The sequence below is a fragment of the Callithrix jacchus genome, chromosome 7, assembly GCF_049354715.1.
Source record: "Callithrix jacchus isolate 240 chromosome 7, calJac240_pri, whole genome shotgun sequence".
In the NCBI taxonomy this organism is placed as follows: Eukaryota; Metazoa; Chordata; class Mammalia; order Primates; family Cebidae; genus Callithrix; species Callithrix jacchus.
In genome coordinates this window covers 63,078,604-63,147,199 of record NC_133508.1, presented here as the reverse complement: position 1 = coordinate 63,147,199, position 68,596 = coordinate 63,078,604, and the positions used below count along the sequence as shown (strand labels likewise).

The 68,596-nt window shown below is 45.2% G+C and overlaps 2 protein-coding genes and 1 pseudogene across 12 annotated transcripts; 1 reads left to right on the top strand and 2 right to left on the bottom strand.

Annotated features, from left to right (window-relative positions):
- Positions 1-9,877: 9,877 nt before the first annotated feature.
- On the top strand, positions 9,878-10,612 carry LOC100385238 (large ribosomal subunit protein eL19 pseudogene; annotated as a pseudogene). Its single transcript, XR_013519882.1, has one exon. The product of XR_013519882.1 is annotated as a large ribosomal subunit protein eL19 pseudogene (transcript).
- A 13,976-nt stretch (positions 10,613-24,588) lies between these two features.
- HMGN2 (high mobility group nucleosomal binding domain 2) lies at positions 24,589-28,139 on the bottom strand. Its single transcript, XM_078330825.1, has 6 exons — positions 27,966-28,139; positions 27,048-27,092; positions 26,844-26,873; positions 26,443-26,493; positions 25,906-26,001; positions 24,589-25,465 (listed from the first exon to the last, which is right to left on the bottom strand). The coding sequence occupies exons 1-6, from the start codon at positions 27,978-27,980 to the stop codon at positions 25,430-25,432; spliced, it is 273 nt and encodes a 90-aa protein (XP_078186951.1). The 5' UTR covers positions 27,981-28,139; the 3' UTR covers positions 24,589-25,429.
- A 1,140-nt stretch (positions 28,140-29,279) lies between these two features.
- DHDDS (dehydrodolichyl diphosphate synthase subunit) lies at positions 29,280-68,191 on the bottom strand. Of its 10 annotated transcripts, none has more exons than XM_009000700.5 (9): positions 67,997-68,191; positions 67,504-67,621; positions 62,734-62,850; positions 57,597-57,739; positions 53,712-53,828; positions 52,485-52,586; positions 43,792-43,906; positions 41,247-41,354; positions 29,280-31,680 (listed from the first exon to the last, which is right to left on the bottom strand). In XM_009000700.5, the coding sequence occupies exons 2-9, from the start codon at positions 67,564-67,566 to the stop codon at positions 31,441-31,443; spliced, it is 1,005 nt and encodes a 334-aa protein (XP_008998948.1). In that variant the 5' UTR covers positions 67,567-67,621; positions 67,997-68,191; the 3' UTR covers positions 29,280-31,440. The 10 variants fall into 10 exon arrangements, with proteins under 10 accessions (XP_008998948.1, XP_035164149.1, XP_008998950.1 ...); XM_035308258.3 differs by having other exon boundaries at positions 29,280-31,677; XM_009000702.5 differs by having other exon boundaries at positions 68,014-68,191.
- Positions 68,192-68,596: the final 405 nt, after the last annotated feature.

Genomic DNA, 68,596 nt, shown 5'->3' with positions numbered 1-68,596 from the left:
GGTGAAGAATTCAATAAATATTCATTGAGTTTACTTGTTCCAGGTCTGAGTTCAAATCATAGATGTCCCTGTTAATTTTCTATCTTGTTGATCCGTCGAATATTAACAATGTGGTGTCAAAGTCTCCCATTATTATTGTGCGGTAGTCCAAGTCTCTTTGTATGTCTTTGAAAACTTGTCTTATGTATCTGGGTGTTCCTATATTGGGTGCATATATATTTATGATAATTGACTCCTATTGTTACATTGATCCTTTTACCATTATGTAATGTCCTTCTTTGTTTCTTTTAGTCTTTGTTACTATTAAAGTCTATTTTGTCAGAGACGAAAGTTACAACTCCTGTTTTTTTTTTTCTCTCTCTCCATTTGATTGGCGAGTCTTCCTCCAACCTTTTGTTTTGAGTCTTTGTGTGTCCTTGCTTATGAGATGGATCTGGATACAGAGTGCCGATGTGTTTTGACTTTTTATTCAGTTTGCGTGTCTGTGTCTGATTGGGGCGTTTAATCCATTTAAATTTAGGATTAATATTGATATTTGTGAGTTTAATATTGTCATTTAATGCTAGCTGGCTATTTTGCCCATTAGTTGATATACATTCTTCATTATGGAGATACTCTTTACCTTTTGGTAAGTTTTTGGGATGACTGATACTGGTTGTTCCTTTCTGTGTGTAGTCCTTTTTTTTTTTTTTTTTGGGGGGGGGAGGAAGGCAGGAAGGAAGGGAATAAGGACGGTAGGGAGGAAGGAAGGGATGAAGGAAGGAAGGAAGGGAGGAAGCGGGGAGGGAGGGAGGGAGGGAGGGAAGGGAAGAAAGGAAATCAAGCAATGAAAGAGACATTGCCGACCTGGATCTAGAGGTTTACAAGTTGATTTCTTTTTTTTTTTTTGAGAGAAGGAAAGAAAAAAAAAAAAATAAGTAAAGGAGAGGAAGAAAGAGGAAGAGAAAGAGGGAGAGTAAATGGAAATATTGCTTTATTTTGAAAAAAATTGGGTATTAATAATGGCCAATCAATGTTTCATTTAAACTAATGGGTAGGTGTGATGTGGTATTAACAAGAATGTATATTTTGTGTATTTGAAGTGGAGAGCTCTATAAATATTTATTAAGTTTACTTGTTCTGGATCTGAGTTCGAGTCCTTGATATCCTTATTCATTTTCTGTCTCATTGAATCTTAGTCTCCTATCTGGGTGTTAGGATCGTTAGCTCTTGTTGTTGCATTGATCCTTTTACCACTATATCTTTGTTGCTTTAAAATCTATTTTATCCGATACAAGAATTGCAACTCCTGCTTTTTATTTATTTATTATTTATTTTTGCTCTCCATTTGGTTGGTAAATCTTTCTCCATCCCTTTGTTTTGAGTCTTTGTGTATCCTTGCATGTGAAACGGGTCTGGATGTAACATGCCATTGGGTTTTGGCTGTGTCTTTTGATTGGGAATTCAGTCAATTTTAATTTAGGGTTACTGCCATTTGATGTTGACTGGCTGTTTTATCCATTTGTTGGTGTAAATTCTTCTTTATGTTGGTGCCCTTTACTTTTTGGTGTATTTTTAGAAAGGCTAATACTGGTTGTTTCTTTCTATGTGTAATGCTTCTTTCAGAAGCTCTTGTAAAGCAGGCCTGGTGGTAATAAAATCTCTGAGTTCTTGCTTGTTCCTAAAAGATTTTATTTTTCCTTCAGTTGTGAAGCTTAGTTTGGCTGGATATGAAATTCTGGGCTGAAGGTTCTGTTCTTTGAGGATGTTGAATATTGGCCCCCACTCTCTTCTGGCCTGTAGAGTTTCTGCCGAGAGATCTGCTGTAAGTCTGATAGGCTTGCCTTTGTGGGTAATCTGACCTTTCTCTCTGGCTGCCCTTAGTATCCTCTCCTTCATTTCAACCCTGGTGAATCTAACGATCATGTGCCTTGGGGTTGCTCTTCTTGAGGAATATCTTTGTGGTGTTCTCTGTATTTCCTGGGGTTGAATGTTGACCTGCTTTGCTAGTTTAGGAAAATTTTCCTGAATAATATCCTGAAGGGTATTTTCCAGCTTGGATTCATTCTCTCCGTCGCATTCAGGTACACCTATCAAACGTAAATTTGGTCTTTTCACATAGTCCCACATTTCTTGGAGACTTTGCTCATTCCTTTTTATCCTTTTTTCTCTAATCTTTTCTTCACGTTTTATTTCATTAAGTTGGACTTTGACCTCTGATATCCCTTCTTCTGTTTGAACAATTCGAGTGTTTAAACCTGTGCATACTTCTCGGAGTTCTGTATTGTATTCTTCAGTTCCATTAATTCACTCATACTCCTCTCTAAGTTGTCTATTCTCAATAGGATTTCATCAAACCTTTTTTCAAAGTTCCTAGTTTCTTTACGTTGGGCTACAACTTGTTCTTTTAACTCACCGAAGTTTGTTATTATCCAGTCCTTGAAGAGTGATTCTGTCATCAGGAGGCGCTCATTCTCCATCAAGCCTTGTTCCATTGTCGATGTGGAACTGTGATCATCTTTAGAGGGAGAGGCGTTCTGACTTTGAGTATTCTCAGCTTTTTTATGCTGGTTTCTTCCCATCATTGTAAATTTATCCTCCTGTCGTCTTTGAAATTACCAACTTTCAGATTAGGTCTCTTGAGTGGACGTCCAGGTTGTTAGTTCCCAGGGCCAGAGCAGCAGCGTTAAAACTGATGGTTCTTTTCTGCCCAGGATTCTCCTGTCGGGCTTCCTTCTTGTTTCTGTAGTAGGCGACTCTGCCTTCCCGGGGCTCCAAACCTCGGTCAGAAGGGGAACCAGTCTCGTTTACTCTGCGCCGAGTGCTGCCGCGTCGAGGTGCCGGCAGAACTGCTGTGCCGGCCACGAGAGTCACGCCGGCGACTCGTGTGTTTCCACCACTGTGGGATCTTCTGCTCCGTGAGCGACCAGACTTTGTCTGAAAGTGTGGCGTCCTCTAGTTCTCCGCGCCTTCCCTGAGAGCTGCAATCCTGGGATGTTAGCGATCTGCCATCTTGGATCGTTCTTCCCCTGTGTGTAGTCCTTTCAGAAGCTTTTGTAAAGCAGGCCTGGCGGTGATGAAATCTCTGCGTGCTTGCTTGTTTGTGAAAAATGTTATTTTTCCTTCATTTATGAAGCTTGGTTTGGCTGGATATGAGATTCTGGGTTGAAAAATCTTTTCTTTGAGGGTATTGAATATTGACCCCCACTCTCTTCTCATTTGTAGGGTTTCTGCTGAGACATCTGCTGTGAGTCTGATAGGCTTCCCTTTATGGGTAACCTGACCTTTCTCTCTAGCTTCCCTTAGAATTTTCTCCTTTATTTCAACCCTGGTGAATCTAACAATTATGTGTCTTGGGGTTGCTCTACTTGAGGAATATCTTTGTGGTGTTCTCTGTATTACCTGGAGTTGAGTATTGTCCTGCCTTATTAGGTTAGGAAACTTTTTCTGAATAATATCCTGAAGAATATTTTCCAGCTTGGATTCATTCTCGTCACAACATTCAGGTACACCTATCAAACGTAAATTAGGTCTTTTCACATAGTCCCATATTTCTTGGAGACTTTGCTCATTCCTTTTTACTTTTTCTTCTCTAATCTTGTCTTCTCATTTCATTTCATTATGTTGGTCTTCGACCTCTGATATCCTTTCTTCTGCTTGATCAATTTGAGTGTTGAAACCTGTGTATACTTCGTGGAGTTCTGTATTGTATTCTTCAGTTCCATTAATTCACTTATATCTCTCTCTAAATTGTCTATTTTTCTTAGGATTTCATCAAACCTTTTTTCAAGGTTCTTAGTTTCCTTACATTGGGCTAGAACATGTTCTTTTTTTTTTTTTTTGAGACGGAGTTTTGCTCGTTACCCAGGCTGGAGTGCAATGGCACGATCTCGGCTCACTGCAACCTTCGCCTCCTGGGTTCAGGCAATTCTCCTGCCTCAGCCTCCTGAGTAGCCGGGATTACAGGCACGCACCACCATGCCCAGCTAATTTTTTGTATTTTTAGTAGAAATGGGGTTTCACCATGTTGACCAGGATGGTCTCGATCTCTTGACCTCGTGATCCACCCGCCTTGGCCTCCCAAAGTGCTGGGATTACAGGCTTGAGCCACCGCGCCTGGCCCGAACATGTTCTTTTAACTCACAGAAATTTCTTATTATTTACCTTCTGAAGCCTAATTCTGTTATTGGAACACACTTGTTCTCCATCAGGCCTTGTTCCTTTGTTGATGAGGAACTGTGATCCTCTGTAGAGGGAGAGGCATTCTGATTTTGAGTATTCTCAGCCTTTTTATGCTGGTTTCTTCCCGTCATTGTAAATTTATCCACCTGTCATCTTTGTAATTACCGACTTTCAAATTAGGTCTCTGAGTAGACATCCAACTTGTTAATTCACAGCACTGAAATCTGAGCAACCCACTGCACCGGCTAAAACAGTGGCGTCAAGATTCTTGGTGCTTTTCTGCCTGGGAGTCTCCGGTCTGTCTTTCCTCCTGAATCCCTTCTTCAATCAGCTGAATGGGCAACTCTGCCTTCACGGAGCTCCAAACGTCGACCAAAAGGGGACCCAGTCCCGTTTACTCTGCACTGAGTGGCCGCCAGCCACAAGAATCATGCTGGTGACCCATGGGGCTCCTCCGCTGGGAATCTCTTGGTCCATGAGCAACAAAAATTTGTCTGAAAGTGTGGCATCCTCTTGTTCTCTGCACGTTCACTGGGGGTTACAAGCCTGAGCTGCTAGTGATCGGCCATCTTGGATCATCTCGTTTTCCCCTCTGTATTTTTAGTAGAGATGGGGTTTCACTGTGTTGATCTCAGGCTGGTCTCAAACTCCTGACCTTGTGATACACCAAGCTTGGTCTCCCAAAGTGGTGGGATTATAGGCGTAAGCCGCCACGCCTGGTCAAAAAAATATTTTTAATGTGATCAGGTAATGTATGTATGCATGAATGATGTATGTATGTAAGTAGGTAGGTAGGTAGGTTAAGTAGGTAGTTTTTTTTTTGAGAGGGAGTTTTGCTCTTCTTGCCCAGGCTGGAGTGCAATGGTGCTGGCGCCATCTTGGCTCACTGCAACCTCCTTCACCTCTTGGGTTCAAGCAGTTCTCCTGCCTCAGCCTCCCAAGTAGCTGGGATTACAGGCATGTGCCACCATGCCCGACTAATTTTGTATTTTTACTAGAGACAGTGTTTCTCCATGTTGGTCAGGCTGGTCTGGAACTCCTGACTTCAGGTGATCTGCCTGCCTCAGCCTCCCAAAGTGCTGGGATTATAGGTGTGAGACACCGTGCCCAGCCGTAGGTAGGTATTATTTAGACTGGATCTTGCTGTGTTGCCTAAGTTGGAGTGCAATAGCACAATCATGGCTCAGTGCAGCCTCAACTTGCCAGGCTCAAGCAGTCTTGCTGCCTCAGCCTCCTAGGTGTGCGCCACCACACCCAGCTAATTTTTTTTTTTGTAGTGACTCAGTTTCATTATGTTGCCCAGGCTGGTCTTAAACTCCTACACTCAAGCGATCCTCCTGCCTCAGCCTCCCAAAATGCTGGGTTTATAAGCATGAGCCACTGTGCCTGGCCTGCTTTTATATTTAGAAGGAAAAGAAAACACTCCCCATTCCCTAAGGAATATATGGCAACTGTGGGAAATCTAGAAGATATGGGTAGGTGAGGGGAGTAAGAAGAAGTCGGCATCAACTCACTGCTGCCTGGCAGCCACTGCTTGCTCCTCCATTGCTGCTGAGCTCTGGGGAAATGCCTGGCCTCAGGGCTGGCCCTCCCTGGCACAGGCCCTGACAGGGCCCCACCATTTTGCTCCAACCTCAGAATAGCCAAAAAGACTGCTTCAGGGCCCAGGGGCTGGGGGGGGTCTTGGCTACCATGCCTGAAGAGCTCTTGCTTTGGAGTGGGGCCTGCTAGAGGCCTTGGGTATGTCTGGTTTGGATTTTGGGGCTGTAGTGGGAATAAGAAGGCCCTAAGGAAGCACTGGAGCTGCGGGAGTCATAATAGTGCCCATGGTATTGAAGGCACTGCCTTCTCACGGCACAGTGCTCAGGGCAGCTTATTGTGAGCAAGTCAGTTAACCTTTCTGGGTTTCAGTGAAATATTGTGAGGGTTAACTGAGGTAATGCATGTGCTACACTTAGCACAAGGTGATCTTGGTAAAAATAAAAATATTTCAAGAATTAGTCTTTGCTTAGCTATGTTCTGGAGACGGTGGTGGGAGGGGATGAAAGTTTTTCCATTAAACATGGGGTGCACAGAAATGGGGGTCCCTAGGGTCAGTGCTGTGCCTGGTAGGAGCAGGAAGGAAGAGTTACTGGAAACTCTGTTCCGGGGTAGTGGCCCTTTCAGAGGTTCAGAGGTAGAACATGCTGGGTGATGGGTGGCAGCAGCAGCAGCTTTAAGGGCAGGGGCACATGGGTTACATCCTTGAAGTCATGGAAACTAGTGTGGGAGGCAGGTGTGGACCCTACACTTCACTCTGCCATCATTATGGCCGAGGGTGTGCTGCCGGGGACTCAGTAGCATGTAAGTTTCTAGTGCAGCCTTCAAGCTCACACCACTCAAATTCAAGTCAGATTTAGTTGCCAATTACGTGACTCTGGGCAAGTTACTTAACTCACCTGGTGTCTCGATTCTCCCATCTGTAAAGTGGGGACAATGAGCTGGGCGAGGTGGCTCACACCTGTGTGAGCAGCACTTTGGGAGGCCAAGGCAGGCAGATCACGTGAGGTCAGGAGTTTGAGACCCGCCTGTCCAACATGGAGAAACCCTGTCTCTACTAAAAATACAAAAATTAGCCAGGCATGGTGGTGGGTGCCTGTAATCCCAGCTGCTCAGGAGGCTGAGGTAGGAGAATAGCTTGAACCTGGGAGGTGGAGGTTGCAGTGAGCCAAGATTGAGCCCCTGCACACCAGTCTGGGCAACAGAGCAAGACTCTGTCTCAAAAAAAAAAAAATGGGGACAATAAGGTTACTTCAGTTATTATCAGAATTAAATGAGATAAAGCATTTGAGAGAGAGCCAGGCTTATAGTGAGGGCTCAGAAGGGATGCGTTTGGGGTATTTTCTGCTTGCATTATGAGAGAGTGGCAAGTCTTCCGTGGGGGCTCTTTCTGGTTTTAAAAGTCATCATCTCCCAGGTGTCTGACCAGACATTTTTTTTTTTCTTTCTGAGACAGGATCTTGCTCTGTTGCCCAGGCTAGAGTGCAGTGACATGATCATAGCTCACCACAGCCTCAATCTCCCGAGTTCAAGGGGTACTCCTGCCTCAGCCTCCTAAGTAGCTGGGACTACAGGTGTGCATCACTATGACAGGGTAATTTATTTTTATTTTTGTAGAGATGTGGTTTTGCTATGTTGGCAGGTGGGTCTCAAACTTCTGAGCACTAGTGATCCTCCTGCCTTGGTCTCCCAAAGTGCTGGTATCACAAGAGTGAGCCTCTGTACCTGGACTGACTGAGACTTCTAAGAGGGCAATTTAAGACTAAGTTCCTCCTGTTCAGTTCTACTTCCAGCCCAGAAGAATAACAAAGCTTTTAACGAAATAAGAAAAAATAAAATAATTTCCCCAAAGTCACAGAGCTAATTCTCACTGCCTGCATTTTTATGGGAAATAAAGAGAATGTTTCTGCTGTGGTCAGTCAATAATGCCTCAAACTTCCAGTCCAGAGCCCAGTCCAGGCTCTGACAGTTGCCATTTGTGTTTTCTTTCATTCATTCATTCATTTCTGGGCCCATTTGCAGAACAGAATCATGGTTTGTGGACTGGCCTCTGGAGCCAACTGGGCCTGGACTCTTGGATATGGCAGTAAAGCATGTGTGACCTTGGAAGGCCTCTACAAGACCGTTTTGCACATATAAAGTGGAGTGATTAATTCACACATCCGAAGGCTGGTGTGAGGATGAAATGAAACAATCCATTGAATCAGTGAGAACTATTTTCAGCTGCATGTTCCAAGACCCCCAATGGATGCCGAAAACCGTGGAAAGTACTGAACCTGATTACTGTCACTCAGAAAATGTTTCTGTTCATATCTTCCACACACAAATTTAATGCCTTTTCCAACTAAGCACTTGTCACATATTGTGGCTGTAACTTTTGCAGTTTGAAGTGTGACAGAAAAACTAGCACAAATTTCTTTTTCCTTCTTCACAATTTCATGGAGAGAAGATTCATTCTTGGCTGGGTGCAGTGACTCAAACCTGTAATCCCAGCACTTTGGAAGGCCAAGGTAGGCGGATTGCTTGAGGTCAGTAGTTCAAGACCAGCCTGGCCAACGTGGTGAAACCAGTCTCTACTAAAAATACAAAAATTAGCTGGGCATGGTGGCACATACCTGTAATCCCTGCTACTTGGGAGGCTGAGGCTCAAGAATTGCTTGAACCCAGCAGGCAGAGGCTACAATGAGCCAAGATCGTGCCACTGTACTCCAGCCTGCGACACAGAGGGAGACTATGTCTCAAAAAAAAAAAAAAAGAAAAAAATCATTCTTACTGTAATCTTAGTATCAACTTCAGTGTATAATTTTTTTTTTTTTTTTTTTTGAGACAGAGTCTTGCTCAACTGTTGCCCTGGCTGGAGTGCAGTGGCATGATCTCAGCTCACTGCAACCTCCGCCTCCAGGGTTAAAGCAATTCTCCTGCCTTAGCCTCCTGAGTAGCTGGGACTACAGGCACATGTCCCCATCCCAGGCTAATTTTTGTATTTTTTTTTTTTAGTAGAGATGGGGATTCACCATGTTGCCAGGCTGGTCTTGAACTCCTGACCTCAGGTGATCTGCTCATCTCAGCCTCCCAAAGTGCTGAGATGATAGATGTGAGCCACTATGCCAGGCCTGATTTTATTTTCCCTTGAAGTAGAGAACTCTCATTTTTTCACTTAAAGAAAGCACTTTGCAGCTTCTCTTTGGCATAGCCACATTACAAGTATCATTTCTCCTGTGCTTTGAAGCCATTATCAAGTAAAATAAGGGCTAGCTGAACACAAGCACTGCAGTACCTCAACTGGTGATCTGATAACCAAAATGGCTCTGAAGTGACCAATGGGCAGGGAGCACAGACAGCATGGACATGATGGACAAAGGAATGATTCATGTCTTAGGCAAGAGGGAGAGAGATGGTACAAGATTTCATCATGCTACTCAGAATGGCACATAATTTAAAATTATTATTTCTGGAATTTTCCAGTTAAAATATTCAGACCTTGGGCAACTGAAACCACGGAAAGTCAAGCAGCAGATCGGGGGGACTATGGTACCTGACAAAAATAAAGGCATTCTGCTTCACTGAGTATCTGGAGGGTGGGAGCTCTGAAGTTGGCTGGACAGCTCAGTGCCATCCCAGGCTTCCCTCTGCTCTGCCGTCTTCAGTGTATTGGTGTTTGGCCTCAGGGTCACAGGGTGGTTGTTGTAGCTGCAAGCTTCAGGTCCTCATAAATATCTCAAGGAGGAAGCAAGCAGGGAGGAAGCAGTAAGTCCTTCTCTAGAAATCTTTTTCCCCTCAAGAAAATCTTTTTCAAACTTTGATGGGGACAACAATCACATAAACAGTTTTTTGTATATATATTTTTTGAGATTGGGTCTCGCTCTGTTGCCCAGGCTGGAGTGCGGTGCTGTGATCATGGCTTACTGCAGCTTCCACCTCCTGAGCTCAATCAGTCCACTCACCTAAGTCTCCCAAGTAGCTGGGATTACAGGTGCATGCCACCATGGCCAGCTAATTTTTAAAAATTTTGTAGAGACAAGGTCCCACAGCTGGGCGTGGTGGCTCATGCCTATAATCCCAGCACTTTGGGATGCTGAGGCAAGTGGATCACGAGGTCAGGAGTTCAAGACCAGCCTGGCCAAGAAGGTGAAACCCCGTCTCTATTAAAAATAGAAAAATTGAGCTCCTTCCTTTTGCTGCTGCTGCCGCAGCCATGAGTATGCTCAGGCTTCAGAAGAGGCTCGCCTCTAGTGTCCTCCGCTGTGGCAAGAAGAAGGTCTGGTTGGATCCGAATGAGACCAATGAAATCGCCAATGCTAACTCGCGTCAGCAGATCCGGAAGCTGATCAAAGATGGGCTGATCATCCGAAAGCCTGTGACGGTCCATTCCCGGGCTCGCTGCCGGAAAAACACCTTGGCCCGCCGGAAGGGCAGGCACATGGGCATAGGTAAGCGTAAGGGTACAGCCAATGCCCAAATGCCAGAGAAGGTCACGTGGATGAGGAGAATGAGGATTCTGCGCCGGCTGCTCAGAAGATACCGGGAATCTAAGAAAATTGATCGCCACATGTATCACAGCCTGTACCTGAAGGTGAAGGGGAATGTGTTCAAAAACAAGCGGATTCTCATGGAACACATCCACAAGCTGAAGGCAGACAAGGCCCGCAAGAAGCTCCTGGCTGACCAGGCTGAGGCCCGCAGGTCTAAGACCAAGGAAGCACGAAAGCGCCGTGAAGAGCGCCTCCAGGCCAAAAAGGAGGAGATCATCAAAACTTTGTCCAAGGAGGAAGAGACCAAGAAATAAAAGCTCCCCCTTTGTCTGTACATACTGGCCTCCGTGATTACATAGATCAGCCATTAAAATAAAACGAGCCTTTATCTGCTAAAAAAAAATAAAAAAAATAAAAATAAAAAAATAAAAATAGAAAAATTAGCTGGGTGTGGTGGTGGGAGCCTGTAATCCCAGCTACTCAGGAGAATTGCTTGAACCTGGGAGGCAGAGGTTATGGTGAGCCGAAATCATGCCACTGCACTCCAGCCTGGGTGACAGAGCAAGGCTCTGTCTCAAAAAAAAAAAAGAAAAAGAAAAAGTCCCACTATGTTGCCCAGGCTGGTCTTCAGTTCCTGAGCTCAAGTGATCCCCCTTTGGCCTCCCAAAGTTGCTGGGATTACAGGTGTGAGCCATCATGCCCAGCCACCTAAACTGTTTGTTTTTTGGTTTTGGTTTGGTTTCTGAGATAGTGTCTCACTCTGTCGCCCAGGCTGGAGTGCAGTGGCGCAATCTCAGCTCATTGCAACCTCTGCCTCCCAGGTTTAAGCAATTCTCCTGCCTCAGCTTCCCAAGTAGCTGGGATTACAGGCATGTGCCACCATGCCCGTCTTAATTTTGTATTTTTAGTAGAGACGGGGTTTCACCATATTGGCCTGGCTGGTCTTGAACTGGCTGGTCTTGAACTTCTAATCTTGTGATCCACTGGCATCGGCCTCCCAAAGTGCTGGGACTACAGGTGTGAGCCGCTGTGCCCAGCCCTAAAGTTTTTAAAGCCACAGTCCTAGGCACCATCTCCTGGGATTCTGACTCTGTGGGTCTGAAGCAGGGCCCAAGAATTCACAGGTATGCTGATGCACTGATCTCCAAGAGATAATGGTGGTATGGGTTAGGTTGTGTCTCATCCTGGTGTTACCCTTGGCCCTTGGGAAACAGGTGGCTAAGGAAAGGATTAAAATGCTGATACTAGACTTGGAAAGGTGGGAGGGTAATGAGGAATGAGAAATTACCTAATGGAGGCTGGATGCAGTGGTTCATGCCCGTAATCCCAGCACTTTGGGAGGCCAAGGCAGATGGATCGCCTGAGGTCGGGAGTTTGAGACCTGCCTGACCAACATAGAGAAACCCCATCTCTATTAAAAATATAAAATTAGCTGGGTGTGGTGGCACATGCTTGTAATCTCAGCTACTTGAGAGGCTGAGGTGGGAGGATCCCTTGAGCCTGGGAGGCAGAGATTGAGGTAAACTGAGATTGTGCCACTGCTATTCAGACTAGGTGACTGAGAGAGACCCTGTCTCAAAAAATAAGTAAACAAATAAAATATTTTAAGTGAATAACCAAAGTAGAGAAAATGTATAGTATGCTATCTTCAAATAAGAGGAAATATATATTTATCTGCTTATATTTTTTAAAATGGAAAGAAAATTACAAGTAAAAATGGTCACTAAATGGGAAGGGGAGGGAATAAAGAGGAGGGCACGGGAAGAGAAACTGGACTGCCTTGAATATATCTTGTTTTGTAGATTAGAGTTGGAACTACAACTATTTTATATAATTAAATTTAAAATAAAATAAATTCTTTTTTTTGGAGATGGAGTTTCACCCTGTCTCCCAGGCTGGAGTGCAGTGGTGCAATCTCAGCTCACTGCAACCTCTGCTTCCTGGGTTCAAGCGATTCTCCTAGCTCAGCCTCCTGAGCAACTGGGATTACAGGCATGTGTCACCATGCCCAGCTAATTCTTTCTGTATTTTTAGTAGAGATGGGATTTCATCATGTTGGCTAGGCTAATCTCGAACTCCTTACCACAGGTGATCTGCCTGCCTTGGCCTCCCAATGTGCTGGGATTACAGGTGTGAGCCACCGTGCCAGTCCCAGCATGCCTTTTGTTATTCTAATACTCTTGTGTATTATGGGATAATAGAACTGAGTAACTATGATACTCTAAATTTATAATTCAGGATATCACTGAAAACATTCTCAGAGTGTTGAAAAAAAGTATATAGATGTGAGATAAACTCTTAAGTATTGATTTGAATTGAAAGCATCTGTAGAGCTGAAGATTTATTTTATCTTAAAACATGTGCTTGGCTGGGCGTTGTCACTCGTGCCTATAATCTCAGCACTTTGAAAGGACAGCCTGACCAACATGGAGAAACCCCATCTCTACTTAAAATACAAAATTAGCCAGGAGTGGTGGCACATGCCAGTAATCCCAGCTACTAGGGAAGCTGAGGCAGGAGAATCACTTGAACCCAGGAGGCAGAGGTTGTAGTGAGCGGAGATCACGCCACTGCACTCCAGCCTAGGCAACAAGAGTGAAACTCTGTCTCAAAAAAACAAAACATAACATGTGCCTTATGCTCTGTCCCCCAAAAATATCTAGAAACAATAACCAACACAGTGGCAATGATCATTCTAGAAGTTAGATTCTGATCCTGTAGTGCCAATCACTACTAAAAGGAACCACGTTTGTTTTTTTTTTCCTAGAAATAGCCGATTCCAGGTTTGGAGCAAGAAATGTACAAGATAAGATTGGAACTTCTATCATATTAGATAGCAAGGAAGTTGTCAAATACTACTAAGGTTGTATTGAAAGGACTCAGGAGCCAACTTAGCAAGATCCCACTGACCAAAAATAAGGACAATTTGAGCATCAGTAAGTTTAATAATTGCAGTGAACAGAAACATGAAATACGTTTGGTGATCATGATACAAAAATACTAAACAACTTACTAGTCACCTAAGGAGGATACTACTAAACAAACTTATTATTTTGAAAAAGGCAAAGAGAATATCTGGATATTTATCTTCTTTTTGCAATATGAACTTTAACTCTGGGTTAAAACAACGGATGAGTGAACCTTTCTCTTCATAAGGTATCTTAGGTACCATATAAATAAAGAATAATTAGAACATCACCATTTTATAACCCTTGATGAACGAAGGCAGAGATTTTTAATGGCTGTAACATACAAAAAGAAAGCCAACCACACATCATGAAAACACATTTCCTGTGAGGTTTTCTTGCCACAAAATCTGAATCCAATCACACCTCTAGATCCATTCTTAATTAACAGGAAATACAAACAATAGAGAAAACTGTTAGAAATGACATAAAAAAAAAAAATAAATAAATAAATAAAAAAGAAATGACATATAGAGATATAATCATTAGCTGAGCATGGTGGTGCATGCCTGTAATCCCAGCTACTCGGGAGACTGATGCAGGAGAATCACTTGAACCTGGGAGGCGGAGGTTGTGGTGAGCTGAGATCGAGCCATTGCACTCCAGCCTGGGCAACAAGAGCGAAATTCCGTCTCAAAAAGAAAAAAAAAAAAAAGAGAGATAGAATCAGTAAAACCCAGAGTATGAGGAATAGAGATAGAGACAGAAGTTACAGGCTCAAAGAGATTTAAGAGATATGCCAACCAAATGCAATGTATGGATCTGAATTGGAATCTTTTTTTTTTTTTTTTTTTTGAGACAGAGTCTCTCTTTGTCACCCAGGCTGGATTGCAATGGCGAGTTCTGGCTCATTGCAACCTCCACCTTCTGGGTCCAAGCAATTCTCTGCCTCAGCCTCCCAGGTAGCTTGGACTTCAGCAGGCGCCACCAGGCCCAGCAAATTTTTCTATTTTTTGTAGAGATAGGATTTCACCATGTTAGCCAGGCTTGCCTCAAACTCCTGGCCTCAAGTGATCCTCTTGCCTCGGCCTCCCAAAGTGCTAGGATTATAGGCGTGAACCAAGGACCTGGATTAGATTCTAATTCAAACAAATGCATTTTTAAAAGATACTTGGACAGTTAGAAATTTTAAAATTTGGCCGGGCATGGTAGCTCACACCTATAATCCCAGCATTTTGGGAGGCCAAGGCAGGCAGATCAAAAGGTCAGGATTTCGAGACCAGCCTGGCCAGCATGGTGAAACCATGACTTAACACACTCACTGGAAATATGCAATGAAGGGGAGTGAGAGATGAATCTGGAATAACTTTCAGGTGTCTAGCTTGAGGGATGGAATGGGTGGTAGTGCTTTTGTTAGGGGCATGTGAACCAGAGCAACTCCATCTTAAATAGGAGCTAGGTAAAATGAGGCTGAGACCTGCTGGGCTTCATTCCCAGATGGTTAAGTCATTCTAAGTCACAGGATGAGATACAGCTGTGTCATAAAGACCTTGCTGCTAAAACAGGTTGCAGTAAAGAAGCCAGCTAAATCCCACCAAAACCAAGATGGCAATGAGAGTGACCTCTGGTCGTCTGCACCACCAGTGCCATGACAGTTTACAAATGCCATGTCAATGTCAAGAAGTTATCCTATAAGATCTAAAAAGGGGAGGAATAATCCACCCCTTGTTTAGCATATCATCAAAAAATAACCAAAAAAATGGGCAACCAGCAGCCCATGGGGCTGCTCTATGGAGTAACCATTTTTTCATTCTTTTATTCTTATTTTTGAGACAGAGTTGGAGCACCTGTAGTCCCAGCTACTCAGCAGCCTGAGGGAGGAGAATCTCTTGAACCCGGGAGGCAGTGAGCTGAGATTGTGACAATGCACTCCAGCTTGGCAAAAGACCAAGACTCCATCTTAAAAACATAAATAAATAAAAATTTAAAAACCAGAAGTTCTAGCCCAGAACTGGAGTGTAGTGGTGCCATCTCAGTTCACTGCAACCTCCGCCACCAGGTTCAAGCAATTTTCCTGTCTCAGCCTCCTGAGTAGCTGGGACTGCAGGCACACATCACCACGCCTAGCTAATTTTTATATTTTTAATAGAGATGGGGTTTTACCATATTGGTCAGTCTGGTCTCAAACTCCTGATCTCAAATGATCCACCCACCTCAGCCTCCCAAAGTGTTGGGGTTCCAGGTGTGAGACACTGCATGCAGCCTCCTTTACTTTTTTAATAAACTTGCTTTTGCTTTGCACTGGGGACTCATCTTGAATTCTTTCTTCCTCAAGATCCAAGAACCCTCTCTTGGGGTCTGGATTGGGACCTCTTTCCTGTAATACTTTTACCAGATTGTGGTAGAGGACGTGCGTTTGTGAAGAGCAAGGAGAGTTGGGTTTTGGTTATGTTGAGTTTGGGGTGCCTATGGTACACCTGGATTGGACTACACAGAAGGGTGTTGGAAATACTGACCTCAAGAGAGATGTGGGGGTGAGGGATCGGGCCACTTGATAACATCATGAGGAGAAACTGAATAGGAGGGGATTGCAAAGGGGCTGGGGGGGGTCTCTATTAAAAAAAGAATTAAAAAAACACAAACATTAGCCGGGGGTGGTGGCAGACACCTGTAAGTAATCCCAGCTATTCAGGAGGCTGAAGCAGGAGACTTGCATGAACCCAAGAGGCAGAGGTTGGGGTAAGCCGACAAGTTCTGGCTGGGTGTGGTCGCTCATGCCTATAATCCCAGCACTTTGGGAGGCTGAGGTGGGGAGATCACGAGGTCAGATCAAGACCATTCTGGCCAACATGGTGAAATCTCATCTCTACTAAAATACAAAAAATTAGCCAGTCATGGTGGCGCACACCTGTAGTCCCAGCTACTTGGGAGCCTGAGGTGGGGGAATCACTTGAACCCAGGAGGCAGAGGTTGCAGTGAGCTGAGACTGTGACACTGTACTGCACCCCAGCCTGGTGACACTGCAAGACCCCACTGCAAATAAATAAAAAAAATAAACTAGAAGTTGTAGCCCAGAAAGAGGTCCAGAAAAGTTTTTGTTTTTTTTGAGACAGAGTCTTGTTCTGTTGTCAGACGCCAGGCTGGAGTGCAGTGGCGTGATCTTGGCTCACAGCAACCTCCACCTCCTGGGTTCAGGCAATTCTCCTGCCTTAGCCTCCCGAATAGCAGGGACTACAGGCGCGTGCCACCATGCCTAGCTAATTTTTGTATTTTTTTTTTAGTAGAGGCAGGTTTCACCATGTTGGCCAGGCTGGTCTTGATCTCCTGACCTTGTGATCCACCCACCTCGGCCTCACAAAGTGCTGGAATTACAGGTGTGAGCCACCGTGCCAGGCATCAGAAAAGTTTTTATTATACTCTAAGTTCTGGGATACATGTGCAGAACGTGCAGGTTTGTTACATAGGTATACATGTGCCATGGTGGTTCGCTGCACCTGTCAACCTGTCATCTACATTAGGTATTTCTAGCCAGGCCTCCCAACCCCCAACAAGCCCCAGTGTCATATTCCCCTCCCTGTGTCCATGTGTTCTCATTAGAAAAGTTTTTAAAAGGAGGAAATGCTTAGACTCCTACCTCACACACTATACAAAAATTAACTCAAAATACATCAAAGACCAAAAATGAAGAGCTAAAACTATTTAAAACTCGTGGAGCACACAGGTGTAAATCTTCATGACTGTGGAGTAGGCAATAGTTTTTTTTTTTTTTTTTTTTTTTTTGAGACGGAGTTTCGCTCTTGTTACCCAGGCTGGAGTGCAATGGCGCGATCTTGGCTCACTGAAACCTCCGCCTCCTGGGTTCAGGCAATTCTCCTGCCTCAGCCTCCTGAGTAGCTGGGATTACAGGCATGTGCCACCATGCCCAGCCAATTTTTTGTATTTTTAGTAGAGACGGGGTTTCACCATGTTGACCAGCATGGTCTCGATCTCTTGACCTTGTGATCCACCCGCCTCGGCCTCCCAAAGTGCTGGGATTACAGGCGTGAGCCACCGCGCCCAGCCTGGCAATGGTTTCTTAGATATAACACTAAAAGCACAGTAACCAAAAATAAGTAAACAGGACTTCATCAAAATTAAAAACTTGGTTTGTCAAAGGATGGTATTAAGAAAGTGGAGGAGGGCCAGGTGTACTGGCCACTCCTGTAATCTCAGCACTTAAGGAGGCTGAGGCAGGAGGATCGCTTGAGTTCAAGACCAGCCTAGGCAACATGGTTAGACTCCATCTCTACAAAAAAATTAAAAAAGTAGGGCCAGGTGCAGTGGCTCAAGCCTGTAATCCTAGCACTTTGGGAGGCCAAGATGGGTGGATCACCTGAGGTCAGGAGTTCAAGACCAGCCTGGCCATCATGGTGAAACCCCATCTTTAAAAGATTAAAAAAAAAAAAAAAATTAAAAAATTAGCTGGGTGTCGTGACACATCTGTAGTCCCAGCTATTCAGGAGGCTCACCTGAGCTCAGACACCAAAGCTGCAGTGAACCGTGTTCATGCCACTGCACTCCAGGCTGAATGACAGAGTGAGACCCTATCTCCAAAAACAAAACAAAAAGTAAAGAAAAAAAAAAAAAAAAGACAACACACAGAATGAGAAGATTATGGATTTTATAAAGATCTAATATGGAAAACAGATAAAGAACTCAGGCTCAGTGTGGTGGCTCAAACCAGTAATCCCCAACACTTTGGGAGGCTGACAGGTAGATCACTTGAGGCCAGGAATTTGAGACCAGCCTGGCCAACATGGAGAAATCCCGTCTCTACTAAAAATACAAAAATTAGACCAAGCGTGATGGCTCATACCTATAATCCCAGCACTTTGGGAGGTTGAGGTGGGTGGATCACCTGAAGTCAGGAGTTCAAGATCAGCCCGGTCAATATAGAGAAATCCCATCTCTACTAAAAAATACAAAAATTAGGCCAGGCATGGTGGCTCATACCTGTAATCCCAGCACTTTGGGAGGCCAAGGCAGGCAGATCACTTGAGGTCAGGAGTTAGACCAACCAGCCGGGCCAACATGGAGAAACCCCCTCTATTAAAAAAAATAAAAATTAAAAATTAAAAAAAATACAAACCTTATCTGGGTATGGTGGTAGACATCTGTAATCCCAGCTACTCAGGGGCTGAGGCAGGAGACTTGCCTGAACCCAGGAGGCAGAAGTTGGGGTGAGCCAAGATCAAGCCACTGCATTGCAGCCTGGGTGATAGAGCAAATTTCCATCTCAAAGAAAACAAACAGAAAAAAGGCCGGGCTCAGTGGCTCAAGCCTATAATACCAGCACTTTTCAAGGACGAGGCAGGCAGACCACCTACGGTCAGAAGTTCAACACCAGCCTGGCCAACAGGGTGAAACCTGTCTCTACTAAAAACACAAAAATTAGCTGGGCCTGGCTGGGCAGGGTGGCTCATGCCTTTAATCCCAGTACTTTGGGAGGCTGAGGCAGGCAGATCACGAGGTCAAGAGATCGAGACCATCCTGGCTAACATGGTGAAACCCTGTCTCTACTAAAAACACAAAAATTAGCTGGGTGTGGTGGCACCCTCCTGTGGTCCCAGCTACTTGGGAAGCTGAGACAGGAGAATCCCTTGAACCCAGAAGGAGGAGATTTCGTGAGCTGAGATCGTACCACTGCATTCCAGCCTGGTGACAGAGCAAGAGTCCATCTTAAAAAAAAAAAAATTAGCAGGGTACGGTGGTAGTCACCTGTAACCCCAGCTATTCAGTAGGCTGAGGTAGGAGAATCACCTGAACCTGGGAGGCAGAGGTTGCAGTAAACTGAGATCGTGCCACTGTACTCCAGCCTGGGTGACAAAGGAAGACTCAGTCTTAAAAAAGAAAAAATTAGTTGGGCATGGTGATGCACGCCTGTAATCCCAGCTGTGCTACTTGGGAGATGGAGCATAAGAATCACTTTGAACCGGGAGACGGAGTTTGCAGTGAACCAAGATCGCACCACTGTACTCCAGCCTGGGTGACAGAGTTGAGATTCTGCCTCAGAAAAGCCCCCCCAAAACAAAAAAACTAGTTAGGTGTGGTGGTGCGTGCCTGTAGTCCTGGCTACAAGGGGAAATCATTTGATCGCAGATCAATACTACAGTGAACCATGTTTGTACAACTGCACTGCAGCCTGGGAGACACCATAAGCCCATCTCAAAAATAAAAAACAAAACTCTGAGGCTAGGTGCTGTGGCTCACACCTGCAATCCCAGTACTTTAGGAGGCTGAGGTGGACGGATCGGCTGAGGTAGATGGATCACCTGAGGTCAGGAGTTTGAGATCAGCCTGGCCAACGTTGCAAAACCCCATCTCTACTAAAAAGCAAAAGTTAGCCAGGCGTGCTGATGCATGCCTGTAATCCCAGCTACTTGGGAGGCTGAGGCACAAGAATCTCTTGGGCCTGGGAGGCAGAGGTTGCAGTGAGCCAAGACCTTGCCACTGTACTCTAGCTTGGGGGACACAGCGAGACCCTGTCTCAAAATAAAAGGTAGCTTACGCCTGTAATCCCAGCATTTTGGGAGGCCAAGGCAGGCAGATAACCAGAGGTCAGGAGTTTGAGGCCAACCTGGCCAACATGGCAGAAACCTATCTTTACTAAAAATACAAAAAAATTAGCCAGGCATGGTGGCGGGCACCTGTAATCCCAGCTACTCAGGAGACTGAGGCAGGAGGAACTGCTTGAACTCAGGAGGCAGAGATTGCAATGAGCCAAGATCACGCCACTGCACTCCAGCCTGGGCGACAGAATGAGACTCTGTCTCAAAAAGAAAAAAAAAAGAAAAGAAAAGAAAAGGAAAGAGAGCTCTTACAACTCAACCCAGAAACAATACTTTTCTGAGGAGAATGTTAAACACACACCCACCCCCTAATTAGAAGTTGGGCAAAGGATATGAAAAGACACTTCTTTAAAAAGATACACAGGCCAGGCACAGTGGCTCACACCTGTAATCCCAGCACTTTGGGAGGCTGAGGTGGGCAGATCACCTGAGGTTAGGAGTTCAAGACCAGCCTGGTGGCCAACATGGTGAAACCCCGTCTCTACAAAAATACAAAACTTAGCTGGGTGTGATGGCGGGTGTGTGTAATCCCAGCTACTTGGGAGGCTGAGGCAGGATAATTGCTTGAACCTGGGAGGCAGAGGTTGCAGTGTGCCAAGATCGCACCATTACACTCCAGCCTGGGCAACAGAGCAAGACTCCATCTCAAAAAAAAAAAAAGAGGGCCAGGCGAGGTGGCTCATGCCAGTAATAAACTTCAGGAGGTTGAGGCAGGCAGATCACGAGGTCAGGAGCTTGAGACCAGCCTGGCCAATATGGTGAAACCCCATCTCTACTAAAAATACAAAAATTAGCTGGGTGTGGTGGCACACGTCTGTACTCCCAACTACTTGGGAAGCTGAGGCAGGAGAATTGCTTGAATCTGGGAGGCACAGGTTGCAGTAAGACAAGATCACACCACTGCACTTCAACCTGGGTGACAGAGCAAGACTCTGTGTCAAAAATTAAATTAAAAAAGAAACAGGGTTGCTATGTTGGGCAGGCCTAAGTACGGTGGCCAATCATAGCTCACTATAGCCTTTGTAGTTTGTGACTACAGGCAGGCAACCACCACCATACCTGGCTAATTTCTGTATTTTTGTAGAGATGAGGTTTCACCATTTTGGCCAAGCTGGTCTCAAACTCCTGACCTCAAGTGATACTCCCACCTTGGCCTCCCAAAGTGCTGGGATTACCTGGCCTGTAAACCTGTCTCTTAAAAGAAAGTAAATAAATGAGGCTGGGCACAGTGGCTCACGCCTGTAATCCTCGCACTTTGAGAGGCCAAGGCGGGTGGATCACCTGAAGTCAGGAATTCGAGACCAGCTAGCCAACATGGTGAAACCCTGTCTCTACTAAAAACACAAAAAATTAGCTGGGTGTGGTTGTGGGCGCATGTAATCCCAGCTACTTGGGAGGCTGAGGCAGGAGAATCGCTTGAACCCGGGAGGGGAGGTTGCAGTGAGCTGAGATCATGCCACTGCACTCCAGCCTAGGTAACAAGAATGAAATTCCATCTAAAAAAAGTTTTTTTAAAGAGAAAAAGCACGAGTTACCATATGATCCATCAATTCCATTCCTACGCAAATGCCCAAATGAACTAGAAACGTATGTCTACAAAAACTTCTATATAATATCCATAGCAGCATTATTCACAATAGCCCCAAAGTAGCAATCACCCAAATGTACATCAACTGATAGGTAAATAAGATGTGGTTTATCCAATGTGATATATCCATACAATGGAATGTTATTTGGTAATACAAGTTATCAAATACATATGATGTGAATGAACCTTGAAAACATGCTAAGTGAAAGAAGCCAGTCATGAAAAACCAGATTGTTTCATTCCATTTAGATGTAGTATCCAGAAAAGTTCTAGAGAGACAGCAAGTAATTAGTGATTATCTAGGGATGTTGGGAGGAAGAAATGGAGAATTAACTGCTAATGGGCATGGAGCTTTTTTGGGGCGATGAAAATATTCATAGGCTAGGCAGGGTGGCTCATCGTATAATCCCAGCACTTTGGGAGGCCAAGGCAGGCAGATCACTTGAGGTCAAGAGTTTATACCAGCCTGGGCAACACGGTGAAACCCCGTCTCTACCAAAAACACAAAAAAATTAGCCAGGCACGGTTTGTGCCTGTGGTCCTAGCTATTTGGGAGGTTGAGGTGGGACAATTCCTTGAGCCTAGGAGGTAGACGCTGCAGTGAACAATGAACTGAGGTCATACCACTGCAATCTAGCCTGGGTGACACAGTGAGACCCCATCTCAAAAAAAAAAAAAAAATTCCAGAATTAGACAGTAGTGAGTTGCAAAATGTTGTGAATGTAGTAAAACCACTGTAGTATATGCTTTAAAATGGTGAATTTTGGCTGGGCGTGCAGTGCCAGCACTTTGGGAAGCCAGGGTGGGAGCACTGTTTCATGCCTAGGAGTTGAATACCAGCCTGGGCAACACAGCAAGACTCCATCTCTTAAAATAATAATAAAATGGTGACTTAATGGTATATGATTATTTCTCAATTTAAAAAGTGGGCGGGGCAATTCTCAGCAGTTAACCGATGCAGTGAATGAGGCCATGCCTGAAGAGACCATGCAGCAGGCTGTCCACAGTACAGCCATTTTTCCCGTCTATCATCATCCCTCTTGTTTAATTCCAACAATCCTGACTGGTCTAAGCAGATTCTGTGGTTTCATTCCTCTTGTTTTAGGAGTGGACAGGCAATCCAGATCTGCCCAGTAAAACACAGGCTGCTGTGGGTTTGTGGGAGGAAATATTTTTTTGAGAGGGAGTTTCGCTTGTCACCCAGGCTGGAGTACATTGGTGCAATCTCAGCTCACTGCAACCTCCGCCTCCCAGGTTCAAGGGATTCTCCTGCTTCAGCCTCCTTAGTAGCTGGGATTACAGGTACCCATCACCATGCCCGGCTAATTTTTTATATTTTTAGAACAGATGGAGTTTCGCCATGTTGGACAGGCTGGTCTTGAACTCCTGATCTCAGGTGATCCACCCGCCTCAGTCTCCTAAAGTGTTGGGATTACAGGCGTGAGACACTGCACCTGGCCAAAAATAAAAAATAAAAAAATTATATATATATATTTCAATGGATGTTTCTGTTGCCCAGGCAGGCCTGGAATGTGTAGCCACACCTCGTGTCAGAACAAGTGGGCTGAGCCACTGTGGCTCCCTCGTTATTCTTAGAGGAAAAAAAACCAGTAATCCTCTGGACTCTTGCCATTGGTATGGCAAGATATGATGCCTAGAGCAATGACTTGAAGGTTAAGGTGGTTAGAGAACATGCCAAGGGTAGCAGAGAAGATGGGAAGACCCATCTGGGTCTTCACAACTGCCTGACCCTTGGGACTTGATCAGGAGAGGGATCCTCTAGTTTGTGCCATTTTAGTGTCCTTTTACTTAGAGCCCAAAGTATCATATGCAGGTTACTGGTGACTTTTCCAGAGATCATAAGAACGGGCCTGGAGACAGGGTTTGCACTGAGCATGCTACCATGAGAGAATGGTCCTTATCACAATTTGATGTCTGGTTTGGTTTTAGGCCTGGCTACTTTCATGGTCCAGAACCAGTGAAATCAGTATTTTCCAGGAAGGAAAAAAACCCAAAAAGTTCAAGCTTACCCTACTCATCCTAATTATTTGGAAACAAGAGGGCCAGAAAATAAAAAGAGACTATCAAGTTTAACCTCAGCCAGTTGCTTCACATCTGAACCTCACTCTCAACTACAAAATGGGGCTATACCTGTATCTCACAGGACTGACCCAAAGATTAAAGAGCATGAGGCAGAGCTGCTAGCATAGCCCAGGGCTTGGCAGACTTGTCACTGACAAAGAACCCCAGCTGTAACTTTATCAAATCCTGCAACCTCTGCTCAAATACCAGCCTACACTACCCCCAACCACTCTGATACATCTTTAAGTTTCCTGTGGAAGAGGACACTATTTCTAGAATAAAAATTACCCACCTACAACCTAGAGTGACTTCAGTAATAATGAAAGTAAATGGCTGGTAAATACCTAAATGGACAAATGTTACTTTATCCTGAATGTCTGTCAGAGGTGACTTGTCTAGATGACGGTCGAATCCTGACTGCTGCTCATCAGATGTACACATAACCTTAAATTTCTTCATCTGTGCCTGCTTCCTCATCCATGAGTGACACTTATACAAACATCTCAATACTTGAGAGATAATACACAAAATACCTCATGAAAAGTTTAACAACTACACTTTTTTGACTAAGGGGATGGACATGGCAACTGTGGTCTCCAACTTACTTTATTCCTGTCCAACAATACAGCTACGGGGTCTGTAAAAGCAAATGCAAGTTTCATGTTCTAACAAATACCTTGCCATTTCACTTAAGAGAAAGGGGGTTCTCTGCAGCAACTCCAACTAAAGGAATCAGAAAAGACCCCTTCATGTCTTTGTTTGCAGGTCTACTTAGGAGCAAAGTGTCATCTGCCTTACAAATGGCCAATTGTGTGACCCAGGGGCACTCTCTGACATGAGTCTATTAATCTGCTAATTTTATAGATTACAGATGCAGATGGAAATAGAGGCTCCTTACTGTCAACTACCAAGCCAAAACCTCAGATCTACCAAAAATCTGCATTTAATACACTTCATGTATTGTTATGCAAAAAACAAACACTGCAGGGAATGCTGCATAGCAAAGTACAGAAATCACTTTCCTTCTCTCAGCCTTTCACCACCAGTAGGAAGGATACTCCTGGAATCCTCCCTAACTCCACCTAGCACTGGGTGTTTTAGAAACTGACCATAAATTAGTGAAAGATCATTAGACTGTATAGGAAATACCTCAAAGCAGAACACTCTTCCAAGAAACTTGGATAAACCAGGTTACCCCACTGTGGGAAAAGATCAGAGGCAGCATTCCAAGCCAAACTGTATCCAGCTTTATTAAAGATACTTTCCATAAACAATCATGGTATTTCAGGCAGGACATGGGCAATCATTAACAGTATACAACAACTTTCAAACTCCCTTCTTTGATGGACTACCAAAAATCAGAAAGCCACTATAAAACCCAATGAAGTCTTCATCTGATGCTCTGAACAGGGAAAGTTTAGAGTGAGGGTTGACATTTCACATTTAGCACGTTGTTTAACAACTTTTCACGAGCCGACCCTGACTTTCAGGAAGTGAAATGAAAATGGCAGAATTTATCTGAAGATCCACAATCTAGAAATGGAATCACTGCTCTTTTGACAGGTGCCATCTCAATGGCATCACTGGCAAGACCAGATTGCCTGACACACTGGTAACCAATGACTGGGGGTCAGGTCCCAACAGATGCCTGGACTTAAGGGAGTTAAGTCTATGCTGAAAGACGGAAAGGGAGAAGAGGACATAAAAGCGAATTTGTTTTTCCATACCACAAGGCTTTTGTGTGCCAAGGTGGCCATGTGTGTCAAAGTCAGGGAATCCCTCCTCCTGGGAGCCAAGAGGAAGTCTCTCAAAACTAGAAGGGAAAGTCGTTTCCCCACATCAATCCAGCTTTGGAGACAGTCTGTTAGTGACATATGCCCCTTCTCCCAAAACAACAATGAAGTGTTCTCTGTGCTAACAACATAGCTTTAAAAAAAAAAAAAAAAAAAAAAAAAAAAAAAAAAAAAAAAAAAAAGTAAAACAAAATTCTGCATTTTTATAAAACTTGATAAAAAATAGTATTTCAAACTGTACAGTCACCAGAAGTACACAGTTATCAAAAATGCACACACTTCACTTGGCATCTCCAGCACCTTCGGCTTTCTGTGCCTAAAAGAAAACAGACAAATTAGTGCAATGTGTAGATTTTGAAACTATCTTTGTTTACATTCCACCTACAGCATCATTTTGCTCCCAGGCCAAAGTTCAGGTTTCAGGTTCTGAGACTGAGTGTTTCTTCTGAGACTGACTTACTAAATAACTTTGCTAAGTCACCTCTCCTCTGGGCCTTACTATAAAACTGGGGAAGGAGGAATACCAGAATTAGAGACCCGAGGTTACTCCTAGCTTGAAAACCTTACGTGGTATAAAACACAGTGCCCTTCGGCTGACAGTAGAGACTACAAGAATCCAGGATTTAAGTTAACAGGAAAGCCACAAGCAAACTCTGGACCAAACAGTACATTGGAGTGATAAAAGGGTAATTAAGTCTTTGAAATCAGCAACGAACTGAATGAGCAGATCTACAAAGAGTTAAACAGCAGTTGTACCTGGTCTGTTTTGGCATCTCCGTTTTCTGCAGGGTTATTCCCTTCCTTGCCAGCATCAGCTTTTCCCTTTTTCCCTTTGGGTACCTTCTCTCCCTTCTGAAAAAGGGGAAAAAATAGAACTGTTTCTCCCCATTTCCTATTACCAGGGTATGGTCTGCAAAGTTCTGCACAAGGTAGGACTGTTTACTGAAGATAAAACACACAAACCCTCACCTGTTGACAAGAACAACTGATCAAAACTAGGTTAAATTATCTGTAACTTGCAATAATCTTTAGTACTTAAAATTTCCTATCTAAGTGTAAGTAACAGAAGAAATCAGCTTAAACCCTAGATTATTTAATATTTAAATGCACATTTTCCTACAAACTAATGACAGAGTTCTTAATTAGGAAACCAAGGTTATGAATCCCTAGGATGAGGCAAACCACTGACAGTTTATAACCTCCATTAATGGAGGCACCTTTATGCTAATTAAGCTAAGGCCTAAGGACAGTCCTCATTCTGTGAAAGTGATCAATTCCAATGTTAGCACTTACCTTTGCAGGGGCCTTTTTAGGCTTGGGCTCTGGCTTTGGAGGAGCAGGTTTCTTTTTTTGGCAAGAACAGAGGAAAAAGTAAACATCAGTACAATGGACCGAAGAAAACCACCCACGACCAACCAGCCAAAAGTACCAAGGGTAGAGAAGTTTCTCCTCCTCAAGTTTTTGTGGCTGGCTTTTAGAATGTTGAATCTCCAGAAGCCCACTCAAATGTCCCACCTTGGCAACAGTCATCAGAATTTCAGAACCAGCAAACGCCAAAGGGGCAAGAGTCCCAAGAAGAGGCGATCATTCAAAATCAGGAACTAACCATAATTCATGGAAAGCAAAGTTTTGGTTTTTTTTTTTTTTATATTTAGTTTCAGGGACAAATAGGAAAATTCAAAGCATACACTTACAGCGGACAACCTCGCGGATCTTCTCTGTGGCTATTAAAGACAACGAGAAAGTTAGAAATATGTCAGGTAAATCGCTTTGAAGTTTTGGTATCAATTTGCTCTGGATTATAGGAGTGTAAATTCAGGACACAGGCTACGGTTAATCACCGAGTCCAGTGGCCTCTGCTATTCAAGGCTTTGACCCTTAAAGAGAGAATGACTTACTTCGTCCTTCACCTTGGCTTTATCTCCTTTAGCATCCCCTTCAGCCTATAAGAAACGAGAACAAAAAACTGCAACTTTTGAGGTAGTTCTTAGTTATTTCCTAAACTTCAGAGTCTTAACAACGAAAATTAAAGCAATCGTCCACACAACTTTTCCGGGACATAAACAAACGAGTGAGCCCTACGTTCGTATTAAGACCGAAGAGCGCGCGAGAGCCGACCCGGGGAAGCGAGGGCTGAGCCGGAACGCGGCCGGGAAGGGCAGCCGAACCCGCACCACCGCGCCAGGCAGAAGCAACAGCTGCAGATGGCGCAAACAAACCCCCTCCGGAGGCGGAGCCGAGCGCCGTTGCCATGGCAGCCGTCGAGGGCGGGAGAGGGAGGTGCACGCAGCCTGGGGAACTCGTGGGCGGCGGCAGCGCGCGTCTCGTGCGCCGGGAACGTGGGCGAGGGGCGGGGCCACACCGCACAAGCCCCGCCCCGAGGGGGAGAGACCCCGCCCCCTCACGGCGGCAGTTTTTTGGCGGCAGCGCGTTCCCCCGCCCGCCAACCCCGAGCGCCGCCTTCCCGCCCTTTCGGGTTTGAATTGCCCGCCCGCAGGGAGGGGAGGGAAGGGGCCCTGGCGATGGGGGAGGGTGCACGGGCGGGGGCGCCGAGCCCGAGGGGAGCGGGATAAACAGCCGCCAACATGGCTCCTCCCGCCGCGGCCGCCGCTCCTCCAATATGGCCTCTGGCGCCAGCGGGCAGCCAAGCTGTTGCTCAGGGTTAGCCCCGAGCCGCCCCGCACAGCCTCGATCCCCAGCGCGGGGCAGCAGCGCTGGCTCCTGCCTGGCGCCGATTCTCGCGCCCTGCGCCGGGGAGTCGGTGGCGGCGGCGGTGGCACTGGCGGCCCGGCGCCTGGGGCCCTCGCGCCACGTACCTTTCTCTTGGGCATGGTGGCGACGGCGGCGGGACGTAGGCGCTGGGCGCGGGATGCAGCGGCGCGTGGGCTTCGGTCGGTCCGGGGGTCGTTCTCGCCTCCTCTTCTTCACACTGCTCGGGCTCCGGGGGGTTTATAAAGTTTTTATAGCGCTGGGAGCCCCGGACCGGTTAGAACCGGATTTCACCTCCCGCCGCCGTTCATTGGCCCAGCTGGGGTCACGTGGGCGGGGTTTAAACTCACCTCCTCTGGAGGGAGTGAGGAGGGGGGTGTGGGGGGGTGCGCGCGAGACGGCGGCGCGCCGAGGGGGTGGGGGGCGCAGTAGGGGAGGCGTGCGTCGAAGGCAGTAAATGAGGAGGGGTGCGCAAGTCGGCGGGCACTGGGTTCCGGCTCCCGCCAAGAGCTGGCTTTTGCAAACTAGCAAGTTCCTTCCACCTTATGCAACCCAGCAACCCACTTCTCCAAGCCGTGCGACACTCTGGGCACATTTCAGCAGCTTTCCTTCCTGCTCCCGCTGGGGGCCCCAGAAGAGGGGTTTGCGAGGCCTGGCTTCACTGCCTTGCTCCACTGGAGACAGGAGGAAGCGCGCGGCTGGAGGCACAGGCTGCAGTTCCCAGGGCCCAGGCTGACGCCGAAGTGGAAAAAAGGCGGGGAAGCCAGCTTGGCGCAGCCGGACGTGCATCCTTCCGAGCTGCCACTTCGGGAAAGCCTTTCGTGCATCTCACCTGAAAAAGCGTCCACTCGAGGTGGGCTAGGGATTTCAGGGGGAGACTTTCCAAGCGGAGGTGCCTTTTGGGTGCTGTGGGGCAGGTAGGAGCTGTCCTTTCAGCACCCGTTGCGCAGCCGCCTCCCCAAATGCTATCGAAGCCCCCACCCGCTAACGCCTGTCGGGTGGTTCCCTTAAGGTCCCTGTATTCTCAAACCTCCAGACTCCGCCACAGAATGGTGGAGAGCGGCCGTCGAGGTCTACCGGCACTCCCCTCCCCCTACACTCTACCCATCTCGGAGACATCTAGCCCAGCTGTCCCCACCCAATGCGGCCACCAAGCCTGGGCACTGCAGTCGCAGTTGGCGAAATCCCTCCTTCCACACTGTCAAGCTGGCTGCCTTTCACTTGCGCGAGGAAAAGGATGGAGGAAAGCGCCCGGGGACTAGGAAACAAGTAGAGGAACAGGTGGTGTGATGGCAAAAGGGCTTTTCCAATGCCCCCTAGTCCAAAGCCAGGGTCTTGGGAGCTAGCCAGGCGCACCTGAGGGAGGGTAGGTAATTGCAGCAGCAAAACAAGGTGTTCTTCCGTTGCAGTTAGCAAACAAGTTTTACATCTAAGAATCTTTAAAAATTCTATTTGAGACCCAGAACACAAGAACACGATAGATGTCCTCAAATGGGGGCTTGGCTCACAGGTGGAAGAACACTTAAATTGGTCCCATCTGATTTCTTGAGGCAAAGGTTGAACCTGCCTTATACAAATCATACCTGTTCAAAGCAACCACGAGTTCAACTATTTTGCAGCTCTTTTTCTGGGCTACGACGACCTATTTGCCTCTTCTTTCCACCCCTACATCACCTCCTGGGGCAGCTTCTCCCTACTCCACCCTGTGTACCTTTCCCAGAATAGAGGACCTCAGGCCAAAGAGACATGCCAGCCCCATTAATCACCTACTGTACCCCAATCATATTACGGAAAGTCAGACCCAGGAGACAGGACTCAACAGCCACACTCATAAGGCAGATTCCGTTTGCTGCCTCCAGCCCCTCATTCCCGCCTTAATTGTAGGGCTCTGCATTATAGCCTCATAATTCATGCCTCCCTAATTATGGCTGTCAACAGCCCCATTGTAAAGATGGAAAATGTAGAGCACCTGCTTTCCAGGAAACTTGTGCCAGGGATTGGTAGTGGGGAGTGCCAGGTGTGGATGGGGGCTTGCCAGAGGGTGCAGTGATTGGCTTCTCAATCGCAGTGTCTAGCATTTATGCTTGATTATGGGAGCACGGACAATAACCAAGGGGTCTCTTGCCGCCAGGTATCCCGGTACAGAAAAGGGAAGTGGGGGGCTGGGGTATAGGAAAGTTAGGGGTTTGGTGTATGCTCGTACTACTGCTTGCAAGATTCCACCTCTCCCCTAGAGGGAGCTGCTAGGGAAACAGCTTGCAGAAAGTAAAATGGGAAGCCTAGCACGGTGGCTCATGCCTGTAATCCCAGCACTTTGGGAGGCTGAGGCCGGTGGATAACCTGAGGTCAGGAGTTCGAGACCGGCCAGGACAGGGTGAGACTCCATCTCGGAAAAAAAAAAAAGCAAAACGGACTTTACTAAACAGAGTAGCATTTGGTTGGTGTTGCTGGCTGGTACTTGTCAGTCTGGGGCACCTGAAAGAGTTGCTCAGGCAGATAGCTCTTCAAAGGCACTAATCCTCTCAGCGGCTCTGCAGCAAAGCCTGGCAGAGGGAGGTAAGGGAAAGGACACAGCTTTGACCCTCAAAAGCAGAGAGGACCTAGAACAAGCTGCCATGCCAAGAATAATCTCAGGGCCTACTTAGGGAGCCAGGTCAAAAAGCTGAGAGAAACCTCGAAGACTGAAGTGGGAATCAGAGTTTGAGATGGTGAGGGTGAGGAGCAGAGTCAGCTAGGAGAAGTGCTTGGTTCTGCTCAGTCCTGTTGTGTTACAGGGGAGAAGGCCTGTGCTGGATTTGATTCACTAGGGCCTATAGGCCCTTCTGTTACCCTGTACCATGGAGGGGGCCAGTCTCACTTGGGAGTGGAGCCTGGCCCCATGCCCTGCAAGAGGAGGAGAAAAGCTTGTGTGGGCTGAGTCGACAATAGGTAATTGGATTGTAATCACCCGCCTGGCTTCCGCACACCATTGGGGGCGCTCAGTCTTTCAGTGAGCAATCAGCACTTCGTGGTGGGAGGGGGTAGAGATTCAATAGCAAATCCCAGGTGGAGAGCCAAGGGGGAGGAGCAGCAGATGGGCAAATTTTCTTTCTGTCTCTCCCACCCCTTTTTTTCCTTACCCAAATAACTGGCTTCCTATTAGTTATTTACTAGCAGATCCAAGGTAGAGCCAAATCTTTTGTGGAAGTTGGGTGGAAGGCTAAAAATGGATGGGTAAAGAGCTAGGGTTTTGGGGAGAACTCTTCCCTGAAATTCTGTGTTGAAGGATGTGCTGGTGGAAAAAGAAAGTGCATCTAGGAGACAGGCAGCTGAGTTGTGGCCCTTTGCTCTCCAAGCCCTATTGGTGACCAGAGCTGGGTTTAGTGTACTCGTGGGAGACTTTTACCCTAAATCTTCCCCAGCAGCCACTGTCCCAGGCAGCCCAAAGGTATCTATGGCCAGCAGACCTGGCCTGGGCTCCCCAGCCAAGCAAAGGGAACACAATTCATTATCAGGAAAGGAGGTGCCTTTCACCAAGAAAAGGAAGGGGAGTGGGGCCCTGGAGGTAGAGGGCAGGGCAGAGTGGCAGGTGGCCAGCCTCACTCAGGCTGATGCAGTGCCCAGACGTGCCAGCCAGTCAGCTCGCTTGAGTTCCAAGGCCTGCAGGAAGCCTTGGACTCGCTCTTCCCGTCTGGCCGAGAGTTTGTGCAAGCGTGTCCTTCGGAGCTGGGTGTCCCCACTGGCTTGGAGGCCCTCTTGCAGCAGCTGCTCTGTCACTGTAGCCTGGTCCCTCTCCAGCTGCTGCCTCTTCCGCTCCTCTGCATACATGTCTCGGGCCTTCTGCTAGAGAAAAGTAGGGATTGGGTGGGAAGATCATTTTTAGGTGTGGGTGAAACTGGGATGGAGGAGGTAGGGGGTGGGGCACCAGGTGGGCCAAGTGGCCTGGAACAGTGGAAAGTACCAGATTTGAAAAGGCTTGGGAGTAGGTATCCAGTGGGTGGTGCTCATGTTGTACAGGCAGGGCAGTGGCAATTCTGGGTCCATCTTGGTTTGCTTTGTGTGGAAGCATCTGTATTTCTTAAAGTTTTTCTCATGCACTTGGAAGGGAACCAAGCAAACGTGGGTCTGACTTCTGATTTCTCCATCAACTGGCTTTGTGGCTTTGGGCAAATCCTGTCCTAACCTCATTTCTTCATCTGTAAAGTGGGGGCTGTGCCTACCTTGAAGAGTGGTTTTAAGGATTAGAGATAATATATGCGAAATCCTCTCTAGCATATTAGCAGGCTCTTAGACAGAAACAGCAATTTTACAAGTTGTTATTGTCTGTTCTCTGCTGCAAGAAAGGTCCTATTCTTGTCTGGGGCGTATCCATTGGGTCACTTCCTTTGATCCCCCCAGGTTTTCCTCTGAGGATACCATCCTCCCAACGCCCTAGGCTATTTTTCAGAGCTCCAGACTTGCCTCCTGTATGAAGACCAGCCGGATCCTTCCAGTCCTCCTAAGAACATTCTGAGAAACAGGTTGCACTCTCTTAAGCCACTTATTGCATTCTGCATAGTAGAATAAGTGTTAGTGTCCATGGTCCACTCTTTCTGTTAGAAAATAAGCCCTTGGAGGTTTGAGAGCCTCCAGGCCTCTTGAAACCAGCTCTGACACCAGGTGGTGATCATACTCCCTGGCAGCACTTATCACCCCAAGTGCTAGAGAGCAGGGACGGGGCTTCTTCCTGTCTAGTACTTGGGGTGCCCTTTACAGGTGAAACACTCAACTTACTGACCACATGAGAGCAGTAAGGATACTCCTGACACAGGAGAGGGGAAAATCCTTTTGGAGCAGAATCAAGGCTTTCCTATGCCTTGCCGATCCTCTCTGTTCCTGCCAGTCTAACTGACTTGCAAAGCCTTTGCACCAGAGCTCCTCCTGCCAAACCTATTCCATGTGTGAGGAACTCCATTACCTATGGTATCCTATACCCTGATGACCCTTCCCACGTTCTATCTTGTATTTCAGTAAACCTGTATACGTGTTTTTGTCCTAATCAGCCTGTAAGCACCTTGACTGCTCTGTCTTCATGATTTAAAGAATATCTTCCATGTGCACAAGCACTTCATCTGTTGCCTCAGTTGACCCTCACAATGAAGCTGTGAGGGAGGTACTTTCTGCTGGAGACAGACATGGAGCAGGGAGGTGATTTGCTGTCTCTCAGCAATAAAGGTTTACCGCACAAATAAGGATGACAAATGAGAATTCTGGACTATTTCCCCGCCTCCACTCTTGAATAATCCCAGGCATTCATGGGTACTTGTCTTCTGCTATTATAATGAATTACATGTGGAGGTATGAAGACTTTGGGCTTGAGCAGTTGCTGCTAAAGCTCTCCATCTTGCTGGAAGGGCCTCTTCCTGGCCTTGGTCAGGAGGCTCCCGGGGTGCTACACACAGGACTTTTTTTCAGGATTGGAGATGTGCAGGACACAGTCCCAGCAATCCAGGTGCTTACAAGCTGATCATAAAGCCATGCACACAGAGCACCATGATACAAAACAGAATGTGATAAGGGTCATGGAAGCTCAGAGGAGAAAGCAAGTGTGGCTGAAGGTCATGGAGCAGTGACCTTCATGAACAGACAGAATTTGAGCTGGCTCTTTAACCAATGAGGAGGATTCAAACAGGTGAGGTGTATGGGGGGTGGGGAGGATATTCCAGCAGTGGTAGTAATGGACAAAAATGCAGGAAACTGAAGAGCCTGTTGAGGCCAGAGTAAGTCCACATGGAGCACTGGGGTTTGAGAAGTTCCTAAGGCCCCCCTCACCTCTCTAAGGCTATTTCTTACTCTGCAAAACAGGGACAAGAGTACCCTCCTCACTGGGTTGTTTGAGGAAAAATGAGATAACGAATTTCCAGCCTACTGCTTGGCTATTAACTGAGAGCTGTTCTGTCACCACCACTTGTGGACTGGGCCAAGCAGGCTAAGTTCTAGCAGGACAGAAAAGATGGGGGACACTCAGTAATGGAGGAAATACGGAGCTAGATATGGAGCTAGCTAAAGGCACTTCATGAGGCGCAGGCTTCTTCCACATGGGGTCAGGGTGAGTGCCAGCAATGGGGGCTGTAGCTCAGGCAGAGCCTGGCCCGTCTGCCAAGAATTAGCAGTTCATTTTTAGGATGGCAGAGTTGGGAGGGTACCTGCTGTCATTTTACAGAAAATTACAGCGAGGCTGAGATGACTGAAGTTCCCTTGGCTTTTACACTAAGGTAACTTCCTGAGAGGACAATGTGACGTGTATCTTGTGCCTGTGTATAAGCTGTACTTTCTAGGGGTGGAAAAGCTGGTGACCTGTATCTGGACACCTGTCTATCCAGCCTCCACATGGTCTGAATCTACCTTTTCAATCTCAGAGGTGTTTTCAGTTATTCTCAAGTACTTACCCTTGGGAAATCTAAGCTAACAGAAGTCCCAGAGGTCAACTTTTATCTCCCTGACTGTTAGTCTACCCTGACTGTTAGTAATGACCAATCAGGGGTAAGTGTTGAGGGCACTAATTCTTTCCTTAGAGACCTTTTTTTTGGGCGGGGGGGAATGGTTGTCTCACTCTGTCACCTAGGCTGGAGTGCAATGGCACGACCTTGGCTCACTGCAACCTCCATCTCCTGGGTTCAAGCGATTCTCCTGCCTCAGCCTCCCAAGTAGCTAGGATTACAGGTATGTGCCACCACCCCCGGCTAATTTTTGTATTTTTAGTAGAGATGGGGTTTCACCATGTTGGCCAGGTTGGTCTTGAACTCCTGACATCAGGTGATCTACCCACCTCAGCCTCCCAAAGTGCTGGGATTACAGGCATCAGCCACCATACCTGGCTTTCTTAGAGACTTTTTGTACAGACCTTATCCCATCTTGGTGCCAGGGCTCCAAGAAGCTCACTTTGAGAAATGTGGTTCTAACCTATGAATATAAATTCTTCCTGGGCATTATGCCTCTCTGCTCTTATTCTCTTCTTGGTAGAATCAGAGAACAAGATGCAAAGTCCCTCTAGTACTTAAATCCAAAAGTCCTCTACCACTCTGCTGGCACCTGGAGAGAGGCTGCAGGTCCTTGCCTTCAAAACATTTATTAGCCAATGAAAAGTTCTTCCCCAAGCTGCAACCAGCCAGTCCAGGTCAGCAGCATGAGGAATGCACTTCTGAGGGCTGCCCTCAGGTAGACAGAGTACCTTCTACCAGAAACATGTTCTGAAGCACCCTCAGAGTTTCCTTGCCTGGGGAGTTGTACTAGGGACAGGATGCGCAGGGTGCTTTTCCAGAGACAGGAGTCTGATGAAAGGCTAAGAGACACACATGTGGGGAACAATATTGGCCACTATTCTGAGGAAATGAACTCTGTTCCAGGCACTGCACTCAGCACTTGACATGTGTTAGCTTACTGAACCCCTGTTACAAACCTGCAAGGTAGGTATTACTGGAATTGCTACTTCTCTCATTTTACAGGTGAGGAAAATGATACTCTGAGGGGTTAAGTAACTGTACAGTCACATAGCTATGTAGGCAGTGCCAAGATTCAGTCATGAATGTCTCAGACAGTAACTCAAGCTTTTAGGTTAAGGTGGGAGGATTGCTTGAGCCCAGCTGCTTGAGACCAGCCTCGGCATCATGGTGAGATCTCATTTCCACAGAAATAAATAAATAAATAAATAACTCAAGCTTTTAACATCCTGAGGAGAAGACAGGCATCTTGGTGAGATCTCATTTCCACAGAAATAAATAAATAAATAAATAAATAAATAAATAAATAAATAACTCAAGCTTTTAACATCCTGAGTGAAGAGCACAAGAAATATAATGTTTGATCCAGCCTGTTTAAATTATGACAAATGTACTATAGGAAGCTTCATGGGAATATTGGTCTTTTCCCTCACTAATATCATCCTTGGAGATGAGGTGGAAAAACACTTTTTATTCATCTCCATCAATGACCTCTCATGGACCTACTACTATTCATCCCACTTGTGATTGAGGATCAGCTGCTCTGCACTGCCACACACCCCTTCCCTGGCCTGATTGCCTATTTGTCCCTGCCTCCTGGCTGACAAATCCTATTGCATCATAGTCAAATCTCCCTTTGCCAGCTTCTAAGATTGGCAAGGTGACCACCTGCAGACAGTCATGGTCCATTCAGATACCATGGTCTGGCTCCTAACAACTTGTAGCCAAGTCCCTGCTTCCCTTAGGATCCACCAGCTGCCTTCCTCCCACTAAGCTACTCTAGGTCCAGAAACTCCCTGCCCTGGCTTCCTGAAAAAACAGGGACATATTGGGCAGGGCCTAGAGACAGAGCAGCTCAAATTTTGATAATGGGAATTTGGTGATGGGGCAAGAGCACAGACATAGAGGTAGGAAACTGAAGGGCATGGAACAAGGAACTGTGAAGAGTCCAGTTTGGCCATGATACACGGTCTATAAAAGGAAGACACGAGAAAAGCCTGGAAAGACCTCTCTGGTCTGAGAATAGACTGGTGAGGATGCTGTTAGTCCGGATTCTCCCCTTAATGCATCTGCTAAGGTGATACGATTTCTAGAAACAGAGCTTTGAAGGCTCCAGGGTAGAGAAAGCCTGGCCAGGACCTCCAGGGGCTCCTGCTGGAGAAGGCTTCAAAATAATCAATATCTCTATTATAACTTTGGTTTCCTTTCTTTAAAAATGGAGGCAATAATAATAGAATCTGCCTTAAAGCAGTTCATATAATTTAATGAAAGGATGCCTGACATATGATAAGAGCTCAATAAGTTTGCAAATATAGGCCAGGTGTACTGGCTCATGCCTGTAATCCTAGCACTTTAGGAGGCAGGAGGATTACTTGAGGTCAGGAGTTCAAGACTAGCCTAGCCAACATGGCAAAATCCTCTCTCTACTAAAAATATAAAAATTAGCTGGGCATGGTGGCATGTGCCTGTAGTCCCAGCTACATGGGAGGCTGAGGCAGGAGAATCACTTGAACCCAGGAGATGGAGGTTGCAGTGAGCTGAGATCACGCCACTGTACTCCAGCCACACAGCGAGACTCCGTCTCAAAAAAAAAAAAGTTTGCGAATATGATTCATAGGTACAAATGGAACACTTAATTTTGACCTCAAACGCCTTCACCACATTCCAGGAAACAGCAGAAATACACACCCAATTGCTAAGGCCACCTATATGTCTTGGTTCTTTTTTTGAGACGGAGTTTTGCTCTTGTTACCCAGGCTGGAGTGCAATGGCACAATCTTGGCTCACCGCAACCTCCGCCTCCTTGGTTCAAGCAATTCTCCTGCCTCAGCCTCCCGAGTAGCTGGGACTACAGGCGCGCACCACCATGCCCAGCTAATTTTTGTATTTTTAGTAGAGATGGGGTTTCACCATGTTGACCAGGATGGTCTCGATCTCTTGACCTCGTGATCCACCCGCCTTGGCCTCCCAAAGTGCTGGGATTATAGGCGTAAGCCACTGCGCCTGGCCCCCGTCTTGGTTCTTAATAACATGTATTTGTACTTATTTGTTTTATTCTACAAGAAACAAGAGTTTCACAATTATACTATCAACATTCCCACTAACTACAAACCTCTTTTTTTTTTTTTTTGAGATGGAGTTTCACTTTTGTTGCCCAGACTGGAGTGCAATGGCACGATCTTGGCTCACCGCAACCTCTGCCTCCTGGGTTCAAGCAATTCTTCTGCCTCAGCCTCCCAAGTAGCTGGGATTATAGACCACCACCACACACAGCTAATTATGTTGTATTTTTTTTAGAGACGGGGGTTTCACCATGTTGGTCATGCTGGTCTCGAACTCCTGACCTCAGGTGATCTACCTACCTTGGCCTCCCAAAGTACTGGGATTACAGGTGTGAGCCACAGCACCCAGACTAACAAACCTCTTAAGTAATGTTTAAGTTTATGTTGCAGTTTGTATTATCCTGAGAAGAGATTCCACTGTAGATGAACAGCAAAGAAATGTATTCAGGTAAGTTGAATTAATTCCTTTCCTGGGGGGTTATGTTATCACCTTGATATAGTTAGTTTCACTTGTTTCTGTTTTAACGTTTGTTTTTATCCCGGCTTAACTCCTCCTCTTCCTTACTGCCACCACCCTACCTCAAGGTACATCCTCTCTCACCTGGACTACTGCAGGAGTTCTATCTCTTGGCTTTGACTCCAGCCCTTTGAAAATTCTGAATGAGTTTTACAAAATGCAACTCAGATCTTGTCATCCCCTGATTAAAGACCTTCAGCTTTGTTACCATGACCTACAAGGCTTGTATGAGCCAAGGTCTGACTCTAGCCTCATTTCATGCCCTTTTCCCTTGGCACACTGACCTCTTTTTTGTTCTTCTAAGACCCGAACTTAAACCTCAATCTTTTTGCATTCTCTTCATTACTTTCTAGCACGTCACTCTGTATTCTTCATTGCCTTATTATAATTGGAACTTATATATTTGTTTACTTTCTTATTTCTGTCTCCTTAAGAAGACAGGTTCCACAAAGGTCGAGATCTTGTCTCACTGGCTAACTGTTGACTCTCCTGTGCCTAATATAGTGCCTGATTCATACTATTCAATAAATACTTATGGAATGAATGAAGCTTGAGTTAACTCCTCTGACAACCACGTGCAAAGTATCTGAAAAACGTGAAATTACTATAAAAGACTTCTGAGCATCCAAATTAGAGATAAAAACACAAAAACTCATGCACCATGCTTCTCTTGTCTTCACACAGAGCCAGTTCACGCTCATTTTATATACATAATTCCAACAAGCTTGACTAACTGGTTTTCTTGTCTATAGCTGACTTAAAACAGTAAATACAAAGGAAGAGGAGAGATACTGTCAAAATTAACTGTTGACAGCAGTAAAAAATGAAAGAGGGGAGACACAGAAAAATATACATGAAATTCCAAACCTGGGTATTTTGAGACCATCCAACTTAGAGCAAACATTCCTACCCCTCAAGGATATTGTGGTATACTGAAATGTTTAAAGATAATAATTACTATTAACGTAATCATTAAAATATGATGGCTAGGCATGATGGCTCACATCTAGAATCCCAGCACTTGGGGGGCGGGGGGCAAAGCAGGAGGATTGCTTGAGCCTAAGAGTTCAAGACCAGCCTAGGCAACATAGTGAGGCCTTATCTCTACAAAAAATACAAAAATTAGCCAAGCATGGTAGTGTGCACCCGTAGTCCCAGCTACTCAGAAGGCTGAGGCTGGGAGGTCAAGGCTGCAGTAAGCCAAGGTTGCACAACTATACTCCAGCCTGGGCAACAGAGTCAGACCCTGTCTCTAAAAAAAAAAAAATAGAATGTGATTATCCTAATCATCATCATTATTAGCAAGTGCCTAGTATGAAGTAGATGTAAATGAATTATGTACAAGATACATTTTAGAAACTTATCCATCAAAAAAGGGTAAAGTTTTAGTTTTTAGAGCGGGCTTTGGTCATATGGAAAAATCTGATATTTATTCCCCACTGACAGTGGGTAATTGTGCCTTTGCTGTTTTTCTTTTCATTAATTCTAAACTTCGTTCAATTTCCTCATATTCTAATACTAAGTAATGAAATACATTATCAAATCTTTGTGATTTGATTGACTTACACCAGGAGTTCAGGACTTGGGATTCAGGGACAGATTTCAGGGGTTATGTGAACCCCTCTAAAGTATTCTATGTGTGTCCAGGTGCGGTGGCTCACACCTGCAATCCCAGCACTTAGGGAGGCTGAGGCAGGTGGATCACCTGAGGTAGGGAGTTTGAGACCAGCCTGACCAACATGGAGAAACTCCATCTCTACTAAAAATACAAAATTAGCTGGGCGTGATGGTGCATGCCTGTAATCCCAGCTACTCGGGAGGCTGAGGCTTGAAACTGGGAGGCGGGAGATTGCAATGAGCCAAGATGGTGCTATTGCACTCTGGCCTGGGCAACAAGAGTGAAACTCAGTCTCAAAAAAAAAAAAGTATTCTATGTGTTTCCATGGTAAGTTTGCAATTCTATGCAAAATTCCATATTTGAGTGATCTATGATTTTTCTAGGGAGATGGTCTGTGGCTTTCATTAGATTCTCCAAAGGGACCCCAATACCAAGGAGATTAAGAATCCCTGACTCATATCATTATTTCCTCCTGGTATTAGCTCTCTAGACTCAAGAAGCAGCACTAGCTTTGATTTTAAAATTCAGGTTCCTTAGGCCAGGTGTGGTGGTTCACGCCTGTAATTCCAGCACTTTGAGAGGCCAAGGTAGGGGGATCACCTGAGGTCAGGAGTTGAGACCATCCTGGCCAACATGGCAAAACCCTGTCTCTACTAAAAATAGAAAAATTAGCCAGGCATGGTGGCACACGCCTGTAATTCCAGCTAGTTGGGAGGCTGAGACAGGTGAAAAGCTCAAACCCAGGAGGTGGAGGTTGCAGTGAGCTGAGACCATGCTACTGCACTTGGGCCTGGGCGAGAAGAACAAAACTCCATCTCAAAAAAATAAATAAAATAAAATTCAGGTTCTTGGGACAATTACTTAAGTCTCTCTGCCCCCGTTTCCATATGTGAAAAATGAGGACATCAAACCTGCTGGGTTGTTAAGTTAAATAAGAAAACTTACATGAAATCACCTAAGTGCCTTAGCAGATCCTCAATATGTTAGCTACCACCAACCCACACCACCATTGTTATGAAGAGACCTATTTTTTTTTTTTTCAGAGTGATATAAATTTATTTATTTATTTATTTTTTTAAATTTTTTATTGGATTATAGGTTTTGGGGTACATGAGCAGAGCATGCAAGACAGTTGCGTAGGTACACACATGGCAGTGTGCTTTGCTTTTCTTCTCCCCTTCACAAAGAGACCTATTTATATACAGGTGATGCTACCTGCTAATAAAACCTGTTGGATTTGGTGATAAACATTAAAAGTTGAACTTCAAGTCTTGACACAACATAGTTTTACACAATGGAAAGACAATGCTATTTAGTTCTTAATCCCTTAATACTGCTACAGTCTTTTATTAGACTAATACTTTAAAGGAATAATGGCCAATTTCTCTGAGAAGCCTTTTCCTGAGTCTTTAAAAGATAAAAGACTTGTAGCTCAAATCCTCTTCCTACCTTTTAATGATTACATGTCCTTAACTAAATCATTTCTCTTCTATTTGCTTACTTAAATAAGGGAAGGGCTAATAAGGGTTCCCTCATTGGGTCTTGGGAACATTGAGATGTAGCATGAAAAATGTTCACAGTGCCTGGCAAGTAGTAGATAGTCAGTAGGTGATAGCTACTATCATCATTATCATTATCTTATTAGGAAGTGCCTGGTATATAATAAGGTGGTCATCAATCAATGCTAATCTTTTCTTCCATCCCATTCTGTCTGGGCAGCCCTGAACTCTTACCTGGAGCACGCTATGGTTCATCTGGAACTGCAGGATGGCCTCAAAGAGGTTCCAAAATGTGTATTCTGGCCATAGAACAGGTTGGAACACCAGGCAGGAGTGAGAGGTCTGGGAAAGGCAGAGAAGGAAGAGTATGATTTAGTAACATGTTGCTGGGCCGCATCCCTTGTCAGTCCTCCAAGTAAAAAGCAAGCTGAGCAGGACCTAGATGCCCAGAGATGAGATGGTACAGGCATCCTGAGCTGAAGCTGCAGCTGCTGCAGGAGGGAGAGTCACTTGAGGCAGCCAGATCACCTGCCTGTGATGAGACCAGATCAATATTTCCACCAGGATTTTTCTAAGAGACAATTTTAGGACCATGAAATAACATCTGGATTATGTTATTGGCTCTTGGCCCTGAGGGCATCTGGGAAACATACTGTCTGATAAAGGTCAGCAATGAACAAATGGTAGCTGCCATTGTTATTTTTAAGCAGCAGCAGTAGGGTACAGTAGTTGAGAATATGGGCTCTGGAGCCAGAATGCCTGGCTTTGAATTTTGGCTCCAACCATTTACCATTTATTTGAGCAGGGTAATTTCACCTGGGCTGAGATTCCTCAAATATAAAACTGGATGATAGGAATACCTAACTTTCAGTGTACTATTGAGTTTAAATGGGTTAACATATGTATAGTAGAGAGACAGGTATACTTTAGTAATAATCACTGATGAAGAATCTCTTTTGGAACACTCTTGACAGCCACTGCTTGATATCTGTAGTGGTGAGGAATTTAGTACCTCATGGAGGAATAACTAGTTGTCAGATAGCTTCTTTGGCTTGTTATGGTAAACCAATGTCTCCTTCTCTACAACTTCTACCAAGGTCACAGGTATGTTCTCTGGAACCAGTTTGTTTCTTTTTCAAAGTGACATTCTTTCAAATATTTCAGGGCTATGTGAGCTGCCTATTATCAGTTCCTAAGGTTGTAATGACTTGATCAGAGAGTTTGTCTTTGCTAAGAAACTACAAGTTTCAAGATAGTAGGGATAATTTCTGACTTGGTCACTGCTATATTTCCAGCATAAAGAAGGAACTCAACATTTTTTTCCAAGAGAATACATTGTCACTCGTTTCCCTTTTCCAGACCACTATCCTTTCCTTATTTTTTGTAAGACATGAGATTCCTTGCTTTCTAGTTTGATCTCTTCCAATAAGTCCTCTAGTTTGTCAATGTAACTAATTTGTACAGAGTAACTGACTCTGTAATCTCTTAAAACTCAGCCCATCAGTAAATTTCCCAAATGTGATCTGAGCAGCACAGTGGGCCAGAGAACCAAGAGGTGCACATTGTACTTATTTCTTATTTGTTTTTTGAGACAGAGTCTCACTCTGTTACACAGGCTAGAGTGCAGTGACACAATCTTGGCTCACTGCAACTTCTGCCTCCTGGGTTCAAGTGATTCTCCCACCGTAACCACCTGAGTTGCTGGGACTACAGGCACCCGCTACCATGCTGAGCTAATTTTTGTATTTTTAGTAGAAACAATGGTTCATCATGTTGGCCAGATTGGTCTCGAACTCCTGGCCTCAAGTGATCTGCCTGCCTCAGCTTCCCAAAGTGGTGGGACTATAGGCATGAGCCAGCATGCCCGGTGTTAGCTCACTTTTAAGACTGTGGTCCAGGCTGGGCATGGTGGCTCACGCCTGTAATCCCAGCACTTTGGGAGGCCAAGGCGGGTGGATCACGAGGTCAAGAGATCGAGACCATCCTGGTCAACATGGTGAAACCCCGTCTCTACTAAAAATACAAAAAATTAGCTGGGCATAGTGGAGCGTGCCTGTAATCCCAGCTACTCATGAGGCTGAGGCAGGAGAATTGCCTGAACCCAGGAGGCGGAAGTTGCAGTGAGCCGAGATCGTGCCATTGTACTCCAGCCTGGGTAACAAGAGCGAAACTCCGTCTCAAAAAAAAAAAAAGGACTGTGGTCCATTAAAATTTCTGGAACTTTATCATGTGAGCTGCTTCCAAATGGAGTCTCTCCCTCCAGGCTCTCCTAGAACAAGGGCTTTCCCTAGTTATATGCTATCCAGGGACCAAGTTAACAGGGAATAGAGACTTGAGTGTTTGCATCCCTCATGGACCATGCTTGCATAGGTATGGCTCTTTATCCTGAAGGAGAGGGACTAGTAACTTCAAGGCAAGCTTCTAACCCAGAGGGGCTAGGGTCGCTGGCAGGTTACCAAGGCAAGAGCTTATGCTCAGGGATACAAGACAGAAGTCTCATTCCTTGAATAGGAGCACAATGAAGTTTTCGCTACAGTTGGATTTGCAAAGCTGCAAAGCCAGCTACAGATGAGGAATAGACAGCAAATGTTGTCAGACACAGCCTAGAGATGCTTCTCCAGATTTTAGCTTTCCCCCAAAGTCCTCTGGCTTCAGCCTCTCTGGGAGTGGGGATGGACCACTCTAATCCATTCTGTGGATGGACAGAATTTTCTATCAAACCCTTGTGTCAAGGGTTTTCCCCATGACACAAACATAATAGTACCTGGAAATGACCTACCTGCCATAGCAAGAAGTCACTCAGTCGCACTTCTCCAGAAGTTCGTATCAAGATGTCAGGATGAGGAGAGCGGTTGGTATAGAGGCACTTATCAAGCAGAGACTCAGAGATATCACTAAGGTGAGCAAGAGGAGACAAAGAGAAGCACACATCCTGTAGTATTCTCTTTCTGTAGTATTTTCCTGGTGAACTTCCATACATAAGTGTTCCCAGTTTATACAATACCATCAAATACACTAGCCAATACTAGTGTATTGAAGGCCCTCAACAAATGTTTGCTAAATTAATGAATGAATTTTCACAACTATATAAGGTTTTACATATTTTTTTTGGGGGGACAATGTAAAATTCTTTCTTTTCTCTTTATTTTTTGCCTTTTCCCACATGTTCTGATATATAAGGTACTTCTATCTTTGTTTTATAGATAAGGAAACTGAGTCAAAGATGAATAATTTGCTGAAAGTCATTTAGCTTCAGGCCTAAAACCAGATGTACCCACAAGAATATCTGTTGTCTTTTGCTTGAAATATCTTTTTTTTAAAAAAAAATACATACATCCTATGACTCAGGATTTGATGAAATACTATGCAATTGCATTCTAAAAATAAAGATGAATCTAAATGCATTGATTTGGAAAGATGTTCATAATCTAATGTTAAATGAAAGAGGCAAATTTCAGAAAACATATAGTATAAAACACACACACACACAGACATACACATTCAAACATTCACATGTGCATGTAAGTATACATAAACAAAGAACAAAATCTAAAAAGACACATCATACTATTAACAGTGGCTTGGCTAAGAAGTAAGAAAGAGACTGCCAGGCATGGTGGCTCATGCCCGTAATTCCAATACTTTGGGAGGCAAAGGTGGGCGGATCACAAGGTCAGGAGATCGAGACCAACATGGCTAACATGCTGAAACCCCGTCTCTACTAAAAATACAAAAATTAGCCAGGTGTGGTGGTGTGCGCCTGTAGTCTCAGCTACTTGGGAGGCTGAGGCAGGAGAATCACTTGAACCTGGGAGGTGGAGGTTGCAGTGAGCTGAGATTGCACCACTGCACTCCAGCCTGGTGACAGAGTAAGACTTTAATTAAAAAAAAAAATTATTTTCAGTCCCACCAACTTACAGTGTGACTTCAAAGACTCAGTCTCTCTGAGTTTCCAATTTATCTGCAAAGAGTTTGTCCTACCTACTTTAGACAGTGGGCAGAGTTCTTATGGAAAAAGCTGAGATCATGCCAGTACATTCCAGCCTGGGTGATACAGTGGGACCCTGTCTCAAAAAAAAAAAAAAGAAAAAGAGGTAACTCTAGGGTGGAAAGATGAAACTGACAAAATCAAAATGGAAGACTTTGGGCAACAAAAACCCATCAGTAAATGGAATGTGAGTTAAAGCTCTCTACGTGAAGATTTTTCAGAAATGACTTACATTAAATAACAGTAAAATATCAGTTTTTACCTATGAGAATAGATTTGTTTGTTTTGTTTTTTCAAACAGGATATGGCTGTTATCCAGGCTGGAGTGCAGTGATGTGATCTTGGCTCACTGTAACCTTAGCCTCCTTGACTCAAGCCATCCTTCCACCTTAGCCTCCAAAGTAGCTGGGACTATAGGCGCATGGCATCACACCCAGCTAATTTTTGTACTTTTAAGAGATGGGGTTTCACCATTTTGCCCAGGCTGGTCTTGAACTCACGAGCTCAAGCAATCCAATCGAATCCACCTTGGCCACCCAAAGTGCTGGGATTACAGGTATGAGCCACTGCACCTTGTCAGAACAGTTTACTTTAAAAAAGTCTTGATAATTTTGGCAAGAATAAGGTGAAATGAGCACTTTCAAACTCAGATCCTGAGGAAACAGTCCAAACTGCAGACAAGTCAAATATTTAATTGTGGCATTTATTTGTAGTGATGAAATATTAGAAACTGCCTATATATCCGACAAACCGAAGACTGATTAAATAATTCAATGTGAGAAATATTTTATAGCCATTATAAATAGTGATATGAAGAATTTTTAAAAACATGGGTGGTAGAAAAGCACTCATAACACGGAATGAAAAAAGCATGATTCAGAGTGTAAACTATTCATAATGTGATTTCATGTGTTATAAATATTTATGTCAGAAGTGAATGTGTGTGTATGTGTGTGTGTGTGTGTGTTTGAGACAGGGTTTCACTCTGTTGTCCAGGCTAGAGAGCAATGGTGCAATGACAGCTCATTGCAGCCTCAACCTGCTGGGCTCAAGTAATCCTCAGTCAGCCTCCCAAGTAGCTACAAGTGTGTGCCAGCACACCCAGCTAACTGTTTTATTTTTATAGAGACAGGGTCATGTCATGTTGCCAGGGCTGGTCTCATACTCCAGGGCTCAAGTGATTTTTCCGCCTCAGCTTCCCAAAGTCCTAGGATTACAGGCATAAACCACCATGCCCAGCTAATTTTTTCTTTTTTACTGCCTTACTGTTCATTTCAACTTTCCCACAAGGAAAGTCAGCATACTACAGTGAATGAGAACAGAGGCTCTGAAGCCAGGTTGAAATTTTGGCCCCAAGGTTTGTCACCTGTGTGAACTTGCACAGGTTACTTTTCCTCTTCATGTCTCAGTATTCTCGTATTTATTTATGAGATAGAGTCTCACTCTGTTACCCAGGCTGGAGTGCAGCAGCATGATCTCAGCTCACTGTAATATCTGCCTCCTGGGTTCAGGCAATTCTCCTGCCTCAGCCTCCCAGGTAGCTGGGATTACAGGTGTGCGCTACCACACCTGGCTAATTTTTGTATTTTTAGTACAGATGGGGTTTCATTATGTTTGTCAGGCTGGTCTTAAACTCCTGACCTGGTGATCCATCCACTTTGGCCTCCCAAAGTGCTGGGATTACAGGCATGAGCCATCATGCCCAGCCAGTATCCTCATCTTTAAAATGGGCATAAAAACAGTACCTACCTTATAGGATAAGGTCTAAGGATTAAATATATGTGGAAAGCTTAATGCTTGGAACAAGGTAAATGCTCAGTAAGTGTTAGCAATTACTATTATTAACACTATTGTTTTATAAGAAAGACAAAAGGCCTACAGCAAGTCAAGTAGCCCATTCAAGGTAGTGCAGTGGAACAGAATTTATTAACTATCCTTTGGTCTTAACCTAGTTTCTTCTTCTATAATTTCCAGACTCACAAAACAATCTATTACTTTAATTGCTAAAAATATACCTGAATACCTGGGTCAGGTGCGGTGGCTCTGTAATCCCAGCACTTTGGGAGCCAAGGCAGGAGGATCACTTGAGCCCAGAAGTTTGAGACCAGCCTGGGCAACATGGCAAAACCCTATCTCTACAAAAAAGTTGAAAAATTAGCCAGATGTAGTAGCAGGCACCTGTGGTCCCACATACTCAGGAAGTTGAGGTGGAAGGATCCTAGGCTGCCGTGAGCCATGTTCGCACCACTGCGCTTCAGCCTCAGCGATAGAGTAAAACCCTGTCTCCAAAGCAAAACAAAACAGGCCAGGCACTATGGCTCACACCTGTAATCCCAGCACTTTGGGAGGCTAAGATCAGCCTGGCCAACATGGCAAAACCCCATCACTACTAAATATATACAAATGAGCCAGGTGTGGTGGTGTGCGCCTGTAATCCCAGCCACTCAGGGATTACAGGCTGAGGCATGAGAATAGCTTGAAACTGTAAGGCAGAGGTTGCAGTGAGCTTAGAGTGCACCACTGCACTTCACCCAGGGCAACAGAGCAAGACTCCATCTCAGAAAAATGAAACAAAACAAAAATATATACATACGCACACACACATATATAATCTGGAAGAAAAAAATGAGGAGTTGGATGGTGATAGTGAGAAATCAAGAAAATTCCAGCCATTAGAAGCATATAACCTAATTGTAATTAATACACTGACTTTGTTATAAATGTGGGTTTGTCAACTCTGAGTAATATAAAGTGTATCGCTTCAGGCCCTGATTAGCCCAGTCTGAGCACACCAAGCTTAAGGAGTTGGTGGATTGAGACATCTGCCTCTTGACCCTGGTGTTACTGCCCAGCCCACACCCTGTCTGCATAACTAACCCCTTAGAGGCAAGTTACTAAACCATGCAGGACAGACAAGGATATGGAAAAACTTGCTGGACTAGGAGTCAAGATCAGAGTCTTAGGCATAATCCATATTAGATCTGCTTGTCAAATGGCTTTCTTTCATTCTAGCATGAATACTTTCCCCTTATTATTTATTTCTTACATATAAGAACATTTGAAACATATTCATTATATAAAGCACAAAAATATAATGAACTATGAAACTGCCTCCAAACTAAGAATTTAAAAATTATCAAAAACATGCTTCTATTTCTATATTTCTTTTTTATCTTATCCTCTTATCTGCTCCCTACCTCTGACAACTTAACCAGTCTCTTAATTGTTTTCCCAACAGCTAATTTTCACTCTACATCTTTTTTTTTTTTTTTGTGACGGAGTTTCGCTCTTGTTACCCAAGCTGGAGTGCAATGGCGCGATCTCGGCTCACTGCAACCTCTGCCTCCTGGGTTCAGGCAATTCTCCTGCCTCAGCCTCCTGAGTAGCTGGGATTACAGGCACGTGCCACCATGCCCAGCTAATTTTTTGTATTTTTAGTAGAGACGGGGTTTCACCATGTTGACCAGGATGGTCTCGATCTCTTGACCTCGTGATCCACCTGCCATGGCCTCCCAAAGTGCTGGGATTACAGGCGTGAGCCACCGCGCCCGGCCTTCACTCTACATCTTAACTGACCTCTCTACAGCATTTCACACCACTGCTTCCATGGATGCCCTACCCGTTACCAACGTGCACCAACAAACTCCCTCTTTTTGGCCAGGCATGGTGGCTCATGCATGAAATCCCAGCATTTTGGGAGGCTGAGGTGGGTGGATCACCTGAGGTCGGGAGTTTGAGACCAGTCTGACCAACATGGAGAAACCCCATCTCTATTAAAAAACAAAAAACAAAAAACAAAACTTCCTCTTTTTCATGGCTTATGTAATGCTGGCTGCCCTGGTTTTCTTTCTGCTTTTTTGTTTATTTTGTTTTGTTTTGCCTTTAAAGCTTATTCTCCTATACCCAGCCACTAAAGGGTAGAGATCCTCAGAAACGCCATCCTAGGCTCTCTCTTCTCACTCTAGACTCTCCTGAGTAGGCAGGGCAGAGTGGCTCACACCTGTAATCTCAGCACTTTGGGAGGCCAGGGCAGGAAGACCACTTGAGACCAGGAGTTCAAGATCAGCCTGGGCAACAAAGACTCTGTTTTAACAAAAAATAAATATAAAAAGTTAGCTGGGTGAGATGGTGCACGCCTGTAGTACTGGCTACTTGAGAGGCTCCTTTGAGTCCAGGAGTTCCAGGCTGCAGTGAGTTCGATTGCCCCACTGCACTCCAGCCCGAGAGATAGCATGAGACCCTGTCTCTAAATAGATAAACAGATAGACAGACTCTCCCTAGCTTTCTCATGCCCTCTTTGCTCCAGTTGTCTTACACACAGATGGCTTCCACGCTGGCATCTTCATACCAACTCCTCTCTAAACTGTTGACCTGACATCTCTGTTCAACACGTACAGGATATCCAAAACCAAACTCCTGACCCCTTTCCTTAAACTGATTCTCTCCCAGGGTTACCTAACATGGTGAAGGACACCACTATCCACAGTAATACAAGTCTAAAACCCAGAAGACACCCTTGAGACATTCTTTCCCCAGAGTCAGTCCATTAAATCCTGTTGATTTTAGCTACTTCATAACCCTTTTTCTTTTTAGATGAAGTCTTACTCTGTCATCCAGGCTGAAGTACAGTGGTGTGATCTTGGCTCACTGCAACCTCCACCTCCCGGATTCAAGCAATTCTCCTGCCTCAGCCTCCAAGTAGCTGAGATTACAGGCGTCTGCCACCAAAGGTGGCTGATATTTGTATTTTTAGTCAAGACGGGGTTTCACCATGTTGGCCAGGCTGGTCTCAAACTCCTGACCTCAGATGATCTGCCAGCCTCAGCCTCCCAAAGTGCTGGGATTACAGGCATGAGCCACCGTGCCAGGCCACTACTTCGTAATTCTTCATGTAGTCTACTACGTCAGCACCACTACCAGCACCATTCTAACACCACCACCATAATCCAAGCTGCCTTCCAGGTATTCTCCTCTTAAATTCTTCCAACAGCCATTCAGCAACTAAGTAGCTCCTCACTCTCCTGCCTGTTTCCCTGGTTATTGCTTATTCTTCCTCCTTAGGTCATTTACCATTTTCTCAGGGAGGCTTCCCTACCAGGTCCATTCTTCTTCTTATAAATTCTTATTTAGCTTGCAAGTAGGATAAGAAAGCAAACACAAGGGTCGGTTGAGATGGCTCATGCCTATAATCCCAGCACTATGGGAGGCCAAGATGGGCGGGTCATTTGAGGTCAGGAGTTTAAGACCAGCCTGGCCAAGATGGTGAAATCCCATCTCAACTAAAAAATACAAAATTTAGCTAGGCATGGTGGTGGCTCCCTGTAATCCCAGCTACTAGGGAGGCTGAGGCAGGAGAATCACTAGAACCTGAGAGGTGGTGGTTACAGTGAGCTGAGATCACACCACTGCACTGCAGCCTGGATGACAAAGTGGGGCACTGTCTCAAAACAAAACAAAAAACAAAAAGAAAATACCGAAAGAAAAATTCTTGTTGTACCATGCACCACTGCCTTTACAGCAATTGTCATCATTAGAATTTCATGCTAACTTGTATAATCTTGATTAACATTTGTTTCATTTACCAGCGCTCCACGAGGCAGGAAATATGTATTTTTATCTTCTGTGTACAGCAATTTGCCTACCTATAGTTCACACTTAAAAAATATTTGAATTGGGGTCCAAAGTGGCTCCCACCGGAGGTCATGGCGCTCGCGAAGGCGAGGTCATCAGTTCAAGGCTAACCTGAGCAACCTCATAAAGCTCAAACTGATTGGCAAAAAAAAAAAAAAAAAAAAATTTGAATTAAGAGGCCAGGTGCAGTGGCTCATACCTGTAATCCCAGCACTTTGGAAGGCTGAAGCAGGTGGATCACTTGAGGTCAGGAGTTCAAGACCAGCCTGGCAAACATGGTGAAACCTCATCTCTACTAAATGTACAAAAATTAGCCCAGCATGGTGGTACAAGCCTATAATCCCAGCTACTCAGGAGACTGAGGCACAAGAATCACTTGAATCTGGGAGGCAGAAGTTGCAGTGTGCTATCACCCTATTGCACTCCAGCCTTGGTAACAGAGTGAGCCTCAAAAAACAAAAATTAATCAAGTGGCCAGGCACGGTGGCTCATGCCACCAAATTAGCCAGGCATGGTAGCACGTCCTGTAATCCCAGCTGTAAACTCAGGAGGCCGAGGCAGAAGAAATGCTTGAGCCCAGGATGTGGAGGTTGCAGTGAACTGAGATCCGAGTTTCCTAGGACAATCGAATTGGGAAGGGAACCAGAAAAATTCCTGGTTCTGAAGATCCCACATAATAGAGGTAAAGGATAAGAACTCTAAAATCAAACAGGCTTAGTTATGAGTCCCAGCTCTGGCATTTACTAGTAGAGTGACCTTGGGCAAGTCACTTCAATGCTGAGCTCAGTTTTCTCATCTACAAAATGGATAACAGCCTTCAATCTCTCAGATATAAGGTTAATGACTTAATGAAATACAGAACATAATACATCTCCTGGGTTATTTTTTGCTACTATTATTTTACTATTGCTACTGGTTTACAAATATTACTAAAAGTTACATGAATAATAACATGAGAGGGACCAAATATTTAAATGGCTTCTATAGTCCCTCCAGCTCTAATTAGGATTCTACAATGTTGACAACAATTAATAATTTTCTTTTTGGGTTGGGTGTGGTGGCTTATGCCTGTATTCTGGCATTTTGGGAGGCTGAGGTGGGTAGGGTAGATCACCTAAGGTCAGGAGTTTGAGACCAGCTCGGCTAACATAGTGAAATCCTGTTTCCACTAAAAATACAAAAATTAGCCGGGCATGGTGGCAGATGCCTGTAATCGTAGCTATTAGGGAGGCTGAGGCAGAAGAATTGCTTGAACCTGGGAGAAGGAGGTTACAGTGAGCCGAGACTGCACCATTGCACTCCAGCCTGGGCGACAGAGAGAGAACCCGTCTCAAAAAAAAGAAAAAAGAAAAACACCTGAATCTTGTGTGAAACGATAACATGAGAGACCTAATAACTCTAGCCCCAACAAAGTGCATTCATGAAAAGTCATTCTTGAAAAAATACTACCAAAGGGTCAGGAGGGTAGAATTTGTAAAGGAATAATAACATGGCTTTGTCACCTGCTTTGCTGTTTCTCTGGGGTTTCTTAGTGTGTAGTGAACTCTTGTTTGAAGCAAGTTGTAATAAGCCAATCCTAATCTCTAAATTTGAGAGATCTGCCTAAATCCACATGCTCCCCTAATCAGACCTCTGGCCAAGTACATGGCAAAGAGGGGTTTTATGGCTTGGTACAGCCTGTTTTAAAAGAGATGGGGTTTCATCATGTTGGCCAGGCTGGTCTTGAACTCCTGGCCTGCTTGAAGTGGTCTGCCTACCTTAGCGGCCCAGTGTGCTGGAATTACAGGTGTGAGCTGCCATGCTGGCCAGGCCTGTTTTCCTTATCAGTTACTATGCAAAATGATTCAGTATACCTGGGATCCAACAGGCCTTGCTCCACGCCCCAGGCCATCTCTCTCACGGCATTGCTGATCTCATGACGGGATGTGTATGCAAAACAGACATTCAGGAAACACCTGAGGAGGTAAGAAGAGAATAATTTATCAAAGGGGGACAGGGACTGATGACTGAAGTCACTGATTATAGAGCAGCACTTCCAGCCTTTCCCTAGAAAAACAGATACACACTGAATGTTAACCGTGGACCCCTCTGAAAGGTGAAATTAGAGGAGTTTTTTGTGGTTTCCAGGTTTTCTTAGAATAAACATGTTACTAATTTTATAATAAGACAAATACTAAATGGCTCCTTTTTTTTTTTGAGACAGACTTTTGCTCTTGTCACCAGGCTGAAGTGCAATGGTATGATCCCAGGTCACTGCAATCTCCGCCTCCTGGGTTCAAGTGATTCTCCTGCCTCAGCCTCCCAAGTAGCTGGCATTACAGGCGCACACCACCACACCTGACTAATTTTTGTATGTTTAGTAGAGACGGAGTTTCACCATGTTGGCCAGGCTGGTCTCGAACTCCTGACCTCGGGTAATCCACCTGCCTCGGTCTCCCAAACTGCTAGGATTATAGGTGTGAGCCACCGTGCCCGGCCACTAAATGGCTCCTATTGCCCTCCTAACCTTCTTCCCTTCTACTGTACACTGGCTTTCAGAGGAAGACTCCACTGTGATACTGGCACAAACAAAGGAAAATAGGAAGGAGATTTGATGTAAAACAAGTCCACTGCCAAAACGCACGTTATATTTCAAAGCCTCACATCATAGAGTTTGGATTATTGAACTCTATTTCCCCTGTGCATCTATATGACCTCCCAAGGTCATCCTATCCATAGGTTAAAGGAGTGGAACAGAAAAAGAATTTCTTGAAGGATGTCTTCAGAGACAAGGATGAGAACTGCTGTATTCCGACCCTATCCCCTGTCAAGCAAAAACACACATATTTATTTGGTGGGGGATGGGCACAGAAAAGAAAGGGAAACTATGTGTGTATGTCAGTATATACACATATAATATGCTATTGCAGAATCATGTCTGGTGTGCCCTGCAGACAGAAGGGGAAAGTTTCTAAGCTGCTCAACCTACTCTCATTGCCCATTGTACCAGTAGAGACCAAGGAAGGCCCAGGATCTCTCCCTAAAGCCAGCAGGGGGTTAAAGATTGAAACAGGTCCCTAGAGGAAAATCTGAGAACTTACTTGTTATAGTTTTTCGTGGCCTGTACAGCTTGTGCAATCAGCTCCTGGAGATCCAAGGGTAACAAGTGCAGATCACCCAGGACCCGGATACACACCCCATGCTTCTGCAGTTTCTCCCTGATGAAGGAAAAGAGGCAGTGTTGAGATAGAGCCCCTGCTGAGCTGCAGTGAGCAAGCTGCTTAGGTAATAACTGATCACAAGTTTTTTGAGTGCTTTCCTGTGTATCAGACACTGTTCTACATGTATTATTTCACTCAACAACTCTCAAAGAAGCTTACTTCAGTGCTGAGGCTCAGACAGAACAGTCAGCTAGGGACTGCCCAATGTCATACAGCCATCAAGTGCTCTGGCAGGACTGAAACCCAGCCTGTCTGATTTGAGAACCCAAAGTTTTTGGGTTTTTTTTTGAGACAGTCTTGCTCTGTTCCCCAGGCTGGAGTCCACTGGCGTGATTTCACTCACTGCAACCTCTGCCTCCCAAGTTCAAGTGATCTTCCCATCTCAGCCTCCTAAGTAGCTGGGATTACAGGTGCCCACTACCATGCCTGGCTAATTTTCATATTTTTAGTAGAGACAGGTTTTCACTATGTTCTGGTCTTGAACTCTTGACCTCAAGTGATCTGCCTGCCTCGGCTTCCCAAAGTTCTGAGAATACAGGCGAGAGGCAGCATACCCAGCCCCATACTCTTTTTTTTTTTTCCTTTTCTGGAGACAGGGTCTCAGTCTCACTCAGGCTGGAGTGCAGTGGTATACTCATGGTTCAATGTAACTTACAAATCCTGGGCTCAAGTAATCCTCCTGCCTCAGCCTCCCAAGTAGCTGAGACTAAAGGCATGCACCACCATGCCCAGCTAATTTTTATATTTTTTGTAAAGATCGGGTCTCACTATGTTACCCAAGGTGGTCTGAAACTCCTGGCCTCAAGAGATCTTCCTGCCTGAGCCTCCCAAAGTGCTAGGATTACAGGTGTCAGCCACCATGTCCAGCAAGAACCCAAACTCTTGACTATGCATCACACGACCTCACGTGTCCTTGTTGGGAAGCTGCATTTTATGTGTCTTTAAAGTCTGTCCCATTTGAGAAGTGAATAAACTCCTTAAGGAAAGGAGCTGTATTACTGGTTACTTTTGTTATGTTCTAGTGAAGTATGATAATGGTGACAGCTAACATTCTATGTTTACTAAATGCCAGCTACTGGTCTAAGTGCTTTATATGTACCAACACATTCGATCCTTACACTAACCTCTGAGATACATACCATGATTATTCCCCTTTTACAGATGAGTAAACTGAGGCACAGGGAGGTTAATATGTTCAGAGAGCTGATGAATGGAGAACCAGAATTTGCACCTAGGGAGTCAGCCTCCAGAGCTTGTCTTCTTAATTATGACATTATATTGCTTCCATGCAATAACTCCCAAACTCTGCATACAGTAAGAATGAATTCAACCAGCTTCTCTCACCTGGAAATGCTATGCAGAAACTGAATGCTTCATGTTTGGAAAATGGGAGCTTAATAGAAGGAAGAATACTAGAAGAACTTGATTCAGCTCCTCCAGCTAGCTTGTGGCATAGCTCTCCCACTAGGTTGATGTGTGACCATGTGTAAGTCCTTGTCTTTCCTCTTTTAAAATTTTAATTTTAACTTACTTGTTTTTATTTTAACTAATTTATTTTTTCTGAGACAGGGTCTCACTCTGTTGTGAGACCCCACTATACTCCAGGATGGAGTGGTTTGTGATTGAAGTGGTTCAATCACAGCTCATTGCAGCCTCAACCTCCCCAGGCTCAAGTGATCCTCTCACTTCAGCCTCCCATGTAGCTGGGACTACAGGCATGTGCCACCATGCCCAGTTAATTTTTTTGTAGAGATGAGATTTCACCATGCTGGCCATGCTGGACTCAAGCAAACTCCTGGACTCAAGCAATCTGCCCTTGTTGGCCTCCCAAAGTGCTGGGATTACAGGCATGAGCCACCTGCTCAATCTCTTCTCTTTGCCAGGGTTTAGTTTTCCAACTGATGAAACAGAATCAGGCCAGTGGTTTCCCACTTTTCTTTTAGCCAAAGAAGCTTTCTTCAAATCAAATTCTTTTTTTTTTTGAGACAGAGTTTCGCTCTTGTTACCCAGGCTGGAGTGTAATGGCGCGATCTCGGCTCACCACAACCTCCGCCTCCTGGGTTCAGGCAATTCTCCTGCCTCAGCCTCCCGAGTAGCTGGGATTACAGGCACGCACCACCAGGCCCAGCTAATTTTTTATATTTTTAGTAGAGACGGGGTTTCACCATGTTGACCAGGATGGTCTCGATCTCTCGACCTCGTGATCCACCCGTCTCGGCCTCCCTAAGTGCTGGGATTACAGGCTTGAGCCACCGCGCCCGGCTCTTCAAATCAAATTCTACACAGAAGCCCAATACATAAAATACGTAAATGCAACTCAGCACCCTCTACCCCTCTCCCACTAGGTTCTTTCTACACCTCCTCAGACCGTTGGGGTTCTGTGGCACATTAATGGAAAAGCACCTCTGAGGTTTCTTCTTGCTTTGGCCAGGACTTCATGATAAATAAAGACCATTTTCTCTGCTACTGGCTGATCAGAGCAATCTCATTAGCATCTCTACTGCCATGCATTTTGATCTTGCAGGAATTTAAGATGGCCTGTCTCTCAGAGCACAGCGTAGTAGACAATAGCTCAGCTCTGGAGTCAGAAAGATCCAGGTGTGCATGTTGGCTCTGCCTGTCTGACAGCTGTGTGACTCAGGACATATGCCTTAACTTCTTTGGTTTTTACTTTCATTCTCTCTAAAAAATGGGCTAATATCTTTGTCATGGGAAAACGTGACTATAGGATGAGTGAGAATATATTTTAGGCTCAAGCCCTGGTATATATTAAGGACTTTACAAAGTTAAGATTAGTGGGCAGTATAGAGGAATCTGAACATGTGGGATGTGCCCCCATGCCTCCATCCCCAGCTTCTTAGCTGTAACACACAGGCTCTGCTGGGGACCAGGGAGCAATGTCTGTAGCCCAGAGTCTCACCATCCTAACATAGACAAAAGGAAGCCTGGCTACCCTCCCTACAACCCACTCTTCTAGGCTCATCTTCACTAGAGTTCTAGGCTCACTGTTCTCTCATCTTCCTGGTATAGGTAGGAGATGGCCACACAACAGTTGTTACTAAGACTTCTGGGGCAATTCTGGCTGGCAAGGGCTCTATACTTTGAAGCAAGCAGTCTCTACTGAATTTCCTCTTTGCCCCCTCTAGCTTTATTCCCTAAGTTAAGCCTAAACTTACAGCTAAGAATGGTAGTGACACTTCTCCATAAATGTCTCTTATGCATCATCCTTTCCCTCCCAATAGACTATGCAGGGGGAGTACAGTAGCCTTTTAGCTGTCACTGTGCAGCAGAAAATGACTTCCTTGATGTTTTCTTTCATTCTACTCCATTGGCCATAGTTTATTGGCTCTAGGGTAGAAATCTGATAGAATTTAGGGATCCCAATTAAGGGATTTTGTTGATTCTGGACTGCTCTTTTGAAGCAGAGAAAGCTGGTCTGCAGAGAGAATTAGAAGTAAATGTATACAGAGGTTCTACCTAGTGGATTTTAATTCCTGGTCTCAGTTTTGCTTGAGGCCAGCTGTATTGTTCTTGAATCATGTGATAAACCTCAATATCCTCAAATAAATGCCCCCTTTTTTATTTTAAAAATAAAAGGAAGAAATAAAGACTACCTTGTGTTTCTGATATTTGCCACCCAAGATAGCTAATTAACATTAAACAGAGTTGGGAGTCCCTTAAGTAAGCCTCAGATAAGACTTTCAAGGGTTAGGATAAGGCTGGGGATGGTGGAAAAATATGCTCTCCCTTATGATAGCATCTTACTGTTCTTCCATCAAGCGGCTGAACTTCTGCCGGGCCAGATCCATAAGCCCATCTACCTCACTCTTGGATCGTTTGAAGTTCTCAATGCTGAATGCGTAGACCGTCACCTCTAGGATGCCCAGGTTCAAACACCACCGCAGAGTCTGAGAGGGGAGAAGGCAAGGAGCTAGGATACAAGGAAGATTGGGAAGGGAAATAAGAGATACTTTTTGGTCCTGACTCAGAGTCGGAGATGGGAGACAGACGTTTCTCTTCCCCAAAGCTGGGTAAAGCTAGGATAACACCAATGTTTATATCAGAATTAATGAATCAAATTAGCAGAAAACCACCACTGAAGAAACTGAAAAATGTGATCTTAGTGAATGTTGATGGCATTGTGCATTATAAGAAAGAACTCTGCACTGAGAGGGTAAACAACTAGGTTCTAGTCCCTGATTCCATCATGCACTTGCTATGTGACTATAATCAAATCATTTCATCTCTCTGGGTTTAAGTCTCCTTACCTGTAACATGGGATCACAATCCATCCCTTACAAGGTGGCTAAGGGACAATATACAAACACAAGGTGTTATTACTCACAGCATAACTTCATTATTCTGGTAGATTGAGAGGCTGATGAGTTAAAAGAATAAAAGCAACAACTGGACAGCTGTATAGCATTTACTAGTCTGCAAAGAGTTTTCACATAATTTCATTTGATTCTTTGAACAACCACTTTAAAATGACACTATTGTTTTCATGCTTACTTTACAGATGATAAAACAGGCTCAGAGTTGAAGAATATGTCAAAAATCCTCAACTCAGCTGTCTGATTCTATTATATGGAGTTCAAGAACAGGAAAAAATGAATTTATAGTTACAGAAATCAGAACGATAGTTGCCTAAGGAGGAAAAGGAGGAGGTGGAACAGAAGTTGATTGAGAAGGGGCACCTTTTGGAGAGATGGAAATGTCCTACGTATACATATGTATGTGTGTGTGTGTGTGTGTGTGTGTGTATGTATATATATGTGTGTGTATGTATATATACGTGTGTGTATGTATATATACAAATTGTGTGTGTGTATGTATATATACAAATTGTGTGTGTGTATATATACGTGTGTGTATGTATATATACATGTGTGTGTATGTATATATACGTGTGTGTGTATGTGTGTGTGTTTTCTGAGCTGGAGTCTCCCTTTGTCACCTAGGCTGGAGTGCAGTAGCACAATCTGGGCTCACCGCAACCTCAGCCTCCCGGGTTCAAGTGATTCTCCTGTTTCAGCCTCCGGACTACCTGGGACCATAGGCATGTGCCGCCACACCTGGCTAACTTTTTGTATTCTTAGTAGAGACAGGGTTTCGCCATGCTGGTCTCAAATTCCTGACCTCAGGTGATCTGTCTGCCTCAGCCTCCCAAGTGCTGGGATTACAGGTGTGAACCACTGCACCTGGCTGGAAATGTCCTGTATCTTGATAGGGTTGTGGGTTGGATAAATAAATGCAATTGCCAAAACTTAAAATCTGTGCATTTCGGCTGGGTGCACTGGCTCATGCCTATAATCCCGGAACTTTGGGAGGCTGAGGTGGGCGGATCACGAGGTCAGGAGTTCAAGACCAGACTGGCCAACATGGTGAAACCCTATTGCTACTAAAAAAAAACAAAATTAGCTGGGCGTGGTGACTCATGCCTGTAATCCTAGCTACTTGGGAAGCTAAGGTAGGAGAATTGCTTGAACTGGGACCCAGGAGGCAGAGGTTGCAGTAAGCCAAGATTGCGCCACTGCACTCCAGCCTGGGCTACAGAGCAAGACTCCATCTCGAAAAAAAAAAAAAAAAAAAGAAATTAAAACTCAAGAAGAAATAAAACTGGCTGGCTGTGGTAGGTCACGTGTATAATCCTAGCACTTTGAGAGGCCAAGGCGGGCAGACTACCTGAGGTTGGGAGTTCAAGACCAGCCTGGCCAACATGGTGAAACCCCATTTCTACTAAAAATACTGCCTGGTACAGTGGGGCATGCCTGTAATCCCAGCTACTCGGAGGCTAAGGCAGGAGAATTATGTGAACCTGGAAGGCGGAGGTTGCAGTGAGCCAAGATCGCATCATTGCACTCCAGCCTAGGCAACAAAATGAGACTTTGTCTCAAATAAAAAACAAAAACAAAACAAACAAAGAAAAAGAAATGAAACTTAGACTTAAATGGAGTCCTCTGGGGCTGCTCTAGTCCTGTACCACTAAAGGTGGAGAACAGTGTTGAGAGATGGGGAGCTGGAGGTTAAACATAGACAAAAGAAGACATTCAAACAGAACAGAAGAAACAAAGCTGAACAGCTACAACCTCTTAACAAACATATAAGCAAACAACTCCACTGTCATCTTAGGAAAATTACCAGTGAGAGCCTGACACTTGAGTAGCCTCAGGCCCTAAAAGACCTTTCAAGGCAGCTACCGTGGATGGCACATCTGGGTTGGAATCCACCACTGACATCAGTCAATATAGTTGCTAATAACAAATTTCAATTTTTTGAGCACTTTATGTCAGGGACTATGCTACATGTTTTTCATTGTGCCTTTTATTTACCTTCAAATAATCTACTCAGATAGAGACTGGCAACCCCATTTTATAGACGAAGAAACTGAGGCAAAGGAAAGCTACATAACTCGCTGCAGTTCACAAAGCCAGACAGCGGCAGAGCAGGGCTGCCAATGAGTTCTAAGTGACTCCAGAGCTTAAGCTCCTAAGCATTACGCAAAACTCCTCAGTTAAAAAGAGAAGCCAGAGTCAACAAATGTAAAGACTTTTACAGGGTGCTGGTGAGAACCCCACTGCCACTCACTAAAGGAAAAACATAATCACTGCCCTGGCATCAAGCTGTGTCTCTGTGCTAGGACACTGGGACCTGTGAACTACAGACCACATTCCCATTCTTCTTAAAAGTTTCACCAAGATTGTCGTATTCCATTCTTTTGTTAAACTTAATGTTTTCTAATTTAAAATATGCATTACACCATAAAACGTTCATGACCTCAGTGCAGAGTGATGAACTGGTTTGCCTGGCGCTTTCCCCAGTTTTAGCACTAAAAGGCCTGAGTCCTAAGAAATCCTTCAGCTTTGGCAAAGCAGAATGAGTAGTCACCCAATGATCATCCAGAAATGTCACTTCTAAGAATTTATCCAAAGAGAGTACTTTTTTTTTTTTAAATAGACAGGGTCTTGCTCTGTCACCAGGTTGGAGTGCAGTGACATGAAAGAGTTCACTATAGCCTCAACCTCCAGGGCTCAAGTGACCCTTCCACCTCAGTAAGTAGCTGGAACCACAGGCATGTACCACTGGGCTTGCCTAACTTTTTTTTTTTTTTTGTAGAAACAGGATCTCACCATGTTGCCCCAGGCTGAAACAGTACTATTTATAATGCTTATTATAATGTTAAGTAATAGTGGAGCAGTTAAATTTATATCAGATCCTCTTGATAAAATGTTCTACAGTCATTAAAACATACAGTTAGAAAGCTTATATATACACTTTGAAAAAGACTTCTCCAGGCCAGGTGAGGGGGCTCACGCCTGCAATCCTAGCACTTTGGGAGGCAAAGGCACGTGGATCACTTGAGGTTGGCAGTTCAAGACCAGCCTGACCAACATAGAGAAACCTCTTCTCTACTAAAAATACAAAATTAGCCGGGTGTGGTGGGGCATCCCTGTAATCCCAGCTACTCAGGAGGCTGAGGCAGGAGAACTGCTTGAACCCCGGAGGTGAAGGTTGAGGTGAGCCGAGATGGCAATCATTACACTCCAGCCTGGGCAACAAGAGTGAAATTCCATCTCAAAAGAAAAAATAATACTTCCCCAAATGTTGGCTGGATGCAGTGGCTCCTGCCTGTAATCACAGCACTTTGGGAAGCTGCGCTGGTGGATCACCTGAGATCAGGAGTTCGAGACCAGCCTGGCCAACATGGTGAAACTCCATGTCTACTAAATATACAAGAAAATTAGCCGGATGTGGTGGTGGGCGCCTGCAATCTCAGCTACTCAGGAGACTGAGGCAGAGAATCGCTTGAACCCGGGAGGCAGAGGTTGCAGTGAGCAGAGATCATGTCACTATACTCCTGCCTGGGTGACAGAGCAAGACTCTGTCTCAAAAAAAAAAAAAAACCAACCAAGGCCAGGCGCGGTGGCTCAAGCCTGTAATCCCAGCACTTTGGGAGGCCGAGGCGGGTGGATCACGCGGTCAAGAGATTGAGACCATCCTGGTCAACATGGTGAAACCTTGTCTCTACTAAAAATACAAAAAATTAGCTGGGCACGATGGCATGTGCCTGTAATCCCAGTTACTCAGGAGGCTGAGGCAGGAGAATTGCCTGAACCCAGGAGGCAGAGGTTGTGGTGAGCCGAGATCACGCCATTGCACTCCAGCCTGGGTAACAAGAGCAAAACTCCGTCTCAAACAAACAAACAAACAAACAAAAAACCCAACCAAACAAAAAAAATACAAACCAAACCAAAATGATAAGTAAAAACAAGGTTACTGAAGATATAGATGCAATTTTATCAATGTTAAGTCATGTAGAACATAAAATAAGGATTGGATGAGGTATAGAATATAAACTATTGATTTATTAAAATAGTAAGAGGCAATTTTGTTCTTATTTTTAGTATTTTACGGTAATTCACTGAATAATTACTTCTTTGTTAATGTCATTTTTTTTTCTTGAGACAGTGTCACTCTGTCACCCAGGCTGGAGTGCAGTAGCACAATCTCTGTTCACTGTAGCCTCAAGCTCCCTGGGCTCAGGTAGTCCTCCCACCTCAGCCTCCTGAATAGCTTGGGGTACAGGTGTGCACCATCAAGTCTGGTTAGTTTTTAAATTTTTTGTAGAGACGAGGTCTGACTATGTTGCCCAGGCTTGTCCTGAATCCCTGGGCTCAAGCAATCCTCCTGCCTTGGCTTCCCAAAGTGCCTAGATTACAGGCATGAACAACCATGTCTGGCCAACGTCAAGATGAGAGGTACAGCTAGCAAGAAAACAATAAAACACAGAGACTGATATAAAAAAACACTCTTCAACCACAGCAAACTCAGGGCCTGGTTTTCTAGCTATAATCCATCTCTCCACAGACTGTTCATTTTGGGCTCTGCCATACACACCCACCTCAGCTAGCTTGTTGAAGCCCTGTGAGTGGCCTTCCTGCCGCTCCACCTGGCACTTCTTGGCATAGCGACGGTTCCCATCCATTATGAATGCAATGTGTTTTGGCACTGGGCCTGCCTGTGGAATATGAAGACAAATGATGAACAGGTCTCATATTCTTCAGGGATAAAGGAAGACACTACATCCCAAGGTGACAGGTTTGGGCTATGTGATGAAAGCCCTGACGAAGGAAATTGGGTACTTTGTGCTTTGAGCTCAGTAAAAAGATATTAAAGTTTACTTATTTATTTATTTATTTTGAGGCAGCACTCAGTCACCCAGACTATAGCCTTGGCCTCCTGGGATCAAGTGATCCTCCCACCTCTGCCTCCTGCTGAGTAGCCAGGATTACCAGCACAGGCCACCACACACCTACTGAGCCTTTTTTCTTTTTTAAGAGATGGGGTCAGCTGGGCATGGTGGCTCAGGCCTGTAATCCCAGCACTTTGGGAGGCCAAGGTGGGTGGATCATGGGTCAGGATATCGAGACCATTCTGGCTAACATGGTAAAACCCTGTCTCTACTAAAATTACAAAAATTAGCCAGGCATGGTAGTGTGTGTCTATAGTCCTAGCTACTCAGGAGGCTGAGGGAGGAGAATCGATTAAACCCCAGAGGCAGAGGTTGCAGTGAGCCAAGATTGCGCCACACTGCACTCCAACCTCTCCAGCCTCGGTGACAGAGCGAGATTCTGTCTCAAAAAAAAAAAAAAGAGAGATGGGATCTCCCTATGTTGCCCAAGTCTCGAACTCCTGGGCTCAAGCAATACTCTTTATCAGTCTCCCATAGTGCTGGGATTACAGGCATGAGCCACCACAACTGGCCTATTTATTTTTATTTACATGTTTACTGAGCACTTACTACATGCCAAATACTATGCTGGGCTTCTTTTTTTTTTTTTGGGACGGAGGTTCACTCTTGTTACCCAGGCCGGAGTGCAACGTCGCGATCTCGGCTCACCGCAACCTCCGTCTCCTTGGTTCAAGCAATTTTCCTGCCTCAGCCTCCCGAGTAGCTGGGACTACAGGTGCGTGCCACCATGCCCAGCTAATTTTTTTATTTTTAGTAGAGACGGGGTTTCACCTTGTTGACTGGGATGGTCTCGATCTCTTGACCTCGTGATCCACCCGCCTCGGCCTCCCAAAGTGCTGGGATTATAGGCGTGAGCCACCGCACCTGGCCTATGCTGGGCTTCTTATACTTCATCTTATACAGGTCTATATCATACAGGTCTATAAAGCAAATAGTATTATCTTCATTTTACAGGTGGAAAAACAGGCTCAGAGAGTTTTAGTGACTTGCATTAATCACACAGTTAAGAAGAGGCAAATGGGGATTCAAACTGATGTTGATCTGCTTCCAGAGTTAAACATATGCTCTTAACTACAGGCTTCGTTTAATTAGTCTCCAACTAGGAGCAAAGGGAAAATGATTTTTTTTCTTTCTCCTTGAGACAGGGTCTTACTCTGTTACCCAAGCTGGATGAAGCATGGTGGCATGATCTTGGCTCATTTGCAACCTCCACCTTTTGGAATGAGAAAGATCCTCCCACTTCAATCTCCCAAGTAGTTGGGACTACAGGAATGTATCACACCCAGCTGATTTTTTTATTTTTTGTAGAGACAGGGGTCTCACCATGTTGGCCAGGCTGCTCTTGAACTTCTGGCCTCAAGAGATCCGCTCAACTTGGCCTCCCAAAGTGCTGGGATTACAGGTGTGAGCCATGATGCCTGGCCAGGAAAAATACTGATGGATAGAGTCAAATGAAGATGGTGCCTTCTACAGAAAAAAAGGCACTCATAGGGCTGGGTGCAGTGGCTCATCCCTGTAATCCCAGCACTTTGGGAGGACAAGGCAGGCAGATCACTTGAGGTCAGGAGTTCAGGACCAGCCTGGCAAACAGGTTGAAGCCCTGTCTCTACTAAAAGTGTGAAAATTAGGGCCATGTGTGGGGGCTCACGCCTGTAATCTCAGCACTTAGGGAGACCAAGGAGGGCAGATCACGAGGTCAGGAGTTTGACACCAGCCTGGCGAAGATGGTGAAACCCTATCTCTACTAAAAATATAAAAATTAGACAGGCGTGGTGGCGGATTCCTGCAATCCCAACTACCTGGGAAGCTGAGGCAGGAGAACTGCTTGAACCTGGAAGGCAGAGGTTGCAGTGAGCCGAGATCAGGCCACTGCACTCCAGCCTGGGTGACAGAGCAAGACTCCATCTCAAACAAAACAAAACAAAACACACACACACAAATTAGCCGGGAGTGGTGGTGGGAGCCTGTAATCCCAGCTACTCAGGAGGCTGAGGTAGGAGAATGGCTTAAACCCAGGAGGCAGAGGTTGCAGTGAGCTGAGATCACGCCACTGCACTCCAGCCTGGGCAACAGAGACAAACTCTGTCTCAAAAAAAAAGGCACTCATTCCTGATCTCTAGCCAACTGCTGACACACAGGACCTGGGGTCCAATATTGTTGGATATGCTGATTTTGCCAGAAAACCAAACATCAGGATTTTTATAAAAATTTTGTTTTTTGACGCAAACAGAAGACTTTGTGAGCCAAACAAAACTTACTTGGAGCCAGGCGTGGTGACTGACACCTGTAATCCCAGCACTTTGGGAGGCTAAGGTGGGTAGATTACTTGAGGCCAGGAGTTTGAGACCAGCCTGGCCAACATGGTGAAACCCTGACTCTAGTAAGAATACAAAAAAAAAAAAAAAATTAGTTGGGCGTGGTGGCACACGCCTATAATCTCAGCTACTCGGGGAGTCTGAGGTGGGAGAATCACTTGAATCCAGGAGGCGGAAGTTGCAGTGAGCCAGGATCACACCACTGCACTCCAGCCTGCGCAACAGAGTAAGACTCCATCTAAAAAAAAACAAAACAAACAAAACTCGGCCAGGTGTGGTGGCTCAGGCCTGTAATCCCAGCACTTTGGGAGGCCAAGGCAGGTGGATCATGAGATCAGTTCAAGACCAGCCTGACCAATAAGGTGAAACCCGGTCTCTACTAAAAGTACAAAAATTAGCCGGGTGTGGTGCCATGCCCCTATAGTCCCAGCTACTCAGGAGGCTGAGGCAGGAGAACTGCTTGAACCTGGGAGGCGAAGGTTGCAGTGAGCCAAGATCACGCCACTGCACTCCAGCCTGGGCGACAAAGTGAGACTTCATCTCAAAAAAAAAAGCAAAAAACAAAACCCTTATTTGGCTTGGAGCAGCTGTGAGTTGTCTACCATAGCAAAAACGGACTCCATGGCCTATTTTTTTTTCCTTACCTGAGTGGGCTCTTCCCTGACTGCTTTTCTGTCCCCCAAAATCCATTCAAGTTATGCAGCTTGTTCTTCCAAACATACCACTGCAGTGGTTCCCCAAGGAGATACTTCCCATTCCCTCGACTAATTGAGATCACTTGGCATTTGTGTGTGAGCATGTGTGGGGCTTGTATAAAAGTTACTGACTCATTAATTCATTACTACCTGCTGCTTGACAGCCTGTGGCTGAAAAACAAAACCAAGCTGACTGGCCCCAATCTCAAACCTGTCTTGGGCAGATATAATATTGCTGTGATTCCTAGAGAAAAAGCTGAGGGAAGATTTGGGGAAGAGGGGAGATCATAGTCTTCAAATGGCTGAAAGACAACCCTACTAATAATTAAGAACTGCTAGACATTTTGCTAAGTGCTTTATATTAATGTCTCATTTAATTCTCATAACAATTCTAAAATCGTTAAATTCACATGGTTACTAAATGATAGAACAGGACTTTCAGGCAAGGTGCAGTGGCTCTGGCCTGTAATCCCAGCACTTTGTGAGGCTGAGATATGTAGATCACCTGAGGTCAGGAGTTCAAGACCAGCCTGGCCAACAAGGTGAAACCCCATCTCTACTAAAAATATAATAATTAGCCATATGTGGTAGAACACACTTGTAACTCCAGCTACTTGGGTGGCTAAGGCAAGAGAATTGCTTGAACCTGTGAGGTGAAGGTTGCAGTGAGCCAAGATTGCACCATTGCACTCCAACCTGGGTGACAGAGCAAGACTGTCTCAAAATAAAAAGAAGAACAGGACTTTCATTCATGTTTGTCTGACTCTAGAGCCCAAACTTCTTTTTTTTTTGAGACAGGGTCTCATTCTGTCACCCAGGTTGAAGTGCAGTGACGAAATCATGACTCACTGCAGCTTTGACCTGAGCTCAAGAAATTCTCCCACTTCAACCCTCCAAGTAGCTAGGACCACAGGTGCATGTCACCAAGCCCGGCTAATTTTTGTATTACTTGTAGAATCGGGGTTTGACCATGTTGCCCAGGGTGGTCTCGACTCCTGAGCTCAAATAATCTGCCCACTTTGGCCTCCTAAATTTCTGGGATTACAGGCATAAGCAACCAGGCCCACTCTTAGCCATTGCTCTGTTGCCAGATCTAAGAATAAATCAAAGATTAACTTATTTAAATCCAGAGGAAAGTACAAGGGATAATGGATCCAAGTTCCAGGGAAACAAATTTCAATTCTCTATAAGAAAAATTTAGCAGTATAGGCTGCCCAATGATATTGAGAGGCCTCGGCTTCCTGAAAACGTCAGACTTAGGACAAAAGTCTACCAGAAATGTAGACCTGGAAGTTACCATTCTAAGACTCTTCGGTTTCCTTGCTAAATTCCACTTAAAATCATGAATTGCTCAACCTTAATAACGGGTTTTGATATAAGACCAACTGGTGCTCCGGGCCATTGCTCACCTTTATGATGTTGGCACAGAACCGCTCCCAGAGTGACAGCTCTCCTTCCTTGATCCATGACATAGTTCTTTTCCAGTCACAAGATCACCCCGGAACAACCAAACACCAGCCAGGTAATCTTGGATAAACAAGAAAGAAAATAAGAAGACACCAAGGTTTGTAAAGAGCTGTAACTGACTTCTGGGGAATCAGCTGGACTGTGGAGAGCAGTCAGCATCAGAATCCAAAGGCACTGGTCTAAGCCTCTAATCTTTTACCACTCAGAGTTTTATAAGTCAATGAGACCTTTGGAGGGCAAAAGCCTTTTCTCGGTTCTCCTGGCTTTGCGGACTTGTTCCCATTCCCATTTCCTCAGTATCTGCACTGACTTCTTCTGAACATCTAAGTCGGTTTCCTGCCATATCATGGTGACCACATCTTCTTGATCATTCCCCATTTCTTCCTTCTCCATCTTCCCCCAAGCTGTTTCCACTCTGCGCTCCCAGCTACTGACCCCTTCAGTTATCGCACCCCTGCTACTTCACGCCTCAGTGGTCTCCTGATTATTCCCTCTGTCGTCCTTTTGCTTCTCCCGCAGCTGCCCCGCGCTCAGTCACCCTCTCCTTTCGTTCACCCCTTCAGTTCACCCGCACCTGATTCGCTCCGCTAGGCGCGTCCTCACTGCTTTAGTGGGCCGGCACTTCCTCACGACGTGGCGCCAGAAGAACACGTCATCTTTGGGCGCTGGGGCACGCCCCCTCCGTCACTCAAGGGGTGGAGCCCTGCCTTGCGCCTGTGCCTGCGGGCTAGGAGGGGAGGGCCCAGCGAGCGTTTTGGGTCTGCAGTTCTCAGTCCCGCGGGACGTGGAAGAGGGTGTGGGTGAGAGCCAGGCTCCTGTGACTCAGCGGGGCGGGAGGCCGGGCTCCAGGCCACGTGCTAGGGTACAGGCTGGGGAAGGCCGGGTTGAGCACGGCGTGGTCAGCGGAGGGGTCTGTAGACTCGCAGCTTGAGAGGCCTCTGGAAAATGCGCCAGGGAAATGTGTCAGGGGCCAAGAATCGAGGCGTTTCTCGCCTTCGAAGGCAGCTTAGGACTGCTCAGAAACGGAGCAAGGCA

Bases quoted from the DNA above. Each gene is read 5' to 3' on its own strand.
- HMGN2 (XM_078330825.1), bottom strand. The intron at 26,874-27,047 runs GTAAGTCATTCT...TGTCTTTAATAG, and splicing joins AAGCCAAGGTGAAGGACGAA to CCACAGAGAAGATCCGCGAG. The intron at 25,466-25,905 runs GTACAACTGCTG...GTTTTCTTTTAG, and splicing joins GAGATGCCAAAACAGACCAG to GCACAGAAAGCCGAAGGTGC.
- DHDDS (XM_009000700.5), bottom strand. From the start codon at position 67,566: ATGTCATGGATCAAGGAAGGAGAGCTGTCACTCTGGGAGCGGTTCTGT. The intron at 62,851-67,503 runs GTGAGCAATGGC...CATATTCCACAG, and splicing joins TCTGTGCCAACATCATAAAG to GCAGGCCCAGTGCCAAAACA. The intron at 57,740-62,733 runs GTGGGTGTGTAT...CTCCCCTCTCAG, and splicing joins GCTTCAACAAGCTAGCTGAG to ACTCTGCGGTGGTGTTTGAA.